The following is a 72,089-nucleotide window of genomic DNA, read 5'->3' on the forward strand; positions in this document are numbered from 1 at the left end:
ATTCAGTCACAGTCACAGCTATGAAAATCTAATATAACATCTATGAATTACTTCAGAGTATTGTGTGCCTGCCTCCTCCTCAAACTCTACTAAGTCTGTTGATCAACTGATAATGTTCTCATGTCACTGAAAGGCTCCACAGTATGCTATTTAAGTACCCCTGGCACAATAGACTCCATCCATCTTAAAAGATCTTCCCTCGGATTTCATGATGCCCCATTCTCTGTATATCAGGAAGATCCTAAGAGTCGCAGTTGCATGTATACATGTCTAGCTTCACATGATGGTGTCCTCCTGGGATTGTGTTAAACCTTCCTCTTGGTCCATACTGTCCCTAGGGGTAATCTCATCTATTTCTGGAACTTGTCATCGATGATGCTTAAAACCAAGTCTCTATCTCACATCATCTCCCTCCGTTCCTTACACCCCCACCTGAATGTCTCCTGGCATCCAAAATGATCACATTTAAGACTGGGCCCTGGCTGGATCTTCTGTTTATTTTCCTGCATTCTGCAATTCAGTAAATGTCGCCTTCTTCTACCACATCCCATGTTACAAGCTAAAGGGTCACTCTTGACACCTCTCCTGTCTTCTCTGCGGTACTCAGTGTGCATCTGGAGTCTGGCTCCTCCTCCCCATCCTCACTGAGAAGCACTTGTCATCTACCTCCTGATGATGCGACTGTCGCCCCATCATTCCCCTGCTTTGACTCCAGTTCTCTTCCAATCATTCTTCCTAATGGAAGCCAGACTGACCTTACGAAAACATTAATGGATTGGCTTTTAATTTTCTGAATAAGGTCCTTACTTAATTCTGTGTTTAGGATCAAGACCTCAAACTCTTAACATTATCTGGAGAGTGCCCAGTCATTAAATGGCATCACGCCTCTCTAGATAGTCCAGGATCCCTTGGGAGTCAACCTAAAACATTCTTTTCCAAGTCGTTCCTTCATCTGGCCCTCCCAGCCTCCCCTCTCAGCTTCTAACCATCCCTCCCTGTGCTATACCTCCTCACAGTGACTTGTACTCTCCCCCACACCCTCTGTGGGGTTTATGTGAGTAGAGGCTTGATAACTAATCTGCTGTCTTCATTCCCACAAGATTCTGGGACCCTGGGGTAAGGAGCACGCCAATATCTCTGCAGGACACAGTGCCTAGCCTACGTTAGGAATGTGGAGAGCTTGTGGAGGAGCGGAAGGCCAGAGAGTCTGTCGGAGCTCTTAGGAGGCCGGACTCTGCATCTCCAACTCCAGCTCTTCTTCTTCGAGAGTGATCCTGAAAGGATCGCCCCGTGAATGGCTTTGTATTTTATTGATAAACTTGTGTATTCTCTGGTCCTAGGCACCTCCACCTACTGCACAGTCCACGCTCTCCCCCACTCCCCGGCCCCACCCAGTTCACCTTTTGCCAGAAGATTGCCTGGTAAAAGGGGAACCGGAGAAGGGAGTAAACATTCCCAACTCAGAAGTGGGCCCGACTGTACCGGCTGCTTACACTGATTATCGCTGTTGCTTCAGAGGGGAGACGTAATTAGTGGATTAGTACTTAATTGTAGAGTAGACAGTATTACTAGATCATCCACCTAAGTTTATCCTCAGGAGCCTGGGACACCCTAAAACCTAGAGGATCACTAACCTAGCATTGCTGTGGTGTTATCGCCCCCCAGTGGCTCTTAGAGGCTTAATCCTGGGCATCTCAAAAGATGCTGTTGGTCCTCCAGCTTCCCTAACAGGTGGGAGGGTGGTTAAGGCCTCTTCTCTCAGAGTAAAGCCAGATATAGAAGGAGAATTTTCTGGGTCACCCTAGTCAGCACCTTTTCCTTAAAGGAGACTTGAAGACATTTTTGTTCCTTCTCTGCCACTGTCTAGTTGGTAATTGGCATAGCTGAAAAGCCTTTCGCTCTCTAAAAAGAACACGCAGGAGTCTGCATGCCCATGCTTAGACTTTCAGGCAGTAAATGTTGTCTACAAAATCACAGAACTACTGTCAATTACCAGACATGATGTCATGAATGATCATTGCTGCGTGTCCTTAGGAAGTGTCACTGTTCAAGTGGTCTCATTAAGTAGCCCAGGCTGGTCTAAAATTCATTTTGTGCCCCAGGCTGGCTCAAAGTCACATCAATCCTCCTGCCTCAGCCTTCAAGCACTAAGACTGCAGGCATGAGCTAGAAAACCTGTCAGTTATTTAGAGGAATTTGGGGGGGGGCATTGTTTGTTTTTGTTTGTTTGGGGGGTGATCTTTAAATCTTTGGGAATTTATCCCAAGATATTGTCAGGTTTTTTTTCTTTACTTCGAGCATGTTTCTGTTTCTCCCCTCCTGACCTTGGGCTATGATTTCACGTCATACACTCTATGTACATGTGTTAGGCATGTGTGAAGCTGTTTCTCAGTTCTGATACTAGTCCTTTGGCATGTTAATCTTTTCCTTCTTAGGTTTTACTTGGGATAATTTTCATTGCTATGACTTCTAGGTCCCTCATCTTTTATTCAGTAATGTCTAATAGTTCATTAGTCCCATTCAATGTATTTTTTAAGTCTCACACATGGAAATTTCAGGTTGAAAAGTTCATTTGGATCTTTTTAATATCTCTCATGTTCCTACATAACATGTTCATTCTCTTTATTTTATGAATGTATATGATACAATAATAATAATAAAATAATAATAATATGTGTGCTCTAGTTAACTTTAACGATCAGTTTGGCACAGCCTAGAGTAGAGACGGAAGTCTCAGCTGAGAAACTGACCAGATCAGATTGGTTTGTAGACATGTCTGGGGCGGGGAAGATTGATTATTGATAACTGATTATTAATTGACATAAGAGGGCCTGGTTTACATGGGAAGCAACATCCCTGGGCAGGTGAAGCCTGGATCCAAGGGCAAGTGTCCCCCATGGTTTCTGCTTTAAAGTCTTGCCTGAGTTCCCACCCAGGTTCTCTCAATGACAGACTGTAACAAGCTGGAAGTGCAAGTCAAATAAATAAATCCCTCCAATTGCGTCAGTTATGGTCTTTATCCCAGCAACAGAAAGGAAACCAGAACAACATGTGAGTGTCTTTGCCTGACAGTCCAAACATCCATGTTATTTGTGGATAAGATCTGACCCATCTTCCCTTCTAATCGTGGTTCCACGCTTGCTTACCTGCTTCAGCGCACGCCTAGCAAGATACTGCGTAGATGTCAAATATGATCGGTTTTCACTTTGGGGAATCACAGGGTTGTTTTGCGTTCAGTATTTCTGAACTGGGTTTTGGTTTTCAATTTCATTGCTTGGGCTCAGTTCCAGGTCTTGCTTCTTTCTTATTTGGCACTAGGTACAGGACTCTATCCATTTTGTGCTCAGACGTGCATGCCAACCGTGGGCTGTTCTTTTACAGTATGTTAGGTTAAAAACCACACAGGACGGAGTGAAAGGCTAATTTTCCCCCACTACTAAGTCTGTCCTCCTTGAGGTTTTTCAGTCTGAGGGGGTGTGAATAGACACCGGCAACCCTGAGCTTTCTTCTAGGTGCTTCTTTTTAGAAATTCCCTGTCTGTGTTGGGTAACTTTCTCCTGTGCTAATGTAAATGAGTCTCCGGATAACCAGGTCTGCCTCTGCAGCTCTCCACAACCCTCCCTCTGTCTGACCTGAGTTACTACACTCCGGGAATCCTCGCCCCGACCCCCTTTGCATCCCCAGCCTCTCTCCTCAGCTGAGTCCCTTCTCAGCAGAGCCCAGGATTCCTCTCCCTGCATTAGTTTTTTCCTCGGGACTTTCTCAAGGCAGACACTTGAGTACAGGGCTCACCCAATCTGTGTCCATTTTACTGGGAGCCCTGTCCCCAGCTGTCTGGTGTCCAAGGACCAAGGTCACTTGCCTTCCAGGACAGACAATATCTCTTCCTGCAAGCGCACAAGGATGGGAGGTTGGAGTCTCTAGGTCTAGGATGCATCAGGAGAAAAGACACTACAGGAAGTTGTCAAGATTTCTTGATACATGGAAACTGCACAGCTGAGATCATGTTGTGCTCACCCACTCCTAGAATTTTGCCGATTGGTTTTTTTGGTCTTTGAAGACGGTCCCCCTAAGCTCTGTAGCCCAGGCTGACCTCAAAGGTCACGGCAATCCTCCTGACTTAGCCTTCCAAGAGCAGGGATGACAGGCCTGTGACACCGTGCCAGATTTCACTCTCTGTGTTTTATAAAATGGATTGAGGAAAAAGGGAAGAATCGGAGACCTCCTCCCTCGGCCCCACCCTGTCTTATGAGAAACATTTTTTACTATTGTTCTTGATGGAGTGAAAAGTGAAAGTTTCTTCAAATCATAGCTGAATTTCATTCAACGAAAGCTAAAAGCACAAGAGAGGAGCAAGCTGAACACCTTCTCATCGCAGCTGGAGATGATATCTATCCGTCTATTGGCTCAGAGCAACAGAAAGCCCAATCTCACTGCATTGTTCTGAGCCCTTTGCAATTAAGAGTCTCCCTGCTAGGCAAAGATCTTTGCTAATATCTCGGCAAATAACTGTCCCTCCTGCCCTTTCAGCACTTATCTGGTAAATGTTCAGGCTAATTGCCAGTCTGCCTTGACTAACTCTAGAGGGGACAAGAGCAAACTCAGCAGGAAAGTTTCAGGCCTGCCTACTCCAGATATTTCTTCAATTACTCCTTTCAAGTCTTCGGAGGTTCTGGGCCGCAGAGCAACAGTGGGGGCTTCTGGCTGCAAAACCTGCCAGGGAGAAGGATGCTCCCCACCGCAATGCTTTCTGGGAGTATCAGCATCTGAACATCTTCTCGGCCCCAGCAGCACCACCTGCTTGTGTTCAGCATCTTCCTCTGTTGAGTTCCGGGGAAACCGGATTCAGGGTTCACACATGAAGGCCCTTGGGAGTGATCCCAGCTCAGGCCTGTAGCACAGCCAATCTTGGTCATTTATTTACTTAGTGCTAACCCTTGAACATGTGACAGGTGATTAACTACACTTAAAACTTAACGACCTGCAGTCACTTGGGCTGTGTATAAAGCCAACCTGGAGTCTTAGGTTAGCATAGCCACTTCCAAACAAGCACTGGGTTTTAGTTTTGGTTTTGAAACAAGGAATGGCTGATATTTCCTCATTCTTGGCCCGCCGGAGTCTGCAGGTCCTCGCTACTCGTTAGTGGCTGTCACTATGTAAATTCTGACTGGTGTGCAGAGCTGTACTCAGGGGGAGAGCGCTTACTTAGCGTGCAGTGGATTCAATCCCAAGCATCTCGTACAATCATCTCATAGCAGCAACATCCCTGCTGCTGATACACAGCTGAAGAGCTGGTCCTCAGTGGCCATGGACCCTAATGTGGCCCGGAAGAATAGTAAGTAGGTGCTCAATAAATATTTGAGGAATAAAATCTAGGAGTAAGAGAGCCGTTCCTGTGAGCAAAGATGGTTTTACCACCTAGTGTCCGATACAGCCTGGTCAGCCACAAGGAGGCTGAGGAGCTGAATGCTGAATTCTTTCCCAGAGGAAACTGGTCCAGGGCATACCTGTGCACTCTTTCCTGGTTTAGAAAGGTACCTCAACACTCACCCTCGTAACCATCTCTCTCTCTCTCTCTCTCTCTCTCTCTCTCTCTCTCTCTCTCTCTCTCTCTCTCTCTCTCTCTCTCCTTGTTTATCTACCATCTACCTATTAGCTATTTATTCTATCTTATCTATCCAACCACCTATTTGCTATCTAGCTATTATCTGTTTGCTTAACTGTTCAACTATCTGTCCATCAATTACTGATTTATAGACTTTCCTACCTCCCATAGCCATCTGTCTGATTTTGTCTCCATTTATGCCCCCTCTCCTCTCTCTCTCTCTCTCATCTCTGTTTATATTTCATTCCTCTCTCCTCCACAGCACACTGTATTTGTCCCTGAGTTTCTCAGCCCTCACTGAGAGAAATCAGCCTCTGGGTGAGGCTCAGCTGGCTTTCCTGAAGACCCCTGGTTGCTGGATATGTGATCACACTGTGAAGATGTGTCTGTGTTTTACCTCACCTGCCTAAGGCACCTTCTGATTGGTTTAACAAACAGCTAAACAGCCACTAGTTAGGCAGGATTTCCAGGCAGAGATAGGAACTCTGGGAAGAATCTGAGGCATGGGGGCCAGCTGGAGGAGAAGGAAGTCAGACGTACTGTACTGGGGAGAGATAAGGAGCCACATGGCAGAACATAGATTAATATAAATGAGTTAATTTAAGTTTCAGGAGATAGTTGGAAACAAACCTAAGCTAAGGCCAAACTTTCATAATTAATAATAAGTCTCCACATCATTATTCAGGATCTGGTGGTCTAAAGAAAGTATAACTATAAAGTCCCAATTTTCTTCCAGGTCATTTGGTTCCCAGGTCCTTATTGCAGCTCTTTTGTAAGAGAACAGAGAGCAGGCAGCTTGCTGTTTCTGCTGTAACTATGGTGCCAGATGAAAGAGAAGACAGGAAGGGGCATGGGAAGAGCAGCGGAGGACCCTGGAGCTACACGAAGCCATCCCTACTCAGGGCAGGGCTCCCCAGAGGGGAGAAGGACAGGGGGATCCCCAGAGGGGGGAAGGACAGGGCTGGAGACCCAGGAGATAAGAGGATACAATGCTGGGTCCGAGGTTTGATCTGCAAGTTTTTAGCTGATATATCTATCAAGCCAGAGGATGCCTGGGTTGTGATGGTATAAAGTAAGATGAGGTGTGGCCTGGGAGGAGTTGGGGAACAGGGGTTGTGCCGCGCACTGCGCCCCCGTGTCTGCTCTCTATGCCTGATTACCCAGTTCCCGAGCTTCGGGCAAGGGGCAGGACGTTAAAATTCACAGACACACACACACAGAGAGCGACACGGGTCATCCTTGAATTCCCCAAGAATGCCCCGTTTATTGTGTTCAGGGGCAGATTACATAGAGATAGCCATGCCCCAGTCAAACCCACCAGAAACCACTCTCCTGCCATCAGGAACTCCTGAAGGTCTCGTGCTCAGAACAGCTGTAGGCACTCAGATCAGGGGATTACAAGAAATTCAGGATCTGGGGTCTCACTGCTCCCAACAGGGTTGGATATGATCTAAATATGTGTTCATCTGTGAAATTACCAAAGACTATGTTCTAAAATGAGATGGAATCGAGGGTTTAAAAGGAACAACTGGCTCTCTGTGAAAACCCAGTTCATTTTACTTGCAAGGAGGTGAACTTGATCACTTATGTGCATTCAGCCAGAATTTACAATTTTACCGCTTTTCCAATTTAAAAAAAAAAAAAAAAAAAAAAAAAAAAAAAAAAAAAACAAACTTTAATAGCCAAGAAAAGTCTAAACCATCTCAAAGTAAAGTCTAAGCCATCTGGGTGCCCCCACTTTGCATAATTACGGTGAGGGAAGGCACTTGGCAGGCATCCTTCCCTCTTAAACTTGCTGAATTAGCCATGCTAGGAAACAGCTACTGTGGCTCTATTTTCCAATGCGCATGTGTGTCTGTAGTGTGTGGTGTTTAGTTTAATTGTGTGTGTGTGGTAGTGCGCATTTGTGTGTGGGGGGGTGCAAGTGCACGTGCCAATGTTGGGATGCCTTTCTCAAGGGCTCACTACCTTGATTATTTTTATAGACAGGATAACTCACTGAACCTAGTGCTCACCGATTGGCTGGAGTAGGCTGACCAGTGAGGCCTCACCAACCGGCACCAGAATTGGTTTTTCTAACATGTATTCTCATACAAACACATGCCTGGCACATGGCAGAGAAAGAACTCAGCCTTCAGGAAGAGAGCGCTGCTTTCACCGCTGACCTCAGTGCCAGCACAAAGGAATGATGAACACAGGTTTCACCTGCCCCTTCCTGCTGCTGCGAGTCTGTACCTGGGACAAGCAACAGAGATGATTCTTGAACAAAGACGATAGGTCTAGCTTTGAGAAACAGAGCCCCAAGAGCTGCTGACTCTCTAGTCCCTCAGGACCAGGCTCTCGTCCAAAGCAAGTTAGATGACTCCCAGGAGGCTAGTCTACAGTCCAGTTCAGGGCAGGGGCCAGAATCTCACCAGCTGGCCCAGCATTCTTTCAGCTACATTCCAGCACTGGGGGGAAAAAAGAATCAAGTGTCTTAGAGAACTTTCTTTTTTCATTTTTATTTCCCAGTTCCTTAAGCAGCCAAACTCCCCCTGGAGCGTCAAACAATATGTTGAAGGCCAGCATGGAAAAAAAAAAAATCACACCACCAATTCAAAAAGTCTCAGCGTTCTGTGCCCACGTACTGCCAAAAATTGGAAGCAAGAAAAAAAAATCGCTTAAATATTACTTTTCCTTCATTGTGAAGGTATCAGTGTGTGAAATTGCCACATGGAACCTGAAGGAGTTGTTACCAGTCTCTGAAAGGCGAGCTTGCCTTCCTTGATGCCATTTAGCAAAGGCTGTGCCTCCTCGCCCACACCCTCCCATCAAGCTCTCTGCATATTGTAATGTCTAAGCAGGGTTCATGCTGGAGTCACAGGGTGGCTATCAATGGAAGTCTTATAATTCCATGAGACATTTTCAGCCACATTTCCACCAAGCTGCTGTTCACTGATTGGCTTCTCAAGATCAGTGCTCTCTCTCTCTCTCTCTCTCTCTCTCTCTCTCTCTCTGTTTACCCAGTTTGTGTTGAATGAGCAAACATCAAAATTGTTGGCCTAATGCCGAGGCTCAGCAAACAATTGTTCCCCTGTTTATGGGCTTGTTTGTTTCTGGTTGCCCTGTGCTTGTCACACCAAGTGCCCTGAAGGGACAATGCAAACACGCCTGCATTCTGAGACTTAAATTCTTGGCTTCTGTGACCATCAGGGCTGGCCTGGGCTTTGTGTTGCCCTTTTACATGAGGTGTTCTGATGTTTTCCTTAGTGATGGTAGTTTTCCCCATCACAAAACACCTTGTAGACCGACTGGGGAGTGGAATTCGAAGGGGTGGGTTAAGAAAACTGAGAGCCCAGCTCTGAGTAACGCAATGAATAGAGGCCGTTTTCCAGAACCACAGTGGGTAGGGCTGAAATGTTTCTAAGAAGGATATGAAGACCTGGCACATATAACTTCAAAATGAGATCTTTGAAGTTAAGGTGACACTTGAACTGCTACCCATGTCTCATGATCTGGTACTTTCTTCTCTTGTTTCTAGAAACTGTAAGGCATCCACACCCCAGCTCTAATAAAAACCAGCAAATCAATCCCGCAAGGTTCTATTCAGTACTACACAGTGCCCTTGTAGAAAAGGGCGCTCCAGCAAAGTGTGTGTGTGTGTGTGTGTGTGTGTGTGTGCGTGTGAGTGGGGTGGCAGAGGAAGGTGAGGGCAGTGTCTGCACAGCTGAATGGAATGGTATCCAGTGTCTACTGACTGGGAGTTCTATTGTTTAGTGAGTGCCACCCACCACCGTACTCCTACCCCCAACACACACAGGTCCTCAGGTCCCAAGTACAAAGTAGATATTGGATGGCTTATGGACATTACCATTTAAAGTCAAGGTCAGGGGATGGCTCAGTTCATAAAGCATTTGTCTTGAAGGAATGGGACCTGAGTGTGATTCTCGGCACCCATGTAAGAAGCTATGGGAGGCAGTGTGTTGGGGAGACAAAGGCAGGAGGATCCCTTAAGTTTGCTCATCCACCAGCCTAACCTAATTGGTAAGCTCTAATCTCTTAGTCAAAGAGGGACACTGTCTCCAAAAGGAAGTGATGGCATGCCTCCACATACCTACTCACACAGATGTCCCCAAGCAAACACGCACGCACACACACACACACACACACACACCTTTTTCACTTTAAAAGTAAAATAAAATCGTGTGTACCTATCGTCACGGCACAGAGGAGATGGAGGCAGGAGAATGGAAGGACCTTGTCCCAGAAAACCAAAACCAAAATATAAACCAACAACTAAAATCAAGAGCTTTGGATAGTTTCTATAAAATCTAAACAGTAACTCCCTTAAACTTTGCAGGCCATATGTTCTCTGCCACAGCTACTTAGTTCTGCTCGTGGTAATGCAAACTCACCATAGATATATGTAAACAAGCCAGATGGCCCATATTCTGGTAAATTTTATTGTAGACACTGGATTTTGAATTTCACATATTTTTGAAATGACTGAATGATGGCTAGTTCTTGGTCCCTTTCGACCATTTAAAAACATAGACTATTTTTAACTCATGGTCGCATAAAGGCAGGCTGTGAGCCAAAATCAGCTTTGGGCCCTAGTTTTCTAACCCTTACTGAACCAGGAAGAGATTGATGTAATAGAAATAATAGTCATTGGCTTAATTTAGTGACCTCATCCTTAGCCAGGACTCAAAGTGTCAGCCCTTACTGTACTGATGCAGCAGTCTGGAGAGTTTGGGGGTGAAAGTCAGCATAGGATCTTGTTATGCATTGAAAGAATGCAAAAAAAAAAAAACCAGTGGCATCCAAATTGATTTATCTGCTTGATTTCCCACTTCTTGCAAATGCCTAGATTTGGAACTTAAATTGGAAGACTTTCAACATGGAGTGGGACTTGCCCCACCCCGTGTGCCCCACTCTGCCTGGTGTCCTGAATGGCTAGAACATCTTGTCGCAGGTTACCTGTCCTTCCCAGGCAGGTGAACTTCCCACCAAATGGGGTGTGATGGTGCACACCTGTAATCCCAGCACTCCCCCAGGGCCTGAGCCGAAGGATTGCCTTGAGGCTGCGAGAGTATTGGCCACACAGTAAGCAGGGGAAAGGCCAGCCTGAGCTAGAGGAAGGCCTTGTCTTGAAACAAAACAAAACAAGCAAACAAACAACAAAGGAAAACAAAAAGAAAGGGAAGAAGGGAGAGAGGGAGAGAATGGAGGAAGGGGAGGGAGGGAAAGAGGAAGGGAGGGAGAGAGGGAGGGAGAGAATGGGGAAAGAGAGAAAGGGAGGGAAGGAGAGAGGGAGAGAATGGAGGAAGGGGAGGAGGAAGGGAAGGAGGGAAGGAGAAAGGGGAAGAGGAAGGGGGAAGGGAGGGAGGGGGGAGGGAGGGAGGGGGAAGGGAGGGAGGGGGAAGGGAGGGAAGCAGAGTACTCTGTCTTTTCCATGCTGACTGACAAAAACCCCTTCTCTCCGCCAGGAAGAAGAGACCAGAAGGTGTGTACCATCACGGATCCTCCTTGCAGTTTTGGCATAGGGATCTTTCCAGGCAGAGAATGCCTGACTAAAATGAGGCCCGAGTTTCTCTTCCTCTAGCAGGCTTTGGGTTAATTATCCCCATCGTTTTCCTCCTCACTCCTTCCCACTTCCACTTCCTCGGTTTCCTTTCCATCGTTCGCAGTAATAAGAGCTGATCTACCCAGTTGCTACTCAGAGTGCATGTCCATTTTCACTGCTGTCTTCAACATACTCCATTGTAAGGCTATGAGATTTAATTCTGAAACTGCCTGTGTTTAGTACTGGGACCCCACAGTGCTAGCGATGGGCTCTCGGGAGCCAGCAGGAGTTGGCCCCAGCACATTCCTAGGAAAAGGGTATTTTTACAATTTTGGACCACAGTCCTATGATGCTGCAAAAAAAAAAAAAATGCCTGCATAACACATTTTGGTGCTGCCCCATCCATTCCCTGAAAACTTCTGTCCACAGATTGCCTCAAAACACACATAGGCGTCTGCAACATTTACCCTTTAGTTTTATCGAAAACCCATTGAACTTCCCCCAAGAACATTTCCCAAGTGCCTTTGGCATTGGATTATCCCAGATGAGACTTTTCCAAGGTAGCTTAGTTAACCTGTGAGCCTGTACTTCCAGAGATAGCCCTCAAACACCTGCTAGTTTTATTTCAACTCCTCATTCACAAATCTCCTGTGTTTGTTGTTTCACAGTTATACAACTCGGACTTGGGCTTTGTTCATCTTCCTCAAAGCCAGTAAAACTCGACAAGAATCATCCTTTGAGCAGCAGGAGGATAACAGGGTGAACTGGTTGTCAGTGCTCAAAATAAAGCCCAGAGTAGTAGCTCACACCTGTAATCCTACTACTTGAGAGGCTGAGGCAGGAGGATATCTGTGAGTCGGAGGCAGGCCTGGGTTCTAGGCTGAGGTCCTGGCTACATAGGAAGATCCAGTCTCAAAATGGCCAAAAATAAAAGCATATAAAATTTGAAAAATATTTACACGCCCTTTAATCCTTTAAACAAGTGAGGCAGAGGCATGAAAGGCAGGAGTGCCAGGCCTTCCTGAGCTGAATCCAGGTCTGGACTGCAAGCAAGAAACAAAGAAATGTATGATTGTAACGCAGCTACGATCTAGCTACTTATAACAGGGTGGACCTCTGGGTTCCTTGGGAAAATTCTGGAAGTCTTGCATTTCCAAGAAGCCTGGGTTGCATTTTCCGGTTGTTTTGAGACATGAAGGGACTGAACAGGCCCCCTGGGTCCCTGTCACAGCTCCCTCAATAACGCTCCCTGGAGATCTTGGGAAAGTCACTCACTGGCTTCGAGTCTAGGTTTACAGCCTTGAAATCGAAGGGTTGAGACATCTCAAGTATCTTTTCCACTCCACCTCCTCAGTACTCAAAAAGGAAAACGGTTGAAAATAGTATGAAAGGGTTTGAGAGTTTAGGAAGGAAACGTGTGAGCCGCCTGTAGTCCCCTGCTCTCTTTCTTGATGAGTGACATCGTGTTTGTTTCATTCCCTACAATGTACATATACCCCGCCCCCAGCACAACCACTCCTAAAGTGGAGTGTACAACTTTAAAAATGATTTCGAGACCCACTGGCAACCGCAATGGTCCTGTGTGGTTTTCATCATGGGGTGGCTTTGTTTCTTGTGTCACCGTCCTTTCGGAGGTCGCGCCCTTTGGCATTGCCTTCTGCAGGCTGTCTGCTTTTCCTTCAACAAGCTGCTGCGCTGTGAAGCCTGGACCGGGAAAGGGGAGTGGGGGCGTGCCCTAAAGAAATGAGCGTCCAGGAAGATGCTTAGGTTCAGCTCCTCCCTCCTTACCGCTCCTGAAGAGACACTAATTTGCATCCTGGTAGGGGGTTGGATAGTTTCTCAGATCTTCTAGTTTTCCTTTGCAGAAGTCCCATCACTGCTCAGGTCCCAGGTCTGCGTGACGCGGTTTATTGTGGCAACAGTTCCCAGCAACTGCCCAGATGCTGAGCACCTACAGCCCAGCCTGGAGGTGGGGGGAGAGGAGGGAGCGCTGGGCCGGGATTGGGAAACCGGGACTCACGGACGAGATAGGAGCTCCCCGGGCGCTGCCTAGAGAGGAGGCGCGATGGGATGTGGACCCTCCCAGCAAGCAGGCGACCGGAGCCAGAGCCGCGTGCCCTCACCCAGGAAGGGCTGGGAAGAGGGATCCAAGGTAAAAGACAATCACAGACCGTGTTGGAGCACACGCCTGGAAACCCAGCATGCAGGCGGCTGAGGAAGGAGAATTGCTTCCAGTTTGAATTTGAGGCCTGTTTGGATTACAGAGTGCATACTGAGACTACATAGCAAGACACTGTCAGAGAGAGCAGAAGGGAAATAGGTACGAAAGAAATGGGAGGGGGTGGGGAAGACCTGAGGAAGACAAAACCACAGCATAGTGGCAGGATTTCCCACACTTCCACATTCAGGAAGCTCTGGAGTTGTCTGGAGCCAGTCTGGCGTTTACCGCCCTCTTAGTAGGTACCTAACAGAATGAGAACCAAGCATGTTTATTCTGCCACTGATGCTTGGAGTCTCCAAATCAAGAAAGAGTACATGTATCTATGTATCTATATCCAAGCAGACAGACGTGTGTGCCCATACCCCCCGCAGATGAGGAATAACAGGAGGGCTTGTGGTTCTGCCCATCACCCTGGTTTCTCAGGGGAAGTTGGGAGCTCCTGGCAGTTGCCAGCAACTGGTGGTTCCAGAATTCCTGTTCTCTGTATTTATCTCCAGCACGAAGTTCTGCTAACCATCTACCTACATCCTCTGAGCTGTGTAGCTCACTGGGTACAGAGACAAAGGGAACCTAATTTGTAGGTCTCCTTCCCGTCTCTCCACTGTGCCTCAAGCTTGTGTCCGTGCCATTTCCCTGGCGATATTGGGGGAATTTCCCACAATGCAATAGGGGCAGAACAGCTGGGTTGCTTACCATCCTTCCCCCACTCTAGAAGGGCGCTTAGGCCCTGCTAGCCATAACGAGCCAGGCTTGGCCACCTATAAAATTAAGAGTGAAAGCAGAGAAACCTTTAAATTTTTCAATATGACCACATTGAGAAGAGGAACAACAACAAAAAAAAAGAGGTGCAGTGACTCCCCAAGTCCATCTCTGGGGTTCTGACATGGGATGTCGGTCTAAACAGATGGCTAGGACACTTGGCAGATAAAGGTGTTTATGTGAAGCCTGAATACCTAAGTTCAATACCCTGGTCCCTCATGGTAGAAGGAAAGACCTAAAAACTATTTTATGAGCTCCACACATGTGCACACACACACACACACACACAAACACACACAGAAATGCAGTTTAAATTTTCATGGCAAGAAGGACTGATATCGGTCCTGATCCAGGTATGGTCCTTCCCATCACTGACCCCATTATGGTCTCGGCTCCACAGCAGAAGTGATCTGGCAAGTTGCCAGGTCTATGGAAGAGGCAAAGCCTACCTGCCTGACACCAACTCCCCACTCTTCTCTCCTCCTAGCCTGAGACCCCAATATCTTGGTAATCATGTCTCAATAGTCTGCTAGCCAGAGGGAATAGCACAGGGTCTCTGTAGAATGCCTTTCTCTTCCATCAGGATGGTTATAATTTCACCAACAGAATGGGTACCTCATTGATATCAAGACCCCATCTCAATGGGGTCACCCAAGGAGAGGTCCATCATACACTTCACCATCAAAACCACTTCTGAAGGGTGGAGCCCCCTTTCCCAGGCTGGCAGTGGCAGCACACTGACACTCAGGACCACCGTTTCCAAAAGGCATTCTTAGGGCTCCTGTGTGAAAAGCATACACTCTCTTCTCAGCAGACACAGTGTGAACATGGTCGGGGGCCAGGGATAGCACCCGGCACATGAGGGGCACATCTGAGCTTCTGGTCAGGGGCCAGTGATAGCACCTGGCACATGAGGGGCACATCTGAGCTCTTGGAGGGGATGTAAGAAGCAAATCTGAAGGGCACGGTGTGTAGCTCAACTGGTACAGTGTTGACCTAGCATCCACAAAGCCCTGGGTTTCATCCCCAACAAGGCATAAATCAGGTTTGGTCATGCATGTAGCACTGAGGATGTGGAGGTAGGAGGATCATGATTTCAAGGTCCTCCTCAATTGTACAGTGAGTTCAATGCAAGCCTGGACCCACCTGAGACCCTATCTTTAGACAGATAAATAGCCAGCCAACTGGGATGCAGAGTTGTGACTCCAGACTCAGTCTGGTACTCTGCAAGAAGCCTGTGTCCAGATACCACCCATGCAAATGCTAGGCTCTGCTTTCTGTTCTCAAACAGTGACTATCTGTGTTAAAGGTGTCAATACTTTTCTTTCTTTCCTTTTTTGAGGCAAAATTTTATATAGCCAAGGATGACTTTGGGCTCAGAGTCATTTGCCTTTCCTGTCGCCTCCTAACTGCTCTACCAGCACACTGCCACCTGATTTCTCAAGAAACATCTCCCCATCACATACTAGCCCATCATCTCTTCTTGCTAACGTCATCTTCTCTGTACCAACCTTCCTCTCTAACAGACTCTTGGTCCACCAGGCCAGATGACCTCCAGCGCTCGCTTCTGGGCCCGCTCATACCTGCCCGCATTTCCCATGCTTTTCCCTGTGGAATGCCATTCCTAGGCCTGGTCCTCAGCAGCACTGACTAGCTTTAAATCCCTTCCTCATTGCAGATCTCCACCCCAGCTGCATTAACCCAGCCTTACTACCTGCGTTCCTCTCTTTGAAGGTCCTTCCCCTTTACATGTGCATGAGATCCTCAGAAGTTCTCTGACCATCTTAGTTACTAAGTCTTGCTTTGGATGAACACGGAGGCATGCATTTTCCCTCTCCTTTTCCAAAAATACATTCATGTCATTGAGAATTACTATGCTAGGACTCAATATCTTTTAAATTTATTTTGCAGGCGTGATTATGCATAAGGAAATTTTCACTTCAAATTTCTCTTCCATCCACTTTCATTTGCTCAAGTATAATTATCACCAAGTATAGTTTTATTATATAGACCAGGTGTCAGGGCCACAAGTCAAGTCCTACCAAGTATCAAATACACTAGTCCTTCTAAGTCACACAGAGACGTAAGGGGGGGATTTAAAGCAGAAACCTTGGAGAAGCGCTGCTTGCTGGCTCATTCATAGGCTCATGCTGACTTGGACTTCTTATACAACTCAGGACCCTTTGCTCAGGGAATGGTGCTGCCCACAGTAGGCTGGGTCCTCCTGCTTCAATTGACAGACGCGACAGTGTGCCACAGGCATGACTACAGGCCAATCCTTTTACCTCTACATTGCCCCCAGCTTCCTTATTTATAAAACAGCAGAAATAGTAATACTTATCTTCGTTGAATTCTTATGAGGATTAAGAGAATTTAATTCACATAAAGTACTCACACCCATGCTTCCACACAGAATAAGAACAGAAAATAAGTCATGACAATGTCATTATCACCCTGACATAAAATCCTTAGCATAGCCATCCATGTTCATCTTTGAGCTGACTCAACACCTTCTCCAGCTTGCTCCTTCCCACATCGCATTTACAGAAAATTTCCCCGAAGTTCAGCAGGTACTTCCTTTCCCTCCCCATTTCCCCGAAGTACCTACTTCCTTTCCCTCCCCAGGAGTCACGGCACCTGATGGTTTCCCCCATCAGGGTTTCCTTTCTCCATGTACAGGTCACGCAACCCCATCTTCTAGAGAACCGAACCTCTAACCTCTGAACTGTAAGTGAGCCACCCCAGTTAAAAGTTTTTCCGGATAAGAGTTGCTCTGGTCATGGTGTCTCTTCCCAGCAATAGAAACCGTAACTAAGACAGTGCTCAAAAAGGACTCTTTATAGGTTTTCTCTAACATCTGATATAAATCTTGCTTTTTTACTGCAAAAGGACTAAGTTACTTGTTAAAACATTACGTATATGTGTTTATGTGCAAACACGTCTGTGTGTATACACATGTATGCGAAGGGAGTGCATGGCCCATGCTTTGGTTGAAGCCAGGGTTGATGTTGAGTACCTCCTTCTGTTGGTCACTAAGTATTTATATTGCATTGTTATATTGTGTGTACATGCCAGCAGAGATCAATAAACAGCCTGTGGAAGTCAATTCTCTCCTTCCTCCATGTGGGTCCCAGGGATTGAACTTGGGTCCTTGGGCTTGGCAGCAGTGCTTTTCCCACTGAGTATCTCATTGGCTTGAGCCTTTTTTTAAAAGTGTCTCTTTCTGACCCTGGTGCTCATTCGTTGGCTACACTGTTAATCAGCAAGCCCCTGGAATCTTCCTGTCTTTGTTTTCCAGCACCGGGAATACAGACATATCCCGCCACACTCAGACTTTTTGTGTGGGTGCCGGAGATCCAAACTCATCATCGTGTCTGCACAACAAGCATCTTAGCTGCTCAGCCATTTCTTGGCCCCCTTGAATCCTGTTAAAGAGTCATTCCTGAGTGTCTTTGAGGGGTTCCTATTTGTAATTATATTACTAAGAGTAAACTAGCAAAAATTCCAATTCCAAAGTCTACCCTCAGGTCCACAGGCAATGCATTTATACAAGCTTCTGCTCATTAAGTGATTGACAATTTCAGCTTAGAGAGTATCAACAACCGATTCCTGCCAAGCTGTTTGGAAAATATGTTTCCCAAAAGAAGCTATAGAAGTACATACAGTACTCACACTACACACACACACACACACACACACACACACACACACACACCTCAAAAAGCAAACAACAGGCACCTGTGTAAAGTTGAAACCAATGTCTTTTTTTTTTTTTTTTAATGCTGGTGACTCTCTCACACAGCTGTCAGCTTGGGCCTTGTAAGTTTTTAATGTGAAACCCGACTTAAAAAAATGTTAGCCCCAAGGCATTGAAGTATACAAAAAGGTCAATCTGAAACGTCGAACATATTGAACCTATGCTTTGACAACTTCACCTTGGGAACAGCATAGAACCTCCCACCCTCCTTCTATCATCCCACCCAGTACCCTTCTTATGGAAAACTGCTAGGTTAATACAATATGTAATATGTAATGGTGTGGAAATGTAAAGTGTGCACGCATGGGGAGAGCTGAGCACTGTGGGCGACATCCCCAGCGTATACAGATTCAATCATTTATCAGTATCGCTGGTGTCTTGACTTACAACTACATCAATCTAGATTACAAAATGGGGCCAACATTCCTCCACTGTGTTATGAGTTGACATGACATTCGAAAGGTGGTCCTCGTTTTCCAAAGAGAGAAACCTTTCATCTCTTTCTAGAAACTTAAGGCTGGTGTATTAGGAGATACTTTAAAAAAAAATGTTCACGTTTTCTTTCACTACCAGGACACAAAAGCACCTGTCTGTAAACGCAAATGGGTAGAGCTCCACCCTGGGGTTCCCATCCCAAATCAAGCCTTTCTGGTGATGAGGAAGCCATTGTGAGGCCATCTGAAGTGGTCGTGTTTGAATCCATTCCAAGCTGTAGATTGCAGAACATGTGGGAGAAAGCCAACTCTTCCGGTCTATGAACACTCAAAATTTCTCTCCGTTTCTAAGTGTTTTATCATCATTTTGCTGGCTGCTGTGGCTGCCGTTAAGCCTCTTCCATTTTCAGTAGCTCAGCTTAGAAATGTTATATGACAAAAATCAGTCCTCACATGTCATATGGTACATTGCTGGGATTTGTTTTGTTTTGTTTTTAAGTGAGTCTACAAAATGCAATACAATACAAAAATGTGAAAATATGCCTCTCACTATCACTGGCTTTAAATATGTGAAAACTAGGGAAAGAACTCACAGTGAGGATTATACATCTTTAAGTTCAACCAGAGCTCTGAGGCCCTGAGAGGAAAGCATCCCACAGTGTCTGTCTTGGATTCCTCTGTCAGATGGGCACATCCTAGTGTCACCTGAGGGGAGAAGCCTTCATGAGGGATTGCCTTGATCAGATTGGCTTGTGGACATGTCTGTGGGAAGATTGTTTTGATGTAGATGTAGGAAATCGCCTACCACTGTGGGAGGCACCAGCCCCAGGCAGGTGGTTCTGAACTGTACAGGAAAACACGGACCTTCAAGGCAGCCCGAGAGTAAGCCATGGGCAGCATTACTACCTGGTTTCTGCTTCAAGTTCCTGTCTTGAGCTCCTGCCCTGACTTCCCATAGTGATGGGCTGCAGCCTGGAAGTATAAGCCAAATAAATCCTTGTTGGGAGCAGTGAGACCCTAGATCCTGAATTTCTTGTAATCTCCTGATCTGAGTGCCTACAGCTGTTCTGAGCACGAGACCTTCAGGAGTTCCTGATGGCAGGAGAGTGGTTTCTGGTGGGTTTGGCTGGGGCATGGCTATCACTATATAATCTGCCCCTGAACACAATAAAGGGGGCATTCTTGGGGAATTCAAGGATGACCCGTGTCGCTGTCTTTCTGTCTGTCTGTGTTTGTGTATTTTAACCTCCTGCCCCTTGCCCGAATTTTGCGAACTGGGTGCCAGCACGCTGAACGCCGACTCGGGGGTGCGGTGCTCGACAAATCCTCTCCTCCCCTACACTTCTTTCATTCAGGGTGTTTTTGTCATGGCTACAGAAAATAAACTAGAGCAATCTTGCTTTCCTTTGCTGTACATATGCATGTTCATGTTATATATTGTGTGTGGTGTGGGTATGTTATACATAAAGACTCTCGTGCCGGCTAGTTTTATGTCAATTTGACATAGGCTAGAGTCATCTGAGACGAGGGACCCCTTGTTGAGAAAATGCCTCTATCAGTCCGGGCTGTGAGCAAGCCTGTACAGCATTTGTTTAATTAGTGATTGTTAAGGGAAGGCCCAGCCCATTGAGGATAGGGCTACTCCGGGTGGCTCTGGATTCAACAAGAAATCAGGCTGACCAAGCCATGAGGAGCAAGTCAATAAGCAGCACCCCTCGATGGCAACTACATCAGGTCCTACCTACCTGTCCTGATTTCATTTAGTGATGAACGATGATATGAAGTATAAGCCAGATGAAGCCTTCTCTCCTCCCTACCCTGCGTTGGTCATGGTGTTTCATCCCAACAATTAGAGTCCCAACCAAGACAGCTCTTTTTCAGAATCTGCTTTCTCAGTGTTGATGACAATGCCTATGACGAAGGACAGGTGGAAGGAAAACCCATTACATTTTTCTTCCTTTGCTGTGAGATCAGGGACCAGGGTCCTGTGACCGTGGCCTGCAGACTATATAAGCAATACATCAGGGTGTACGGATTGATGCGGTGCGTATGAAGAACTCTCTGGAAATACCTACGGTTTTGAACTTGCATGGCCTTTCAGCTAGGATGTACACATCTAGGAACTGTCACAAAGTTACTTGTGAATAATACGACAATTTTTTTAAATAATATAACAAATTTTAAAACTGACTTAAGCAGTTAATAAATATGCATGTGAACAAGTATAATTCTAGCCTGGCTTATAATACTGGAAAATTAGAAGTCCACAGGAATGGACTAAATATAGTGTGGTATGGTTACATGGTGAACTATATAATGAACTCATACTATTGTCCATAAGCGACTACTCTTCACCTTTAAATAGAATGAGGTCAAATCAGGCAAATGTCTCTACTTTATTGTCCGTGGGAGAAATACATATACAAATCACAGGAAATCTGGTCTATTTTATTTTTATTAACATTTTAATTATAGTATAATTTATGCACTATACATTTCATCTTTAAAATATGCAGGTGACAGCCATTTGTGTCACCTATTTTTAGTACATCCCTCCCCCAAAGAAATGACTACCCATGAGCAACCAGCCAATCCTCTTCCCCTCTCTCACCCTATCCCCTTGACCCACACAGTCTCTGAGCCTGCCTGTGCCGCTGAGTTTACTTGGGCTGAGCATGAATAGTCTTTGTGACTGGCTTCTCTCATTTAAAAAAGTTTTTAAATGTCTATGTTACGGCCTGTGGCAGTATTTAATTTCCTTTTATTGTTCAATAATGTTTTGAATGATTATACTACCTTTCCTTTCCCTAACTATCAGCTGATAGATATCTGAGTTGAGCTTTTCCATTTTCTGAGGATTGTGAGCAGTAGCTATAGGCACCGTGCGTAAGTTTTGAGCTGAATAGTATTTTCATTTTGCTAGTGTATAAACCCAGGAGTGGAGTTTCCATATCTTGCTGTTACTCCATGATTAACTTTCTGCAGAAACTGCTAAATTGCTCTCCAGAGTGGAAGCAGTGTTCTGTGTGCTCAGAGCAGCGTATGCAGGCTCCAGCTTCCCCACACGCTCACCACCGCTCGTCATTGTCTGTCTTTTCCACCGTAGTCATCTTGTGGGTGCAAAGCATTTCATTGCGCTCTTTTATTTTGTTGCTCCCCAATAACTGCACGATTCTGAACTGCTTTTCATTGGCAAATTCTAATTTACCTTTTTAAAGTCTTATATGAGCAAATACACTTAGGAGGTCATAATACTAACATGTTGGTAAATACTTCTGTTAGGAGAGGTTACTTATCATTTTCTACCGAGTCTCTATTATTATATCAGTCAGGATGCTACCAGAGAGACCCAATAGGATGACTGAGTGAGTGAGTGGGTGGATGGGCTTGTGGGTGGAAAGATAAGTGTATGACATAAGAATGCCTACATGAGACTGGTCATGAATGTCCAGACTCTATAGGCTGGTACAAGAAAGGGCAGGCTAGAGGTGAAACTGCAGTCCATAGGCACAATTTCTTTTCCCTCAGACACTGGAGCTATTCCAGGAGCCTTTCAACTGATTAGAAGAGACCCATGCTCATGGTCTAAAGAATTTCTTCTACCTTAAGTCAATTAGTTGTAGATGCAATTATATCTACAAATGTCTTCACTGTAATACTTAGATTACAGGTTTACTGAGAAACTGGCTACGACAGCCTATCCTAATCGGCACAGACTTAACCATCACTATCGTCTTTTTTTCCCTTGGTTATTTCAATGGGTTTCTTTACATGTTAAACTACAAAACCAGTATTTTAAAATATACTCTTTTTTTAAACAGTGGTATCTCTAGTTTCCCACCTGATTAATGATTGTAAACGTGTTCATCTTGGTGACCCCAGTAAGGCTCAGGATGGTGGCATGTATCTAGCAGTCCCTCCCTTTGGGTTTAGACTAAGATTTCCCTCTAACACTTAGCTGTGAGTCCACATAAAAATTCCATAAACTTGGCGGGCGGTGGTGGCGCACGCCTTTAATCCCAGCACTCGGGAGGCAGAGGCAGGCGGAGCTCTGTGAGTTTGAGGCCAGCCTGGTCTACAAGAGCTAGTTCCAGGACAGGCTCTAAAAATGCTACAGAGAAACCCTGTCTCGAAAAACCAAAAAAAAAAAAAAAAAAAAAATTCCATAAACTGGGGATAAAGTTCAGTGATAGGACATTTGCCTACAACCAACAAACAAGACTCCAAATTTAATCTCTAGTAATGACAAAAGAAATAATAGAAAATGATAAAAATTATACACTTCTAAGACGCAATGACACAGATTGAACATTTTTGTTCCAAGGTGAGGAATGGGAAGGAAGGGTCCAAATTACTCTGGAACTTCTGTTCTTCAGGTTGGACATCAGACACATTTTGCAGCAAGATGTGGCCCTCAAGAAATTGGTCAACACCACCCCCACAGCCTTTTTGGCCAAAGCCCAAAGTGCCTTCCCCAGGTGGCTATGATGGCTGCCAGGAATTTCCCCCAGAAGATGTTCTTCCTTGTTCTTGTCTTCCTGGCATCCAATGATTTCCAGTGCAGTGTAGGCTTTACCCTTACAGCCTGTGCCTTTTCAGGCAAGCATGTTAACTTTGCCGTGCAAATACCTGGCTCCCTAGGCTTTCCTGAGCAATCTTGGTGGAAGCTTCCATCACCCATAACCCTTAAGCTCTAGATACCTGGAAAACTAGCATGGCATGAGTGACATTAAGGAAGTAATCAGGTCTCCTTGGACATACCCTTTGATGTCTGTGTACATGAATGACTAAACAGAGAAAGATGCTTTTCAGGCGGGTTCTCTAGAGCTCTCATTTCAAAGAAGTCTTTCCAATCATTATAATGAAGCATTGATGGATGGTACCAGGCTAATTCCTCATGGCTTCCAGGTACTTTTCCTATTACCTCAAAGCCAAGGACTTGGCTTTCTTTTAATGGTGCTGATTTCCTTACCAACCATAAACATAGTCCTTTTCTGTCTAAATTTCTCTATTCCTTTTACTCTGATTTTTGCTATCAGGTTTCACTATAAATTGGGCTAAAAGAAACAAGCAATAACCATGCCACAATGTGAATGCTTTATTCCCCTGAACGATCTCTAGAAGATTAGTTTGCCAGCTTGAAATTTAGCCTTATACAAACTCTCAGGGCATGGGTAGAAAGTAAAGTCCTTTGCCAGAATTTAAACTCACGGGCCCTTGTCCAATCCCCAACAGAGTTCTTATTTCCATTTGAAGCCTTGTGGGAACAGTTTTACTATCAGGATTTCTGTTGATATTCTGAACTTCTGTGCTGTCTTCATGATTTCCCATTGAACTCTGCTTACAGCATTCTAGGGTTTCCCTAGCCTTTAGTTCCAAACATTTCCAAGTTTCTCCCATAATCCAGTTCTATAAGGTTCTGAACAGCACACTAGGGAGCAGCTACAGTCATGACTTACTTCTCAGTATCAGTAACTTCCCATGTTAGTAAGTTTTCTGTTACTATGACAAAAATGCTTGGAATAAACAACTTAAATGAGAAGGATTTATTTTTGCTAGAAGTTTCAGAGGTTTCAGTCCATGGGCACTTGGTCCTTTGCTGTGAGGCAAAAAATAATGGCAGAGAGCTTGCGGGAGAGCAAAGCTCCTTATATTAGTGAAACTGGGAAACAGAGAGAGCCAAAGAGCAGGGGTCTGGAGACAAGACACCCCCTCGATGACCTGTTTCTCTATGTACCACACCCTGAGTCCATTCAGCAATGATTCACCAAGGAGCCATTGCATTTATCATTCTCATGGTCCAATCACCTCTCAAGAGGGCTACCAGTTCGGACCAAGCCTTCACTATATCAACCTTTCGGGACATTTTTATATTCAAATCATAACCCTCTCTCTGTTTGGCTCTTATTTAAAAAACTAACAAAAAACCCCAATTGTGATTGCATCTGGGGTTCACATGAATAATTCCAATAGCCTGACTTTCTTGAGAGCAGGACTTAATCGCATCTGCGAGGTCACTTCATTGTATAACATGACACCCACAGGCTATGATTACTAATCAGACTACTGCAGATAGTAATTGGTAAGTGCTCACAAATCAGACCCTGCTAGATTGTTCTAGTTTTCCTAAGAAATCTCACCAAACTGTTCTCTTTTCACAGGCTAGTGCCAGAGTGACTTCTTCCAAAGAGAACTGCAGCCCCAAAACAGAAGCTGTACAGCCCAAGGACACTGCAGACAATGCTGAAAATCTGGACCAGCAAACCCAGATGGGAAGCCTGCCTGGGACTATTCCAGAAAACTCTCCACCTCCGAGTGAAATAAATGGAAGAGTAAATTCAGGTAACCTTTGCCTCTGTTCTTGTTGCTCTCCACCAGATATCTGGTAGACCTCTAAATCTATAGTGTATGTATCTGATGACCCCTTCTTTTGGGGTCTTAGTGTACTTTAAATGGCAAAGTTCTTATCTCTAAGACATAAGAATTTAGTCTTAGGCCTTTATCATGTGAGTAAATAATGTTAGCCATTAATTTTGTGGGTGAAGTAATTAAAGCCATCTTAAAACAACAAGAGCAGCAAGCGCCCTTGTTGAGAATTGAAAACACATTTTAGGAGTAGAAATCACACGACTTAAGGAAATGTAAGCCCCCGTGCTGTTGTCTTCCTAAGGGATAGGTTTGCATTTGAAAGAATAAATAAAACCTTCATTAAACTGTCCCCCTCCTTCTCCCCATCCACAACACAAGCAAGTGCACAGTAAAACATAAAAGAAGTAATTATTATCTGGTGTGATGTTTAAAAAGCTATTTGTGGCCTTTCTAATGCAATGCTGTGGCTTCCCCTCCTTTGAGCTCTCCCTTGTGGTTGAGTGATGATATCTTATTTATATAGTTGGTCTGCCTTTGGAACAAAGTGAGCCGCACAGACCTGGAGGGAAAGAACATTGATTTAGTTTAGGGGGAAACTTTTACTCCACGTCCCTGGCATTTCTTCTCTCACTACAAGTTAAGATAGGAAAATAAAGAGTATAGGGGCCAGAGTGTTGGCTTAGTGGTTATGAGCCATTATTGCTGGTACAGAGGACCTGGGTTCATTCCCAGCATCCATATCAGGTAACACACTAACACTTGTCCCTCCAGTTCTCGGGGATCTAGCTGATAAAATGATGTTTGTGTGTGTGTGTGAGAACATGTGCGTGCGTGAGCAGGTGCAGGTGTTTGTATGGAGGCCTTAAGTTGGTATCAGGTAACTTCTTCAATTGATGTCTCCCATATAGAGAGAAGCAGAGTGTCTTGAGAAAGCCAGAACTTACTATCTGAACTAGCCAGCTGGCTCTGGGGAGTCCCTTTTCTGCTTTCTGCATGCCGGGATTCCAGGTGTACAATCACGTTTACGCAGCTTTTATTCAGGTTCTTGGGTACAAACTCCAGTCCTTAAGTTTGCACAGCAAGTGCGTCCCCTGCTGCCAGGCCATCTTCCCAGCCTCTTTTCTATATTTTAAGACTTTGATACATTCCAGCCATTCATTTCCTACACTCTTTCTCCATTTTGGGTAGCTTTACACTCTCTAAATTTACTATGGTAATTAAGCACTCTCTTTATATGATGGTTAATCTCAGTTGTCCGCTCTGTAGAATTAAGAAAAACCTAAGACGTGTCAGAGACAGACACTTCTCAGCTGTGTCTCTGAGGATGATTTCAGGATGAACTGAGGGGGGAAGACCCACAGTGAATGTGGGTGGCACCATCCCATGAACTGGGGTCATGGAGGAAAGGGAGAGGGAGCCACCTGAGCACAGACTGTGCATCTTGGTTAGTACTACAGATCAAGGTGCTTCCAATGTCCTGCCTTCATTTCCGAGATGACTGTACCTCTCCCAGTTGTGAGCCAAACTAAAACCTTCCCTCCTCTCTTAAGTTGCTTTTTGCCAGGTATTTGGTCAAAGTAATGATAGAAATCATGAATGTACTTCATAATAAAATTGAAACAGAGGATTATTTTTAACCCTACCCCAATAAGCTTCAATGTTTCAAAAAAACCAGTAGAATGAGTTGAAATGATTGACATGTCCTAAGAGCCTCTGTCTAGATGAGTAAATTCACAAGACATTGGGTTAGAATGGTTACACTCATTTCTTGATGTTAGTGACAATCCTTTTGGAAACATCTGGGAGAAAGATGGAATACTTGTGGTTCAGCTCTCATATATCATAGGCAGGAGGGAGAATAGTGAGGATGAGAACTTGTGTTGAAATTGGATTCGGCCCTAGCTACTACTATAACTAGCTAACTTATCCCTTGATAAATTAGCCACTATCACATCAGTGTGCCTATCGGTAAAATAGAGAGAATATTATCTCTCACAGTGTTTGAACTGAATGTTGTAGTTGGGTGTTTATATACTCCTGCTCTTTATGTTTTGAGACCTGACACCCAGATCCCAAATATATATACACATGGGGACTTACAAATGTCTGGCCTTGGCTTGGCTTATTTCTAGCCAGCTTTTAACTTAAATTATCCCATCTACCTTTTTCCTCTGGACTTTTATCTTTCTCTATTCTATACACCTTTCCTTACTTCTTTCTTCGTGGCTTGCTGTGTAGCTGGGTGGCTGGCCCCTGATGTCCTCCTCTCCTTCTCCTTTTTTCATTCCTGGATTTTCTCTTCCCAGATTTCTCCTCCTATTTATTCTGCCTGCCAACCCTGCCTATCCTTTCTCCTGCCTAACTATTGGCTGTTCAGCTCTTTATTAGACCAATCAAGTATTTTAGGCAGGCAAAGCAACACAGCTTCACAGAGTTAAACAAATGCAACATAAAAGAATGTTGAATCATTAAACAAATGTCCCACAGCATAAACAAATGTAATACATTTCAGCACATTTTCCACAACAGAATGTGATACAGAATATAAGGTCCTTAGCATACAGTTGAATAAACACTCAATAATTAGTAGCTATTACTATGTTAATAACCCTTCCTAGCAAGTTCACTTTTTTCTTTATTTGTTTTTATTTTGGCTTTGAGAGGGAGTCTCAAATAATCAGGAAGGACTTGAAACTCTTAATTCTCCTGCCTCCACCTCCTAATGTCTAAGCTTACAGACGTGTGCCCCCACTCTAAGCAAGCCCGCATTTTAACAATACTGACAATGAAATCACTCTAATTCCATGGAGAGATTTACCTGTGACCTTTCCATTGGCTTTTCGTCCCTGTTACCAAGGTTCCAGTCCGCTTACATGTTTGAGCGCTTTTCTTTTTGTTATTGTTGTTTTGTTCCATTTTGTTTTAAGAGACTGGGTTTCTTTCTGTAACAGCCCTGGCAGTCCTGGAACTCACTCTGTAGACCAGGCTGGCCTCGAACTCACGGAGATCCACCTGCCTCTGCCTCCCATATGCTAAGATTAAATGTGTGCACTACCACCGCCCAGCTTCGGTGCATTCTATCAGACTCGGTGCAGAGCACTTTGCATTGAGAATGGGCTCCATTTCACACACCTACGAGGCTGAAGAGGCAGCATAGGAAAGCACTGCTTGGCCCTTTAGTGATGCCAGGTGACCTTCAGTTGAACACTTTCTCGTGACGGGGGGGAGGGGGGGCTAATGTCTGAAATGAGAAACAGCTGGCCGGCACGTGAGCAGCCTCTACATATGTTTTCAAACCACAAAAAGCCATGAACGCTGTATTTGTAACCACTGAGTTTAGGAACAGCTGCGAAAGCCCCCGTCCACTGAACAGAGGACTTTTTGAAGAGAGTTCACTTCAGAGGGCTCTGCACAGTGTCAGTTATGACTTGCGAAGCAGAGCCATTGTAAGGCCCACAAGCCTGCACCTTTTATTTTATGATCTGGTGGTATGGAGGTGGCTGTTTCTGGGCCTGGGTGATTTGCAGTGAGGAGGCTGGTCTCGAGAATACAGGTCATAAATCTGCTCCTGTAACTGGCTCCATGGCTCATCTTTAAAATCATTAGTGAGATCTAAGCTGCCAGTGCGCTAGCTCCAGCTCTGGTCCCCTTCAAGGACTCTTTCCGATAAAGGCAGACTTCTCCTCGGAAGATTTAGCAGATGGTTGAACTGTATACCAGGGCTGCAGAACCAGCCAGCCCTTGGCAACTTCATGCTGTTTACCGTTTGTATACAAAGCATAGAAACCAAACTGCAGCTCGGAGGAGTCGCCAGGAGGATGTCCCCAGCCTCAGCTGCAGTTGAGCCTTGTAATTAGCGGAACAAATCAGTGTCACCCGACCCGAGCGCATGCGCGTTGTCACAACAAAGAGGCTTGTCCGTAGCAGCACGGGGACAGGGCTGGATTCTGTACACATGAGACTTGCTATGTAAGGAATAGATTATGCTGATGTGTTTGTAAAGACAGCAGGGAAAACTTGAACTTCAAAGAATTACAGAGCTTTATAACGGAAGCCAGATACCGGGGCTGTGGCGATGGCCATTAGCAACCTGAGTGCAGTCCTTGGAATGCCCATGGTGGAAGGACAGAACCAGCTCCCTCAAATTCTCCTTCGGCCTCTACAATCATGCAATAACACACACTTACATGCATGCCCATGCATAAAATAAATAAGTAAACATAGCACGACTGATAAAAACCCCGAGACAGATACTGGGATTCAAGTTGAAAGATCAGAGAAACAAAGCAGCCAGCCACTAGAAAGAGAGCTCTTGCCTCTATGAAATCTTCAGACCGAAAAGAGAGGGAGTTCCTGTCTCATCCATCTTAAATTCCTCTCTAGTGCTGGGATTAAAGGCGTGCACTACAACCACCCGGCCTCTATGGCTAACTAGTGTGGTTGCTGGGATTAAAGGTGGGTGCCACCACTGCCTGGGCTGTAGGGTTGACTAGTGTGGCTAGCTTTGCTTCTCTAATCTTCAGGCAAGCTTTATTTGTTAGATCATAAATAAAATATAATAGATAGATTGATCGATAGATAGATAATTGGTAAAATTATTTTAAAAGAAATTAGATATTTATACAAAAGTGTCGAGATAAGATTTGATTCAGCGACTCGTATAAGGTACCCATTTATCAGTTTTTAAATATTTACTTTGTGCATGTATGTGTGTGAAGATGGTGCATGTGTATGTCATGTACCCTAGAGTGTGTGCAGGTACATATGAAGCTAGAAAAAGATGTCCCGGTGTCCTGTTCTATCACTCCCAACCTTGTTTTCTTGAGACAGGGTTTCTTGCTGCTGGAACTAGAGTGACAGCCAGCAAGTCCCTTGTCTCTATTCCCTGTCCCCTTACAGTGTTGTGGTTGTTGGCATGGTAACTATGCCAGATGTTTTACACAGGTGCTGAGGATTCGAACTTGGGTCCTTGTGATTTTGCAATAAGGTCTTTTACCCACAGAGCTCTCTCTCCAGCCCCCATTTAGCATTTGGGTAATAAACTCTTTATTCTTAAATTTCTCTTTCTTTATGCTTTTTTTTTGAAGACCCAGTCGCCAATGGAATAATCAATAAACCCCAACTCCTGGAAAGTCGGGAGCGACCAAAGTCATCAGACATTCTGGAAGAGTTAATTGTTCAAGGAATCATACAAAGCCGAAGCAAAGTATTTAGAAATGGAGAGTCGTACGATGTCATGGCAAGTGATTTTGTAATTAACATTTGTTTATACTTAAAATTAGCAATAAAATATAATTGATCACAACTCATTATTTCCAGTATATAAGACCTACAGTATAAATGATATCATTTGTCTAAGCCAGATTTTTCTTCTATAAATTCGCTTAGTTCTCTGCGCGCTATGCTTCTCGGTGGATTCAGAATCACCCTGATCATTAATGATTAATGAAGCCAATAAAGCATTCCCTAGGCTTGACTAAATTTGGACATAATAAGTCCCAGGAAATAACAAGCTTTCATCTTCCCGGGAATTTTTATTAAGCGTTGTCTTGTAGAATAGAAAACTAAACTAGTTTACCCACAAGGAAAAACTACCAAAGCTCCAGCAGATATGCCTACATGGGAATATGTGCAACCATGAAGAAGAACGTTCCAGAAATTGTTGTGCTCTTTCTTTTCTTCATTGTTTTGTCTGTTTTATTTGTCACCATTCGACATTAATGTGAAAAATATTTGTCCTCTGATTTTAACTAATTTAGTGGAGATCTCAAGCTCTAAATTTTTATTTAAGTGAACTTTGTGTGTGTGTGTGTGTGTGTGTGTGTGTGTTCATACACATGTGTGTGCATGGCATACATGTGGAGATCAAAGAAAAACCTCCGATACCAGTCCTCCAATGCTTCCATCTCTGTTTGACATAGGGTCTCTCACTGACCTGTAGCTTGTCACATATGCAGGCCCACCAGTTTCCAGGGATCGCCCTGTTTCCTTAGCCTTCTCACCCCTGGGACTACAGGTGTGCCCCACTGTGCCCAGTTTCCAGGGTTCACCCTGTTTCCTTAGCCATCTCATCCCTGGGTCTAACAGGTGTGTCCCACTGTGCCCAGTTTTTATAGGAATTTTATCAAAAAAAAATTCCAGATATTTACTCAGGCTGAGCCATGTTTACAACCATAAAATTTTTAATATGTTCTATATAAAACTCTGAAGAGAACTATGAAGCATAATTAATAAAAAGCTCAGAGAGAGAAACTGGGGTTCACCTTAAGATCAGAAAAGCAAGCAGCCAACCACTGACTCTTACCTCGACCTCAGTCCAAAATGGCGACCTTGCCTCCAGGAATCTCAGAATGAGACTGTGGATGAGAGCTGTCTCCTCCCATTCTGCAATCTTCTCTAGGGCTCAGATTAAAGGCGTGCACCACTGTGATTAAAGGCACGCACCGCCCGGTTTCTCTGGCAAACTAGTGTGGCTACCGGAACCAAAGGTGCAGGTTACCACTACTTGGTCTGTAATGCTGACCAGCAGGGCTGTTTTACTCTCAGATCTTCAGACAAGCTTTATTTATTAAAATACAATTAAAATGCCACCAAGGAACTAAATATTTTGTTTATTCCTTTGTTTTTAAACCAAGGCTCCCAGTATCACTTGACACATAGATAAAAGAGAAATTAAATTGGGGGGGCGGGGGAGCAATGGAGAAGGAGCCTGAGGGAAAAAAGTGAGTTTAAAAGACAAGAAACAGAAAGGTGAAAGTAGAGACCAGAAGTTTAGTCAAAGTTGTAGAGAAAGCAGTTGGCAGTGATTACCTCAGCATGGTCTGTAGATCAACTCACTAACCGCTTAAGCTAATATTCTACTCTGTACGGGAGAACTCAAGGATTGAATCCAAAGTGGCATTCTTTTCATACAAAACAAAGTAGGGCCTGCAGAAGGTATGGGCAGAAATGAAAAGAGATAGCCAGACATCAAGATTATCACCAGACAGCCAACAGTAAGAGGAAATAGGAAAACAAGATAGTTAAAAAGGAATTGTATAACATACTTGATGATTAATCTCAATTGTCAACTTATAAGATTATATATATATATAATCTCAACTGTCAACTTATAAGATTATATATATATATATACATACATATATATATAAAATCTCAATTGTCAAATTATAAGAATATATATATATATATTCACCTGAGAAAATAATTTTTGAGTGGGCGCATCTTGATTGTGTCATTGGAGGTGGAAATACTGTCCCCCGTGGGCGGCACCATCCCCTGGGCTAGGATTCTGGGCTGTTAGAAAAAGAAACGAGCTGGAGATAAGCATCACTCTTCTTGCTTTGGCTGTGGATGCAGTGTGACCAGCTGCCTCACATTCCTGCAGCTAAGGCTTTCTGGCAGGAGGGTCTGTACCTGAACTGTGAGCCAACAAACCCTTCCTTCCTGACGTTCCTTTCATTGGTGTATCTTATCACAGTCACGGAAAAGCAAAGTGTCATTTGACATTTTCATAATATCACCATGATCCGATACGGTTTGGATGATGACAAATATTTGACTGTATTTGAAAAATATGAGAAAAACAGTTCTGCAATAAAGATGGGGAGGGGCTATTTCTGAGCTCTAGATGAGCCTCTGGGGACAGAAAAAAGAAAATGATGTCAAAAGATGGGAGAGCAATTCAAATGGAGGAAGACGTATGGAAACATTCCGTTGCTAAGTGATGCCCCCTTAAGGGAGATGCAGTAACTCCATGATGCTAATACCCGTGGGAATAAAATTACAACTTACCTTAATGAGCCAGTCACCAGAGGTGAATGAGTTCTGACTTCTGTCTAACAAGGGAGTGCGCAGGATGATTAGCTTAAGATATTGTGGATGAACTCTATTCATGACAATGATGGACTTGAATTTTGATATCATTAATTGAATTAAAGGTAAATTCTCTTCTAACATAGGATATAATGGAATGGAATGGAATGGAATGGAATGGAATGGAATGGAATGGAATGGAATGGAATGGGGAGCCTGAGTAGGACCTTCTCAAAAGAATCACATGTCACAAGCCACAAGCACACCACAATACTTTTCTCTCTTTTGTAGTAGATCCACATGGGCCAGTGTAAGCCAGGCTGGCAAGAGGCCGGGGCAGCAGCACACAGCCCTGTTTGTTTTGTAACTCAATGTGCTAGGTTTTAACCTTACATTGGTGTAAGTCACTTAGGAAGATTCCAACATTTCCAGGACCCAGATCCTACCTTGGACTCATGCCTGAGCATCGGGCTTGGCTTTCATGCTTTCAGAATCTTCTAGATGACTCTGTGGGCAGCCCAACCTGAGACCCACCCCTCTGACAACAAACCTGTACATGAGGCTGAGTCCATTATCCAGTGGAGAGGACTGAAGCATTGGTGACTGTAGTTCACACTCCATTGTTTTAAAAGAGAATTCTAAAATATTCTTGGGCATGCATTTTCTTTTTTGTGAGAATTTTTAATTGTTTTTATTGAGATATACATTTTTCTCTGCTCCCTTCCCTTTCTCCTCTCTTCCCTTCTACCCTCTCCCACAAAGTTGTCATCTGACCTCCATCCACATGCAGGGACACATCCAAGCCCTTATATACACACACACACAACACACATAATAATAATAATAATAATAATAATAATAATAATAAATGTATTTCTGCTCTTAACACATTTCATGTTTCTGCTGCATCCTTCTGCCACTAGAAAAATTAGATCTTGAAATTTGCACTTGAAGCTGTTTTTTTCTTGCCTGCTCATCTCCACTAGGCCAAGGTAATAATCGTTTCTCCATTAAAAGCAAAATGTCTTCCTCCAGGTGGACACAACTGAGAAGCCACTGAGAAAGCCGCCAGCCAGACTGAAAAAACTTAAGGTGAAGAAAGAGGTAAAAGATTTCACGATCCAAGACATAGAGGAAAAGATGCAGGCGGCCGAGGAGCGCCGAAAGGTAAGGGCCGTGGATGCTGGTCGGGTGGGGTTGACTGCCTGCTAAAATGAGCAGCCGCCAGGCCTAGCCTATCAGGAGCCTTAAGACAAAAACACGTGCATTGATGCACTGCAGCTCAATGGCCCGTGTGCTTCCTGGGCTCAACACTTTGTTTTTTTCTTGAAAATTATTTTTGTGCTGTGCAGGAATGAAGTAGAACCGTGAACTCAGCTGAAATTTGTTGTTTCGTCTATATTCCCTCAATAAACACTATTCAACCCTCTGGATTAAGTCACATGTGGGGGAAGTTTCCATCGGGGTAAGCGGGAGGAGGACAAACCGGGTAGGGATGGGTACTGAGCGAAGCATGGGTTCTTCAGGTCAGCACCGGGATCTACAACCCAAAGCCTGTCATTCCTGAGGGACATGGCTTTACTCCAGCTTCCTTCATTTCTGTCTCCTTATTTGGTGGCCTGGAGAGCACAGAGTGGACTATAAACTCTATGGGGGTAGACCCTGTGTCTGTCTCTTCCAATATGGTTCCCCGACAAACATCTGTTCCAAGACAAAATAGTCAAACAGAATAAGTGAAAGTGGTCGTGACAAGCAATATTGATGAGAATGTGAAGAAAATAAGATTGCCAGGGTTCTTTCCCATTCTTTAATATCGCTTTTCAGACCAAAAAAGAAGAAATAAGAAAACGGCTACGGAGTGACCGGCTCCTGCCCGCTGCCAGCCCTTCAGATGCAGCTGAACCAGGAAGGGCAGAGGCTCCGTTTGCAGAAGGTCTCCCAGCTGTGAGCACCCCTGCTTCGCAGAGGTTCTACATACAGGAAGGAGAGCCACGCAAAAGGAAGAAAAGCGGAAGTGATGTGGCCCGGATGAATAGAGTTGACTCCTGTGCAGGTTTGGGGACTGTGGAGTCAGACATGTATTACAACAGAGAAGACGACATATTCTAATAGTCCATTTTCAAAACGAATCTCACCAAGGGGTCCATTACTTCCAGTTGGTGCAACAGTCTTAGTGTGTTTCATGGTCTTTAGGAAGTGACTGTGGCTCTACTCGTTGACATTTCTGTCCTGGGTTTACGGCTGGTTGTGAGAGCAGCGAAGAGATGAGTTTCCGTTGAGTGAATTAAAGGCTATACTTACCCAGGAGGGATGGGGGTTCACAAGGTTGCTGTTCTCCTTCAGAGTGCCTTCCAGCATTAGCTAGAGGTCTTAGATTTGGAAGCCCCGGCCACCTTCCATAAATATGCTCGTGCCAAAAGAAATTCTCCCTTTCACTGGCCTTGGCCACACCCACTGATGAGTCCTTCACAGCAAGTTGTGTAGATGTGTGTTATGTTTGTTAATAATCTGCGTGTTTCTGATGTTTTAATTCTTTGCTGTCAAAAAATAAAGCAGTATCTTGAAAGTTGGGTGAATTATAGTCTTATCTATGTAATGTAAGTCATCTTATATCCAGTGGTCAAGTAATGTCAAGGACGAAGAATGGGGATAGTGCTCTCTGGGACAGCACTCACCCATCATGGTAGCTGACCAGGTTCCATCATTACCACCACAAACAAAAACAAAACAACAGACAACTGTGTACAGTAACAGGCACTCTTCGTGTTGAAGAAGAAAAACTCTGATTGGGGAAGAGTAGGAGGGGCTGAGGGGACTGAGGGTCAGCCCCGTGGGTCCACTCTTTCCCACAGGCTGTCTGAGATCCAGAGCTTGCTACTGTCATCTTGTTGGAATTATTTCTTTGTTCTCCACACCCTTAACCGACCACATCCAGTAAAGAATCACGTCTTCCAAAGTTTCAATCTGACGATCTCATCCATTTGTTTTCACACTCCTCTCCTCTCCCTACTTGCTTTAGACTACCTTATCCGTCATGGTTCAACAGTTTTCTCAACCTCTGTACAACCTGAGGTCTGTTTAAGACCTTTGCTCCACCTTGCTTGGCCCCTCATCTTAACTGTCAAAATAAAAACCACATACTGCCTGTGACCACAGCTCAGTTGGATATTGAGGTACACTGCTAACTGGAAGGTCATTGGTTTGATTCTACTCTTGGGCTGGGATTGTAACTCAGTTTATAGAGTGCTTGCTTTGAACACACAAACCTAGAGCTCCATCCCCAGCAATACATAAACTGGGTAATACATGCCCACAATCTGAGCACTTGGGCAGCAGAAACAAGAAGATCAGAAATTTGTGATTTACTTCAGCTACAAAGTAAATTCAAGGCCAGCCTGGGCTACATGAGACTCATCAAACAAACAGACTCTGAGTTGTTGATAAAGAACTTAGATTTTAAAGTTCACCAAAATTGGACTTCTCCTAGTCCCTTGGAATCAGTGCATGTGCAGCGCTTGTGCGTGCGCGCGCGCACACACACACATACACACACAGTATAGCCTATTGGTATTTGCATGTGCCATGCCACATTTTCTCTATCCCTTTGTGGACACTGATGAATACCTTTTGTTTCTCTTGTGTCACCTCAGAGGTCACTCTGTAAAAACCCAAACGTTCCTGTAAAAACTGACAGTCCTGTAGCTCCCGTGCTGATACAGGACTGGTACTCAAGCAGGGAACTAAACCTGTAGACTTAAAAACATACAGATAAACACAGAGATAGAGACAGACGAGAGAGACTCGAACGTGGGTCATCTTTGATACAAGAATGTCAAATGCCAATGCCAAATGCCACTTTATTGTACTCAGGGGCAGCTTATATAGAAATACTTAGCCACACCCAGCTCTCAGGATCTTTCAGCTGCAGGTCTCATCAGCCTGCCATCAAGGTAGCAGCTGCAAGCAAAGAAAAGTCAAGAGGCCAGGGATCTAACATCACTCCATCAATCCCTGCTCATCATGACCTCCTCTCCCCATCAGCTACCTTTACACATCTCACTCTGTGTAGGAATGTCTGACTCACGTCCTTGACAGATTATTTTCACTTCCTGCAGGGCAGAACAGTGGTTGTTCTATGACAATGGTTCTGTCTTTTGTATCTTGGAGAGTTGGTTGTTCAAAGTAAGTGAGCTGTAAACGTTGTTTAGTGCCAGTACATCTGCTGGAATCAGGAGTGATTGGGAAATTGGGCTCCCGTAGCTGGGAACAGGCCTTATTTGACCCAGAGACTACTTAAGCTACTTAAGCATCTACTGTTTGACAGCTCTTTGGGATTTTGCAGAAGGGCACTCTGCGTGTCTCTTTGTTCAAGAACTTAGATATCTTCAGGCCACTGAGGCAAGAAAATCATTGTAGAATCAACACCTGTGGAAGTCAGCATTCATTCTTAGTGTGACTTCGGAAAGACATGTAGATTCTGTGTCTATCTTGCCTGCTCATTGCAGATAATCGCCATGAGAGAGATGTATCAAATGAAATCATGTATTTAAAAATACAGCATAAACTAGAATATGCCCCAATATTTGTAGAACATTATTTAAACAAAGCCACATGTGAGCAACAGAATGTTTTATTAGCCATCGTAGGGTTCTCCTGAGAGGGTGTTCCTCTACTGACAAGTGCCAATCTCACAAAATGATATAGTAGCTAAAAACAATTACACAAGAAACTAGGACAAACTGAACATCACTCTCTGTCTCTGAATAATGTCTAAATCATCACGAAAATATATTCAGTCAAGCATATAGTACCTGCAAATTAAATTCACAAATTCCACAAATATTGAAATAATAGTTTTTCCTGAAATCTTGTGCTCCGGTTTACAATTCTTAAAGGCGCTTGAATGACATGTTTGTTGAATTAAAATATGACAGTGATTCCTCCGTACGTATGCATATTTCATCCAAGGATTCAACTAACTGTGGGGAGAAAATATTCAGAAAACAAATAGTACCTGTGCTAAGCACATACAGCCTTTTCTTGCCATCATCCCCTAAACTATCCAATACAGTAGATGTTTCTATGGTATCCACATGGAATTAGTTGCAGTAAGAAATCTAAAGATGTTTTAATGCATGCAAGAGGTGTTCATCAAGCGTACACCATCTTACATGAGAGATAAAGCATCCTTAGATTTCTAGACCCAGGGGTGACTCTGGAACCAGTCCTCCCATGGATACAGAAGGTTCACAATGTAGTGTAGTGTAGATGTGAACATTATCGCCATCACCCTGGCTTGAACGTTCTCCACTTATGTAGAGTTTAACATACAAAAAAGTAGCAGAAGCAAAACCTTTATGATCAGTGTACTTCTTAGTGGCAACTTGGGAAGGCATGTGGACTCTGCGTCTCAGTGAAGAATCTTCAGTAATAACTTCGTATGTTCTTAATGGTACCATTCGCATCAGAAGGATGGGAAGAAAGGTGATTAAAACACCCAACAGCAAAGTATTTTTAATGAAATTATCTGCAAATGTTTCGGGTAAGTACACTATTTAGAATATAGATGCACCATTCTTAAGCGTCTCAAGTGGATCAAATCTTGCAGGGTTTTTTTTTCTTTCTTTTCCTTATTCTTAACTTTTTGTTAAGAATAAGAATTTTATTGTTAAAGTTTATGTGTTAATCAATGACTCTTGACGCATCCCCTGGGAACCTACAGCAACTGCAGCCAGAGAAGCAGGTAAGCTAACTACAGATCTTCACCTCTCCCTTTAAGAATATGCTATACACCCTTAAAGAGGAAATTAATAACCCCCTTAAAGAAAACTATGAAAACACAAACAGTGGAAGGAGATGAATAAAAGAATGGAAGACCTGAAGTGGAAACAGAATTGATAAAGAAAAAACCCAAGCCGAGGGAAATCTGCAAATGAAAAACTTAGGAACTTGAATAGGAAGCTCACATGCATGTGTCACCAACATAATACAAGAGATGGAAGAAAGAATCTCAGATATTGAAGATGTGATAGAATAAGTTTATACCCAGGTCTAAGTAAATGTTAAATCTAAAAAGAAATCCTGGCACAAAACATCCAGGAAGTCTGGGACGCTATGAAAAGAACAAATCTAAGAATAGTAGAAATAGAGGAAGGCGAAGAAACCCAGATCATGGGCACAGGAAAATTTTCAACAAATTTTCCACAAAATCATAGAAGAAAGCTTCCTTAACCTGAAGAAAGAGATGCCTATCAAGGAACAAGAAGCACACAGAACACCAAATAGACCAGACCAAAAAAGAAAGTCCCCTCGGCACATAATAATCAAAACATTGAATGTACAGAATAAAGAAAGAATATTAAAAGCTGCAAGGGAAAAGGACCAAGTAACATACAAAGGTAGAGCTAATAGAATATCCCAGGACTTCTCAGTGGAGACTTTAAAAGCCAGCAGGGTTTGGACAGATATTCTATAGATACTAAGAGATCACAGATGCTAGCCCAGACTACTGTGCCCAGCAAAACTTTCATCACCATAGATGGATAAGATATTCCATGATAAAACAAAATTTAAGTACTATTTATCTACAAATCCAGTACTACAGAAGGTACTAGAAGGAAAACTTGAACCTAAAGTCGTTAACCACACCCAAGAAAACACAATGAATAAATAATCCCAGACCAGCAAATCAAAAGAGGGGAAACACCCCCAACACATACACACACATACACACACCTCCACCACCATCACAATAACAACAACAAAATAACAGGAATTAACAAACACTGCTCATTGATATCTCTCAACATTAATGGTCTTAATTACCCAATAAAAATACAAAGATTAGTAGAATATATGTGAAGACAAAATCCATCCTTCTGTTGGATCCAAGAAGCACATCTTAACATCAAAGATAGACATCACCTCAAGGTAGAAGGGTGAAAAAAAGATAGTCCCAGCAAATGGACATAAGAAGCAAGCTGAGGTAGCCACTTTGGTGAGGGGGAGTCATTTTAATATCTGACAAAGTAGGAAGGTACTCTGCACACTAGCATAAGAGAACTGTAAACACCAGCCCAGCCACAACCCCTTGGATCAACAGTGGTGTCCTGCCTGCAAGATATGCAATGGTGCAAATCTTGTACAGTAACAAACCAATATCTGATTTGATCTAAAGCCTGCTCCACAAGGTCAAATCTATACCCAACCCTGCTTGGGTGATCAAGAACTTAAGACTGCATAGCACAGAAACCTACTACAACTAAACCAAATATTTCTATTCAAAAAAAAAAAAAACAAACAAAAAACTGGGTGCTGTGGTGCATACCTTTAATCACAGCACTTCGCAGGCAGAGGCCAGAAGATCTCTCAGATCGAGGCATCAAGGCCACCCTGGTCTACACAGTGAAGTTCCAGGACAGCCAGAGCTACACAGAAAAGCCATCTCAAATAACAATGACAACAATAAAAAGTAAAGCGATTCCTAATGACGTTCCACTGTCCTCACAGATCAGTGCCCTGCTCAGCAGTCATCAGAGAAGCTCCCTCCTACAAATACCGAGACCCGCAGCTGCAGATGGTTTTTTCTTACTCTTTATCCTTTTGGCCCACCACCCAATTCCCAAATAAATACACATTGGCTTATTCTTACTTAGGAATGCCTGGCCTTAGCTTAACTCGTTTCCAGTCAGCTTTTCTTAAATTAATCTGTCTACCTTATGCCTCTGGGCTTTTACCTTTTTCTATTTCTGTATATCTTTTTTATTACTTTTTATTCTGTGTTTGGCTGTGTAGTTTGGCAGCTGGACCCTCGTATCCTCCTCTCTCTTCTTACCTCTCGATCCCTCTTCTCTCTTCTCCTTCTATTATTCTCTCTGCCCTGTAGCCTTTCTCCTGTCTTACTATTGGCCCTTCAGTTCTTTATTAGACCAATCAGGTGTTTTAGACAAGCAAAGTAACACAGCTTCACAGAGTTAAACAAATGCAACATGAAAGAATGCAACACATCTTGGCATCATTAAACAAATGTTCCACAGCATAAACAAATGTAGCATATCCACAACTAATATTCCACAACACACAGCCCATGTGCAGAGAATGAGAGGCCTTGAAACACTCAGTGCTAAAAGGGATGTCCCCATAACATTCCTCTTGCCCTCATGAGGGCTCAGGAAACCCAGTGGAAGAGGAGGTAGAAAGGGTGTAAGAGCCTGAGGGACGAAGGGCACTAAGAAAACGAGGTCCCCTAAATTGACATGAGCAAAGCTCACATGAACTAAAGAGACTGAAGCAGCATGCACAGGGCCTTCCCAGGTCTGCACTAGGTCCTTTTCATATACAGTATGGCTTCCAGTTTAATGTGTTTATGGGATTCCTGAGTGTGGGTACAAGTAGGTATCTGTTTCTTGTGCCTTCTCTTGGGCTTTTTTCCTTCTGTTTATTTATTTTGTCCAATTCCAAGGTGTTACTTTTTATTTTATCTTATTTATTTTATTAAAAAATGAACGCAGCACATCTTTGCATTACTAAAACAAATATTTTACAGCATAAACAAATGTAACACATCTTAAAATAATATTCCACAACACCCCAGTCCTCTGTAAGAGCATCAAATGCTCTTAATTGCTCTGCCACCTTTCCAGATCCTGAGGTCGTTGCTGATTTTAATCTCCTCTTCAAGTCTCGAGTTTCTCTTTTTTTTCCTTGCTTTTTTTTTTAGGTCTGCCCTAACATCAATATGAACTTCTAATCCTCTTGGAATTATGGGCAGGTGCCATAGCTGTATATGGAGCTGTGTTACATTTTTAAAATTCTTCTCCTTATGGTAAAGACTTCTTATGTTTGATCTTTCTCCTCACTAAACTGTTACATCCTCCAGCAGCTTTGTTCCTTCTAATTCTATTTGCAACGATGTATCTCTTTTGATGGACGTGTCTTCTATAGTGTGTTTTTGTTGCTAGATGTTTGATTGGAGCACCAGATAAGGTCATTTAAATGAGAGGGAAGCAAATAAGGCTCCCTTTGAAGCAGATAACATGGAGACGTCAGTCTGACTGCTTCTCTCTCTGGTGTATGTCAGGTGGCCTGACACTGCTTTCTCCGTACCTCAATGCTACATGCAGTACAGTACACTTAGCAGACCTCCTCGGCTTCCCCCTGCCTTCATGAAAGCCTGGGAACCAGGTAGACCTGTCAGGGTGGGTGGTGATTTCCCGGGGCTCCTTTTTCTAAGAATGTCCATCACAGTTTACCTTTTGATTCTGCATTAGTCTCTAAGCTGTCCTCATTTAGCTTCTAGAAGAGCAGGTTTCTCTTGTCTCTCTCCTGGGGATCAGCTAACCCTAAGACTTTGCTTTCATCCACATTCTTGTGGACCCCAAACATTGTTTTGTTTCAAAGATCTACATGAATGTATTTGGGGATAGCGAGAAAGCAACAGCCATATTCAAATAGACAGATGCTAGAAATGTCCCTGCATTTGTAGAAGGCTTAGAAGCATTTTTCTATTTGCTGTTTAATAACAGAACACATTCGAGTTTCCCCAAAAGGATCTTCAATGTTTATCAAAGTGAGTATGTTGCATATTTTCCTTTCTTCCTTCCTCCATTTATTTCTTCTTTTTCTCCCTCCTTCTCTTCTCTTTTCTTTTTCACATTTGAGATAAGATCTTTGTAGGGGCCCGGGAGGTCATAAACTCGCAGATTCTTCTTTGTCAGCCTCCTGAGCACTGGGATTCCAGGTGTGAGCCGCCATGCCCAGCTCTCCCTATAGCTGCTCTCTGACCTCCTGATGGAATAGATGATATCAGCATTTCTGGAGGCACAGAGCGCCACCACCATTCCTGAAAGAAACCCATAGCTCCAGTTCTCTCTTTCTATGAATTTCTGTTTTCTTCTCTTTTCCATGGACCACTGAGAAACTGAGCTTCCTGGGAAAGATCAGCTACAGTGAAATTCTCAACTGAGTCTTTTTGGTGAATTCCAGTCCACGGAGAGCTTTGCCACGTTTCCCCAATGGCTGTGAAAAGTTATTAATGATACGGCCATTGGAGATGCTCTTTGCAGTTAGTTGCTGTGATGACTCCAGCAGGTGGTGCCAAAGTATAGTTAATAGATGTCAGGATGTGCTTTGACGATGACTACGTTTTAAAAATTAGTGGGGGGGGGGGGGTTGGCAGCATCTTTCTTCCTTTCTTTTGCTTCGTGTGTGGTGTGGTGTGTGTGTGTGTGTGTGTGTGTGTGTGTGTGTGTGTGTGTGTGTACATGTTAGCATGTGTACGTGCAGGCTCAGTGGCCTGAGGATAATCTCAAGCATCTTTAACCTTCCATCTTACTTGAGACAGGATGTCTTCCTCATTGCTAGCTCAGTCTAGCAGGCCCAAGAGCTCTGGAGAACCCAGTTTCTGCCTCCAGTGTCACCAGAGAAGCACTGTGATCCCAGGCTTGTGTCTACACTTTTTGTGACTTTGGGGGATCTGAATTCAGGTCTGCTCACATGTGTGTTAAGTTCTTTACCACTCCCCAAGCTGAGCACTTGGAGTCTTTCTTTTGAATTGAGTACTAGTCAAAGCTTTGGATAGTCCATCCTTGGATAGCTTTAGCTCCTGGACCACTGCTAACAGTCACCAACATTTCTCTCATCCCAGTACGTGAATGACCCCTCCCAAGACCTCTTTGAGTTCCTTGACACTCTGTCCTCCAGTCAACTCTTCAAGGCTTTCCTGGACAGACTGACAGCACATTAAACTGATCATTGTGCTAATGGCCAGTTTCCTGCCTTCTTCCCTGGTCAATTTTCTCAGCTCCATCCAGGTGACTCGTAAGATGGTGCAGATGTCAAGGCTGCTGCTGTCCCTCACTCTACTGAGATCAATCAGACCTCACGGTCTTGGTCTTGCTTCAGACCCCATAGAGGAAAGAGAAGCAATTGGAAGATGACATTCACCCACCCTCACCCTCACGCATGGTACACCTCCTATCTGCCCACCCGTCTGTATTTGTGGCTGCATTCCGATCCTTCCTCCTTGTCTCTGCACCTGGTGAAAGCCCATCCCTTCTCACTGATCCCAGGTCATCAGCTCCACAAGTCTCCCCCACTTCCCTATAGGTTTCTGTTTTCTTCGGAGGCCGTACCTTCGCCCCACATAAACTTCTGGGTTTTTTTTTTTTTTTTTGACTCAGAACTCCTTGGAACTCCTGTTTTCTGATGCTCCACTTGCCCGTCCAGGCCTCACCCCAGGACTTTGCTTTACAGCTGAATGTACTGAAAGAGTGCTCCTGGCGCAGGACACCAAGTTCTTTTCTGTGAGTTGTTCTCCTTTAGATGCCTGCTGTGTTGCCTTCCCCTCCAAGCGTCCATCGAATCTGTTCTTGCTACAGTCAAGGCTTGCTGAACCAGTGGGACAGTTCTAAGAATCTCTTACCGTACCCTCTTTCTCAAAGCACTCCCTTCCCATGACCCTCCACTCCCTTCCCATGTTCCTCTCTCCTTTCCCATGTCCCTCCACCCTCTTCCCATATCCCTCTTCTCCCTTCCTATGTCCCTCCACCCCCTTCCTATGTCACTCCACCCCCTTCCCATGTCCCTCCACTCCCTTCCCATGACCCTCCACTCCCTTCCCATGTTCCTCTCTCCTTTCCCATGTCCCTCCACCCTCTTCCCATATCCCTCTTCTCCCTTCCTATGTCCCTCCACCCCCTTCCTATGTCCCTCCACCCCCTTCTCATGTCCCTCCACTCCCTTCCCAAGACCCTCCACTCCCTTCCCATGTTCCTCTTGACTGCCAGGACACTCACTGGCTGTTTTGTGTTGGGTGGCCCCACACTCAGTAGCCCAAAACATTTCCAGCTGAGAGTCTTCTCGCTTCTGTCTTGAGTTTATTCATGCATTTGATGGGAGAGACTATCCACACGCCACGGCTTCCTGCTGTGTATGCCACTGTACACATCCTACCCAGGCTCCTCTTGGCTTCTTCATGAGCATCTCAATAGACTATATCTGTAGGACAGCTCCCTGCTTCTCCTAAAGGCTTTTCTCTCACAACACATAATGTGATGCTTCCTGTGGTTCAGGACCAAAACCTTGATGCTGTCTTTGATTTCTCTTTCATTTTCCCTCTCTTGTGTGGTGGCCAAAGGAAAATCTCAGATGCCCTGAGTACCATCCTCTTTTTTGTGTTGTTGTTGTTTTGAGAGGAAGCTTCCCATTGGCCTGTTACTGACAGAGTGGGCTACACTGCCTGATCCGTATGCCTAGGAATCTTCCTGTCTCTGCTTCTTTCCTGCTGGAATTAGAAGCATTTGCTACCACTCTCTAGACCTCTTTATTTCTTTTTTAATTTTAAAATGTGGATTCTGTGGGATGAAACTCAGGACAAACTCTTTACCAATAGAGCTACTAGCCCAGCCTTTTATCTCTCCCGTTGTCTGTCTAGCTTTAGCTTTAGTAAATCTGGCCAGGGCTTTTTCCAAAGTGTATTCACACATAATGAATATTTTTAACCATCCCCATCCTCTAATCCTTGTCCAGGTCACCACCTTTTCTGTCCTGGACAATCACATAAGCCTCTCAGTTCATCTACCAGCTTTGCCTTGTTTCCTTCCATCTTTTCTGAATAAGGCAGCCAGAGTGATCTTATTAAAATCTCCCGAATGTCAGAGTCTTCCAGGTCAAGCTGGGCTGGTTCCAGTGTCCTATGTGGCCATGCATGCCCAGCCCCCTGCTTTCAGGCTTTGCTTGGATAGCTTCCACGCTCACCGACTTACTCTAGGCATCATATCCCTTGCTATTCCTTCCTTGTATTGGGCCCAAGTCTCACTTCAGGGTTCATGCTGCCCAGATGGCTTCATGGACCTTTCTTCCTTCTCCTTTGGAGCGAGGAGTTCTTCTGAGACCATCTGGGAAAGCCACGATCTCACAACTGCTGCCAGCCTCAGAGCCACTACCACCATTGCCCATCGGCTTACTTCTACCACGCGGTCCTGCTGGCTTCACATCTCTCCATAGGGGTTGGCACTGACTCATTGCCTGTCTCTCTCCAACTAGAGGACAGGATCCATGCAGACAGTGACCGGTGTCTGTTTAGTTCATGGCTGCATGCCCAGGCTGACAAGAGCAACCACATAACATTGCCCCTCGTGCAAAGCTGTTAAGTGAATGAATTAATGGATGCTTCTTCTGTGTCGAATTAGCAGTTGGATCCAGGAGTCTTCCCGGCACACACAAACATCGCCCATCACTGCTGTCATGACACGCACAGCTTTGCCTTTCTGAAGAATGACACAGGCAGACCTCCAAGTCCTTGGTCAATATTTTATTGAAAGAGAAGATTAAAACTCAGAATAAACCAACTCATATGCTTCGGTCAATCATTTACCAACATACGTGCTGCCAACGAGTTCCTTCCCTCCAGCCAATTTCTATCTGAATGTACAACTCCTAATGGCTTAAATTCTTCAACACTGAAAATGAAAGATGTGTTTTACAAAATGCCACCCGGAGACAGAACAAAACTTCTCATGCTCAAAATCATCTATGAATTTAAATTCTCCTCAGCCTAGCCCTGATCTTAGATGCCTGGAAAATGGATGGCTATAATTTTCATTTTCAGTCATGCTGGATTTCTTACATGGCTGTGCTTGTGTCTTTAAACCCTAAGATAATTGCATTCATCTTAATAAAAAAAAAAAAAAAGACGGCTTGCGTTCTCCATTCTCCAAATGTCTTGTGTTTCGGCAGTGACAAGGTTTATTAAGCCATCGCTCCACTGTCTGTCAGGTGAAATAGCATGTCAGATTAGTTGCCTCATGCAAGCGAGATCACACCACATTCTCTCTTGTGGCAAATATGTTTAAAATGCTTAGCATTCAGGAAGGATGGTATAGAAAAAAGAAAACATATTCATTCCTACATAGAGATATGGTGGCCTAAGGAAATTGTTTTGAGACACAGTCATTCTTTTTTTTCTAGTATTCAGCCTTAAAAGTAGCCCCCCACCCCCCCAGTTAAGCTAAACTGCTTAAAGAGTGAATCTGGCTTTTTAAAGAAAAAGTCGGCCAACTCTGTTTATGTAACTTGCTCTTGACTAGCCAGTCTTTTGTGCAATAAATGTTTATTGAGCATGCATTATGTGCTGGCCACTGTGGGGGATCTTAGGGATGAAGAAAATACAGAGATTAAAACAGTAAAACTTGACTTAATTTATAGGTGCCCGGGATCTATTTAAAGAGGAGAGAGCAAGGCAAAGGAGGAATGAAAAACACAGAGTATTGGAGCCTCGGGAGAAAGGGAGACAGTGCACTCCTGAGAGGATGTGTGAACGGTCTGTGGAGAAGGTGGCATTTGAGTGGAACCGTAGCTGATGCGTAGGAGTCTTCCCAAGATAGAAACTGGAGGGAAAAAAACTCCAGGCGAGGAGTGCATGCACAACGGCTGGGGATGGGAAGAAAAATAGAAAGGTGGGAGAAGAGGGGAGTGTTTGCGGAAGTGGACCAGGGATGCCAGATAGAAGGAGGTGTGGAAGAGATGCTGAGAAGCCTGGGAACTGCGCTCAGCGGTCCGTCACAGTTAGCGAAAGCGTTCATATTTGAGAACAGTCACAGGGCTCCTCTGAGTGTGGCCCTGGACCAGCATCTGGGAATCTGGTGGGAATTCAGACCCTCAGACCTTCCCAGTCTTCACAGTCACACCCATGCACTAGGTGTGGGAACCGATCGGAACAAAGTCTGCGAGGGACACTGGTACGCGATCACCTTTAATGGAGAACTGCTGCCCTGGGGTCAGATGGTGTGGGTTAGAGGTCAACAGACGCTCTGCAGACATCTCCAAATATATCAGCCCTGGGGATAAAAAGCTGGATCTAAGCTCAGGCAAGCCAGGGTGGACTAGTTAGGGTGCCTAGTTAGAGTTTTTATTGCTGTGACGAGACAGCATGACCATAGCAATTCCTATAAAGGAAAGCATCTAATTGGGGCTGACTTACAGTTCAGAAATGACAGAGTTCTACGTCTTGATCCACACGCAGCAGGAAGGGACATTGAGACAATGGCCTGGCTTGAGCCTCTGAAACCTGAGACCAGTCCCTCTATCAGGGCCACACCTCTAATAATGCCATTCCCTATGAGCCTATGGGGACCATTTTATTCAAACCACCACATTGAATATTGCTGAAGTCCTGGCAATTACCAGAATGTCCGAGAGAGTAAAACCCGTCTTCTTTCTCCAAGCCCTGGCTCTCCACCTAGGATCATCTGTGTTATGGTCTCCTCTTTCCCAGTCCTTCTTACAACTTCCTCAGAGTCTGAGTTTTCTATTCATGGAATCTTCCTCCTTGCAAAGTTGTTCAACTCTTCACTCTTCAGGGACCTTTGGGTACCTTCTTCCTTCTTCATAAAGGATGCCTTCCTCCTACAGCAGCCAAGTTAGAAGAGACTATGACTGTCCAGGAGTAGACAGCTCTTCATTCAGGCCACTCATTAATTCCTCCAGGGAGAAAATAAAATGTAGATGCTCAGGCTTGCCCTCAGGATAAGTGGATTAGAATTCCTAGCAGTGGAGTATTTCTAGAATGTTCTCTCTCGGTGATTCTAATACACAAGTAGCACTGAGAGCTGTAAACTGTATTTTAGTAAGGTCAGAAGAAGAGGCTCTGGGCCTTTGGAAGATAAGCCCGTCACATAAATTGGGTCTCCTAAGGGTCGAGCGACCATATGATGATGCTGGATAGGTGGAGAGAGTGATGCTGTTGGCCTCTCTGACACAGACGCGAGACAAAGGCAGCTCCCACATCTCCACCCAACAGCCAAAGGCATGAACGGAATACCGGGGAAAGCACAGGGGCTGAAAGAAATAATAAGCTCTTATTTTATCTGCTACAATTAACTAAGAAGAAAAGGAAGTGCTTGATGTGTCACAAGAACCACAGGCTCGTTCTGGAGTCGTGCAACATAGTATACTGCTATTCATGCTTCATAGCACATCTATACATAACAGTACCGCACACGGAATGATGAGGCTGATACTATTCATAATTATAAAATACATTTTACGGTTATGATTACGGTTATAACATATACACATACATACGGGAATATTAGTCATCAAGTTCACCGATCGCCTCATTCTGAGGGGTGGCATTCATATGTGTAAAACAATTTCCATTCATTCTGACGAAAAGAACTCCTAAAGGAGCCAGCCCTGCTCTTGTTATAACTTCAGTCCGCAATATAAAAGAGGACTTGGGCTAACTGGCTTTCTAAGTTATAGCTTAATAACTTTTTAAAAGAGTTATTGTTTTAAATTTATGTGTATCTGTGTGAAGTATAAGTGCCTGCAATGCCTACAGAGGCTGGAGTGGCCATCAGATCCCCTGGAACTAAAATTAAGAGGTTTTGAGCAGCCACACTGAACTCAGGTCCTCTGCAAGAGCCGTAAGTACTCTTAGCTGCTGAGCCCTCTCTCTAGCAATTTTAAATCACTTTTTAATAATAAGATAATAGTGAACTCTAAGTGTTCTGCTACAGTGCCATCTTCATTTATCTCAGCAAGTGTTTGTTGGCTGGTTGGTTGGCTATGGCATGGTTTGCTGCGTGAGCAAACAATATTGGCAGTGTTCCCTTGCTGAAGAACAGACTGTGGCCTCTGTATAGACAGCTTCAGCTTTGTTCTCATATATAACTCTCTCTCTCTCTCTCTGTCTCTCTTTGTCTCTCTCTGTCTCTCTCTGTCTCTCTGTCTCTCTCTGTCTCTCTGTCTCTCTGTGTGTCTCTCTGTCTCTCTTTCTCTGTCTCTCTCTCTGTCTCTCTCTCTCTCTCTCTCACACACACACACACACACACAATATGTGATGGTTTGGAACCTAATGATAGAGATGTTAAGCTCTAGAACTTTCTCATGTCCTCATATGCATTCTTTGACTTCTGTCAACTACCTGTGGCTAGCATTTTGTCACCACACCATGCCACATGGTCACAGGCAAGTCCCCGGAGCTCCTGTGTCACATTCCTCCCTAAACCACCCTCACAGTATCTCAGAAAAATGTCACTAGCTTCCCTGCACAAGCAGAATTGATTTCTGAAATCAGTAGTTTCTAAGTTTGACTGCAAATTAGAATCATCTGGGGAACCTTTACAATTCCCCAAACCCAGGATGTTCTAGAGACCAATTAAATCAGAGTCTCTTGAGGTATGGCAGGGCAGCAGTCTTTGAAGACTCATCTGAGGATGCCAAGGGATAAGGCAGTTCTCTCAGGCCCTAGACTAAGGAGCTGAGTGCTGGACAGACTGAATTCCGTGTCCCACACACATGACCCCCTGACCTCTGGCTCCTCACAGCAGATGGTGGGGAAATAAAGAAGTGTGCCCAACAAAAGTTAAAAGAGTGTGCAAGCAGGCACACCTATAAAGATACATCTCTACACGTAAAACTTTCACATCGTTTTATCTTATTTAATTTTCTTAACTACATGTATGTTTATGTTTGTATGTGGGAATGTGCACCTGAGTTCTCATGCCTGTGGAAGTCAGAAGCTGGATCCCAGGGAGCTGGAGGTTGTAGGACACCTCTTTCAGATGCTGGGAACTGAACTAGGCCCTCTACAAGTTAGTACATGCTTTTAACCATCGAGCATTCTCCCCAGGCCACATACACATATCTTTATTAGCTATAATAATAAAATTGGTGTCATCATGCTTGCCTGTGATCCTAGGACTTAGGAGGTGGAGACAGGAGGATCGGAAATTCAAGGTCACCCTTGTCTACATAATAACTTTGAGGCCAAATTAAAGGAAAGAAAAAAGAGAGACTTGTTAAAAACACACAGGTGTGGAAGCACACATCTGTAATCCCAGCATTCAGGAACTTGAGGCTGGAGAATAACTATGAGTTCAAGGCCACCCTGGCCTATGTCGCAAGTACTAAGCCAACACTGCAAGACTCTATCTCAAAATACATACATACCCACATACCTGCATACATACACACACACACACACACACACACACACACACACACACACACACATCTGTAAGGTGAATTCATGAAGATCTCTAAGACTTTAGCCACTACTAACCTACAAGGCTACAAGGTGGGTACTCTACACAGGGAACTAATCTTCAAAAGGAGATATATGTTCTGGATATGAAATATTTCCAACAGGTTCATGTGTTTGAACACCTGGACGTCTGTGGTAGTCCTCTTTGGAAAGGTTGTGGGACCTTTGGGGGTATGGTCTTGCTAATAGGAGTGGGCCCTAGGAGCTTGGCATGAAAGGTTATAGCTTTGTCTATTTCTAGCTCCAAACCCTCTTCCCTGATCCACTGATATGTAAGCAGCCCTATGCTTCCACCACCACAGAGGCACGAGCCACCGTGTTGGCCTGTCTTCCTCTGACTTCAGGTCATAATAAACCCTTCCTCCCATAAGTTGTTTCTTGAGTCACAACATCAAGAAAGGTGAGAATGACTTTTGTAGTTGAATTCCAATCTACAAATAACAACAAAGATACTTAATATTAATTATAAATGTTAGGCCAATTGCTCAAGCTTATTATTAACTAGCTTTTACAACTTAAATTAACCCATATTTCTTGTCTACTCTCTGCCACATGGCTTTATTAGCACAACATGCTCATGTTCTGCTCCCTCTGTGTCTGACTGGCAAGTCCTCTGATTCTGTCCTTCCTCTTCCCAATGTCCTTAGTCTGGCTCTCCCTCCTAACCTTATCCTATCCAGCTATTGGCCAGTCCGTTTCTTTATTAAACCAATCACAGCAACAAATCTTCACAAAGATTTGTGTATAAAGGGATTACTCCACAGCAGGCTTTCACAGTCAGATTTAGACTGGCTGAAGGAATTGTTAGTTATGTTTCCCTTGTTCTATGTACAGATTAGAAAACTAGAGATTGAAGGGCATCTCTTAACGTCCTATGGTGATTTCAAAATAAATGTCTCCCTAGGCTCATGTATTTCAGCACTTCATCTAAGTTACTGGTGTAGTATGGGAAGGTTATGGAACCTATAAGGGGAGGAAATATATCACTGGGGTAGGCTTTGGGAGTTTCTAGCCTTGCCCCACTTCCTGTTCACTATCTGTACTTCATATTCAAGGTTGAAGATGTGAGCTCTCGGCTACCTGTTCCTGCCACTCGCTGCCAGGTCTCCCCATCACTGTGGATGCTCTCTGTGGGACCTTTGTCAAGATAACTGTCTTCCTTGAGTTGATTTTGGTCATAGTGCTTTGACACACCAACAGGAAAACAGCTAATACACTGCTCACAACAGGTGAAAACAGTTCTTCACCCTGCCCTCCCCCGAGACATCTACGGCCATGTCTACCTGTTCATACCCACACAGCTTCATAAACTACTGGCTTTGCCATGTGCATGGCCCTGCAGTGCCTCTTTAGATAGATTCAAGTCCCTCTGTAACAGAAATAACGATCCTTTCACAATCGGGGTAAGAATGCTTTTCTTACCTTTCTTCTTCTTTCCTTCCGAAAATTATTTTTTCAAAATAAAAGAGGGGGGGAAGTATATAAAGGAGGCAAAAGAAGTCTTTTTTTCTCGTGGAGGTATAAAGTGAAGGGCACTTGAACACTATATATAAATATTGTTCCATATACTGTCATTAGAATCAAAACAAATCTACTGTGTTGTTGGATTCTACTGTGTTTCCTCCCAATGTTCAGAGCAAAAGTAGGTTTTTATTTTTTGTTTTATTTAATTTTACTGAACTATACATTTTTCTCTGCTCCCTTCCATGTTTCTCCCCTCCCCTTCAACCCTCTCCCATGGTCCCCATGCTCCCAATTTACTCAGGAGTTCTCGTCTTTTTCTACTTCCCATGTAGATTGGATCCATGTAAGTCTCCCTTAGGGTCCTCATTGTTGTCTAAGTTCTCTGGGATTGTGATTTGTAGGCTGGGTTTCCTTGCTCTATGTTTAAAAACCACTTATGAGTGAGTACATATGATAATTGTCTTCCTAGGTCTGGGTTACCTCACTCAAATTGGTAGGTTTTCAAAGGACTTCACAAGCTTCCCCTCATAGACATTTAGTTCCTGTTTATCCGATTAAAGAAAATGATTAAATATGACTCTCACCATCCACATATAAACACGCAGATGCACAATGACCTCAAGTAATTGGATTTATTTTTATAGATTAAGGGATCTGAAAGTTATGTGAGACAAGATGAAATGGTAAGCATACTGACTCTTACAACAAAAACAGGGTCACACCTGGCCCTGTACGTGTGGCAGACTCCTAAGTATCTTCATGTGCAGTATTCAGAAGGAACATGAGGAGCTAAGAAGTGTCACTCAGGGAGGAATTGTTATCCATAACATTTGTTCAACTTCCCCAGAAATCGGATCAGAATTTACAGAGGCAGCTGAGAATGGCCGTCCTTCTGCGTCCCTGGAAAGCTTGACCATCAAAGAGTCTCACATGCCCAGGAGTGCATAGTGCTCACTGCCTGCTGATCACGGTTGCTGCTGAGTGTGATTTTCTTGCTGGCATGAATGGTGATAATTAAAAGACTTTGGTAGCAAGCTTGGCATCGAGGGCTGGAGAAGGCCAAGGAGTTGTGTTTGTGTTTTTTGTTACTGTCATTGTTGGTTTGGTTGGTTTTGCTTGATTTGATTTGGTTTCCCTCTACTCCTGGAATGAAGAAATACTAAGTCTGAAAAACTAGGTAGTAGTGGTTGAGGAAAAATGGTAGTAATGGCTCACCCTCCCACCCGTGTGGCCTAGAGGCGCTTAGGTCTCTGATCTTGTCTCAGCAAAAATAAGGCACTTGGCATTCGCAGCAGATTCGTTTGTGAATTCAATGTCTGAGTGTTTCTGTGACACTCTTTCTAATTGCCCATGTTTCTTTTTCCTCCAGGGGCCTCTAAGGGCCAATCCAGCCATAGGGAGGACAAGCCAACCTTCTCACTCCAAAAAATCATGCCCCTTCATCTATGTGGAGTTCATACTCGAATACACTTCCTAAGAACCATCCTCCAAGGAAAATAAGGTTCTTGGATTGAGTGAATGATTAAATATGAAAGGAGAAAATAAAAAAGAACTAGCCATGGCTTAAAAAAGGAGAACCACATCCTGCTTGAGGCAAACTCCTCCCCTTCGGACATATGACACAGGTAGTCCTCCAGGACATAAAAACACATCCCAGCCAACTAAAGGGACCTCGGATTCACATCCCAACAACAGAGCGCAAGGAAAGCTGGGGTCCACCACACTAGCCTGTATTCCAGTGACTAGCAGGGCAGAGGTAGCATGTGTGCATACGGTACTTCTCACACTGGGGGTTTGGAGGGGTTCCAAACACTTTACAGACCTCATTCAGGGTGACACAATCATCCCAATGTTCCAAGTGAGTAAATCAAAGCTTCAAGAAGAATCAAAGCAACACACCTTGGTTCCAGGTCTTGTTCGTGGCACTGTAAACCAGGCTGCTTGGTCCTCATCAGTAGAGAGGCTTAGAGTCAATGTAAGAAATATTCCCCTGAGGTTTATAGCCTGGTTCCACTTCCTGCTATGTGTCTGAGTCCCATTCGAGGAAGATAAAGAAGAAAGGAGTCCCAACCAGATGCGGGTTGTTCCTGCCACCATGCCTGTCCACAAGGTGGGCTATTTCCTCCAGTGTGAACCAAAATAGACCCTTCTTTCTTTAAGTTGCTTCTTTCAAGTGCTTGATGACAACAACAAGAAAAGTCACATAATGGGAAGACTTCAAAACAGACTGATTCTCACGGTGGGCACAATATATTTAAATAGTATTTATTAGGTCAATAGAGTCTCTCGAATGCCAAACATGGTTTACACACTAGCAACACGGGATATTAAGCAGCGTGTCTGGCCCATCTTAGTAAACATAGAGTGGGAGTCTTCATGCAGCGATGGACATTTCAACTAGCTGCAGAGATATTCTGTCAAAAGAAGCAAGCAACATACTCAAAGCATTGATTTCTTAAAAAAAGAGACACGTGTGTAGCAAAAATCACCAAAATTTGCCTGGTATTAATGAAGGGATGACTTAGTTTTAGGATCAAAGACTTTAGCATACTTTGAATTCCTATTCAAGGAGGTAACGTTAGATAGCAGTGCAAGATGGCTCTTGAATCCAGGAGAGAGCCCCTCCCCCAAGATGAACCCAGCATGGTCATTGGCCATTGGCCATTTCCAGGTGTTATTTTCCACTCTATTTCTGGGATTTTAAAAAATACCCTGACAAAACCAGCTTAAAGGAAAAACAGCTTATTTTGGCTTCAAGTTCCATAGGGATTGTGCATCATGGTAAGGAAAACATGGTGGTTGAGCAGGAAGCAGGCTGGTCACACTGCATCATCGGTACTTAGAGTACAGCAAATGGCACTAGGGTATAACACCTCAAGGCAAGAGCGTGCCCCCACAATACCTTCCTCCCACAATACCAATCTGCCTCCTAAAGGTTCCACAATCTCCCCCAAACAGCACCACCTGCTGGAGACTAAGTACTCTACTACATGAGCCTGCAGGGGACATTTTTGCTCATGCCATTTAATACTTTGCAATGAAAGAGAGAGCAAACTGGGTCTGTCCTGGTTGCACCAAAAGAGGAAGAAATGTTTGGAGCTGTCTGTAGTGTAAATGAGGCACAAGAAGAGGGACATGGAGAAAAAACTTTTCTCAAACAGTGGACCCTCTCCTGGCAGCTTTTCCTGGGGGAGACCTATTTCTTGGCCCTGTTTGTTGTCTGTCTGTCCAGTCAAGCTTTCCTTATATAAGAAACTGAGGTCCTATTAAATCCCTTTATGTGCATAAACTAATTTGAATTAATCTTTTATCATGTTCAAAGAGGGGGAAAAATCTAACCATGATTAATGCACCATCCAACTGAAACCATTTGTCTCAAGGAATTTCAGGGCTGCGTCAGAATTCATGCTTTTGATATCAAGAGGAGAAACATCTTTGATGGAGTTGCCAAGTGTCACCACCTTAAAAGGCCCTGAAAGATCTGAGTGAGATGAAAGCCCTCAGAGGACATCCCTGTGTGGACCAGACATTTACATAGAAGGAATGCATTTGGCACAGCGCACAGAAGCACACAACTGGCTGGTGGAAAAGTCCCATGCTCTGCTGGGTTTGCTGCAATGCCCATAAAGCGACCACAGTTGGCACACCAGCAGATGCAGACCTGGAGAGTTTAGCTCTTTCCCTCCTTAGGCCTGCTAGAGCCCAGTGGCTTTCACAGCTCTGCGGGAAGCAGAGTGCCCACTCAGTTAAGCCATAGAAGTTGTGGAATGCAGTTCAGTAGTTGCAAGACACTAACACAGTCTGGGACTCTCTAGGCATCCCATAAACTTACTTTTCCTATCAACCTTTTTCCTTCACCCTGTGCTTTTTATCTCTGTCCTTCACTTTCTCGTGCCCATTCCGAAGCCCACTTCCCTAAATATAGCTCATCTCCACTAAAACTTTAAAGAACGGTAACTTGATCGAACTATTTAAGGAAAGATGGTGCCACTCTTTGCAAAATATTGCCAAGTTTTGGGTTGTTTGTTTGTGTAACCCATGTTGGACCTAAACTCGCAGGAATCCTGTTTTAAGCCTCATGGATGCTGAGATTGCACGTGTGGGCCACCATGCCTATTCTGACAATTTTAAAGAAGATTTTTTAAAAACAAACGTTTATTTGCCTGGAGAGACTGTTCATTGGTTAAGAGAATTTACCTCCTGCAAAGGACATTAGTTAATATTCAGGAGCTTCAACACCTCTTTCTGTTTCCTCAGGGACCTGCACTGACATGGACATCTCCCAATACACACACAGACATACACACACATACACACACACCACCGCCACCACCACCACCTCCACCACCACCACCACCACCACCACCACCACCACCACCACAAAATAAATCCTTAAAACAAATTGTAGCAGACTTCTTGGACTGCCAGCTATCTCCCAAATCAAGACATGGAGACTTATTATCAGTTATGAATGTTGGCCTTACCGTATACTTGTCCTGCTAGCTCTCATAACTTATATTAACCTGTTTCTTTTCATCTACATTTTGCCTTGGGGTTTTTACCTTTCTTTCATTTTGTATGTCCTATTTTTCCTATTTCCTCAGTGTCTGGCAGCCTGGCAGCTATCTGACTGATTGTCTCTGGGCATCTCCCTCTGTTTCTCGTCTCTCTGTCTGTCTCTCTCTCTCTCTCTCTCTCTCTCTCTCTCTCTCTTTCTCTCTCTCTCCTAGATTCCTTCTCCCCACTTATTCTCTCTGCAAGCCAATCCTACCTATCCCTCTACTGCCTAGCTATTGACCATTCAGCTTTTTTTTAGAGCAATCAGGTGCCTTAGGCGGGTAAGGTGACATAAATGTAACACACCTTTACATAGTTAAAGTAATAGTCCTCAACATAAGCAAATGTAACACATCTTTCATCTTTACATAGTTAAGGTACTATTCCACAACAACAAATCAATATAATTTCATACAAGAAGGGCACGTTTAAAAGATAGACATGGTCTACTCAGCTCTGACCTCTCAAGGTTAAAGACTCAGGTGTCTTGAGAGGGACTTTCAAAGCAAGAACCCATCCAGCTGACTCCCATTGATCAAGATCATGTTGAAGAGGCTGCTCCAGCCTTCCTAGTGAGAGGTCTCAAAGCCAGCACGAATGGCTGAGAAGCCTACTCAACATATCAAAACGGACTAGTCCCCCAGGTTCTCCCAGCATCCCTCAGTTCCTACTTGTTACAAGGTATGTCTGGCATAGCCCGCCTCTTACTCTAAACCTCTCCTGCCCAGGGCTGCCCTTTCTCCAGCTGCCCTTCCTTATATAATCCAGCCATTTTGGTTATCAGGCCCTTTTTGTCAACTATTTACTTTCCTGGCTCTCTCCTCTCCCTTCCCCCCTCTCTCACACAGCCTGCCTCAGGGTCACGTGCACTCTGGACTTTCCCAGCTGTCTCCTCTGCCTCTGCCTACACACACTCTCCCTATTCTCTCCACTAAACCTTCCCTTCCGCCATACCGAGGAGCAGTCACATCCTCTTTTTTGTTTCTTTTTTTCATTTCTCTCTCCGTTCGTGCCAACTCCACAAGGGTATGAGAGTCAAAAAAGACTTTGGAGGGCACCTCACTCAAAGCCCTCTCTTTATACATAAGGAAAGAAAGATCCAGACTCCATGCCTGTTCTGATGTCAGAGTTCTCTAAACCAAGACAAACCCCAAGGACTCTCCCACCAGAAATACAGTAACTGGCATTTCTGAATGCTTCTCCTGTGCCAAGCATGGTGCTTGGCACTTTGGAGAGCATTTAATTCTCTTTGAGGTGAACTCATCCTTCACTGAAATCACAATATCTGTTAGAACATAGCAGGATCGTCCATTATGAATCTGTCTACCTCTGCCTCCCGAGTGCTAAGATAAAAGGCTTGAGCCCCCACGCTCAACGCTCTTTATTTTATTTTTAAAAGCAGATTCATTAAATGTTTCTGCCCTTGGAGGAAACGCTTTCACAAAACTAAAAAGGCACACGTGGGAAAACAGCCTTCCCAATGCTGTCAGGTGCTGGCATTGTAATAGTCGGTGTGTGATTTTACAGTGGCAAGAGGCTAGCGGGAAGCAGCGTTCTATGCTTGCCCTCCTTTGATTCCAGCTAATGAATTCAGCCCAGCCCTGGCAAGGCTGTGTGAGCCATATGGGCTGTCATGAAGCACAGTGAATATTCATGTATCTGGGTCCTCTCAGGTACCAGTTATCAACAGAGATCTGGCTGGGACCCAGCGCTGAGGAGGAGAGTCCTGTTGGGGGCAGGGAAGGAATGCCACAGACTTAGTGGCACACACATAGACACACAGACACACACCCATCCATATGTTGAAGCCTCAAGGTGATTGTGTTTGGAGACGGGGCTTTTAGGATGTAACAAAGGCTAAATGAGGGCATGGCTGTGGCACTTACCCTGTGGGGCAGTCGCATTCTAAAGGGAATACCATGGATGTAAGAAGGTAGCTATCTATGAGCCAGGCAGAGAGGGCCAAACAGAAGTGTAATTTGCCAGAATCTCAAGACTGGACTTCTCAGTGTTAGGTATTGGATCCCCGGTTGCTGCCCCCCTACTCCCCGCCACAGATGCAATAAGCCAAATCAAACCAAATTAATAAATCCAAATTTAATAAACAGGGCAATGCAAAGCAGAGCACTCCCAGGTGTATCTCAGGAAGGAAGGAGACAGAACACAAGAGTGCACCTGGCAGATCTATGGGTCAGGTCTTAATAGCTAGCAGGCCTGGTCCCTGGCATCTCTGGGGGAGGAGCCACTGATGGTGGGCTTTTCTCAGGGGCGGAGTCTGGAATGAGAGCTCCAGGGAGCTGCTGCTTGGTGTGCTGAGGGCAGGGTCTGGAATCCCCTGCCCCAAGTTGGAGATTCCAAACACCCAGCTTCTATAACAGTAAGAAAATAAATTCCAGTCTAGCATTTCATTATGGTGAACCAAGCAACTAATACACGGAGCGCAGTGCACAGCCAAGGTCTGAGGCGCAATACTGGAGCAACGGGGGTGATGTCACTACCCTGCTCCTTCCAGACCCATTAGCTTAAAGCTCTACCTTCCAGGGAAAGCTCACTGTGCTCAAGACCCAGCAAGGCTGTGTGCCGGCTTCTGGCAGATGAGAAAGAAACATTGCTAATAGGGATGGGGTCTATTTCCCATCAGTTATTAGTCTGGGGTCACAAAGATTTCAGAACAAACTTACATTACCATTCTGATTGGAAAAATAATGGCAGCATTCATACTAGGAACTAATTTTCCTTTGTATCATTGGTTATTTATAGCTTTTCTCTTTTATCAAAGATCTGTTTTATTTTTATATGTCTGAGTGTTTTGCCTGCTTGTGTGTCTATGTACCAAGTGAATGCTGGATTTCCAAGGGAATTAGAAAAGGGTGTTGGTGGCCCTGGAATTGGAGATACCAGTGACTGTAAACCGCCATGTGGGGGCTGGGAATTGAGCCCCAGATTCCCTGCAAGAGCAATAAGCTGAAGGAAAACATTTGAATCGGAAACTATTAAAAGTGTAGTTAAGATTTTCATAGGTTGAAATCATTGTGTCTTAGTTTTTGAGGGTCATTATAACAAAATGTCACTAACTAGATAGTGTGTAAATGAAGGAAAGGCAAGTGGTTTTCATGTTTGGGAAGCTGGGAAGACCTAGGTCTTGGTGCTGACAGCATCTGTATTGACTGAGAGCTGCTTCTCTTCAAAGATCTTCTCGTAGACACTCACACAGTCAATGGGGTGAGGGGCTTGGGGTCTTCTCTTTCAGAAAGGCATTGATCTCATTCATAAGGGCTTCACTCTCATGACCTGAACTTTTCCCAAAGGTCACCACCTCCTGAAACCCACTGTGGGTTGGAATTTCAATGCATGAACTTGGAGGTTGGTGACAAAATTAACCAGACAATAGTAAATTGACAACAATGGTTGTTTGTAGTAACTTCAAAGATGAAAAGAAAGAGGTACCTGGTTTAGGGACACTTGTAGCTGTGTATGTCCATGTAGTGATATTTTATTTGTATTTTAATAAATTAAGCTTGCCTGAAGTTCAGAGAGTAAAACAGCGGAACTGATCACCCTTACAGACCAGGCAGTGGTGACACACACCTTTAATGCCAGTAGCCACGCTAGTTTGCCACAGAAACCGGCGGTAGTGGCACACACCGTTAAGCGCAGCCCTAGAGAGGAATATAAGGTGGGAGGAGACAGCTCTCACACACAGTCTCATTCTGAGATTCTTAGAGGCAGGGTCGCCATTTTAGACTGAGGTAGAGGTAAGAGCCAGTGGCTGGCTTTTCTGACCTTCAGATCAAACTCCAATTTCCTGTCTCTGGGTTTTTATTAATCGTGCTACACATTTATAATAGTGAAAGCATCAGTTGGCCTTCGTTAGCAAAACACAATGAGATGCGCAGTTGATAACCAGAGAGATGAGCTAGAAGAAACTGCCTGGCTTAGGAGTGAGCTCTAATGTGCGTGCTTAGGATCTACATAGTCATAAATTGAAATTATTATTTCTTGCTCTCAGAGCTATGTTCTGGATAAGCATCCACCACGGCCCCATATATGGAAAGGCCTGGTCCCAGGGTGACGCCATTGGGAGACTCTTAAGCCATTTGAGAGTGGGCTCCCTAGCGAACTGTGAGACCCAGAGCCCTCCCCCTCTCTCTTTTGCTTCTTGGTCACCGGGCAAGCAGTTTTACTTTGACATTACTTTGCCAGGTGTTCACCAGTTACCTAAAAGCAAGGGGTCTACCGAGTTCCAGCCGCACACCTCCAAACCCAGGAGCGGAAACAACCCTCTCCTGCCTGACTTCATTACCTTGTGTATTCTATTACAGTACAGACGGCTGGCTTACATGCTTAGTTTCTCCAGACAACAACAACAAAAAATGTTCCCCAGGTAACGACAGCCTGGATATAAAGATTAAATCAGGTTGTGGCCAGAAGTTTCTTACTAAGAACCTAGGAGACTGTAAACAGGGCTTGTTAGGCCACGTGAGTCAGAAAATTCAGCTTCGGAGACTCTTACAGAAGCTTCATATGTCTGGCGTAGGGCTGTTTATGGGTCTCTTATGTCATCTGAAGCATGCCCAACCAACTGACAGAACTGTGTTTTAAAAATAGACCATTATTATTTTAGTATTTTTTCAGTTGTTATGTAACACTGGGTGATCAAAACAAAAGACCCTTTTGTTTTCCTAGGGCTAAAGACACGCTTTCGATGCTGTGCGCTTTTACCGCAATGGGTTGGTGATTTTCTTTTTGTTATGTCATACCGTTCTGTGCTTCTGACCTCTTCTGGTGATGCTGTCTCCTTTCTCTCTGCTCTTTGACCTCTGACTAGCCAGGGCAGACCCAATCCTCCCCTCTGAAGTTTCCTCATGGCTTCAGCGTCTGTCTTTGTCTCTCTGTCTGCACTCCATAATTTCTCTACATTACTGTTCAAAACCCAGCCCGACTGGTTGCTCTCATTAAAACAAACAAAAAAAAAAAGCAGAATCTCATCATATAGCTCAGACTGGCCTCAAACACACTGAACCTCCTGCCTCCCCCTCTTCAGTACTGAGACGGCGGACTTGTGCCACCATGACTGACTTGAACTTGAAGCCTGTCTTTTGAGCGCTTCATTTTTTACCTTTTTCTTCATATTTCTTTTTTCCCTCCTTTCCTTTTTCTCATCTTTGTTTCTTTCTTCTTTTTTTTTTCTAGAGTGTGTTGTATGCATGTGGTGTGCCAGTGTATATGGATGCACTCACCAATCCGGGGACAAGTGGAGGCCAGTTTGACATCAGGACCTTTCTCGGATCCCTTCTCAGTGTATGTGATAGGCTTGCCTTAATCTGTTAGAGTTGGCAATCAGAATGAGCCATCACACCCACAAAACAACCCCTTCTCTTCTTTGCTTTCTTCCCTAGCTCCTGGTAATCTTATTCCACTTTCTGCTCATCACTTTTTCCTACTGTAAGTCCTTTATCCAAGTGGAACCACACAGTGTTTGACTTAATGTGTCTCTGATGATTTCAATAAGCACACGTATTTCAAGATCTCTTCATGCCCTCTTATTCATTGTGGGGATTTTCTGGTGTTCCTCCTGACAGGAACTCTACTTTTTCTGGAAGCATTGGCTGTGAGGGGTCCCTTAAAGTCAACTGTTTTTGTTTCAACCATTCAAGTAACAGCAAATTGATTTGCAAGTGCTCCAAAGGGTCAGTCACGGAACAAGAGCTCAGAAACCGGGGTCTGCTCCTTCCTGCCCTCACTAGCCCTACACTTCTATGAAGGGTGTGCAGCTGCCGTAACAAAATGCCACAGACTAAGTGGCCTAAAAACAGAGACTTAGTTCTTCTAGTTATGGAGGCTGGCAGGGTAGACCTTCTGACATCTCTGTTGACCTACAGATGGCTGCCCCCCCATGCCTTTTCTCATGAGCGTGTTCTGAGCACACGTGTCCCTAGAGTCACATCATGTATCTTCCTATAAGGACACCTGCCACTTTGAATTAGAATATAGCCTAACTACTTCATTTGAATTCAGTCACCTCTTTAAAGATGTCATCCCATCTGAAGCACTGGAGTGTAATGGTTGATCTCCAGGATCCACTTGGTGGGTTGGATAATCACCTGGACACATCTCTGAACGTGTCCACAAGAGTGCTCGCAGAACGGATTAAAGGAACTCTGAACGTGGACAGTGCTGTCCTATGGGCTAGGTTTGAGAATGAATTAAAAAGGAGAATGTTCTCTGAGCACAGATACCCACCTCTTCCTGCTTCTTGACTGCAGTGAGCCCAACTTTATCCCGCTCCTACAGTAGCACCTTCCCACCATGATGGACGGTTCCTACAAGCCATCAGCCTGAATAAACCCTTCCTTCCTGGAGCTGTTTTTGTCCCAACAGTGAGAAAAGCGATATACACCATTCGGGCTTCAACATATGACTTCACTCTTTGACTTCAGCATTGATGCCACTCTTCATTGGAGGGGAGACATCTCCTGGTTTTGGCATCTCTCCTTACAGCAATAGGGAACTGTTCAAGCCTCAGCCTACTCTGGCTTGGCTCAGTGCCCTTGGGGTGCGGGGATTTTGATGCTATGCTCCCATTGGGTGCCCCTGGTTCTCACATCTGTTTGGATCTTAACGCTGCCACGTTCTTACTGTCTGACCAGCTTTCACACAGTCTCATCGTTTAGCCTTACACAATGTGGTAGTTTTGATGTGGAATTTCCCCCAGAGGCTCATGTATTAGAACACTTGGAGGGTGGTACTGCTTATGAAACCTTTAAAAGATAAATCCTTCCTGGAGGAAGTATGTCACTGAGATGGGCTTTGAGGTTTTGTAGCCTTAACCAGCTTCCTATTCTTTCTTTCTCTCTCATCCCCCCACTTCCTGTGTGTGGGTGAAAATGTGATCTGCCAGCTTCCTGCTCCTGCCACCATGCCTGCCTGCTGTCACTCTCTCTGTGACTGTTGCCATGCCTCCCTCCTCCCTTGCCGTGGTACACTCTAGTACCCTGGAAGAACAAGTCGGAACTAACCCGTTCTCTCGTTGCTTTTGGCTGTGTTTTTTTTTTTTTATCACCGCAGCAGAGAGTTTACTGATACGCAGTGTGTGTATCCTGAGCCGTTACCTGTTAAGAGTTCATTTCGCAAATTTCTGAGCCCTTTGGAATTTCACTCCCTTTTCCTCACAATGCTTGTGTCTTTCTTCTCTTATTCCTAAACATCTGAAAATACGGTGATAAAAAATAACCAAGACCTGAGTATGGAGTCCTGAGCTGGTGGCAGAGCAAGGGTTCATTCAGTAGGTTTCAGACAGCTGAATGTTCTAGGTCATCACATAATCAAACATGCTACTTTTTTTTTCCACTGAGCACATCCCTGCTTCAGAACCGCAGAGATCAAAGAGTTAACTACTGCCATCAAGTGGGGTTAAAAAAAGTGTGGCTATTTCTAAAATAGATGCAGTATGAACACAGGTGAAATTAATGTAAATCTTACCTTTGTTTAACCAACCTGCTAATAATTAAATTCAGGCCTCTCTATCCAGTCGTGATGATAAATACCTGCATTCAGGAGGCAGAGGCAGGTAGATCTCTGAGTTCAAGGCCAGCCTGATCTACAGAGTGTAGAGGTATTTCATTTGTATTTTAATAAAGAAAGCTTGCCTGAAGACCAGAACACAAAGCAGCCACACTAGTCAGCCATAGAGGCTAGGCAGTGGTTACACATACCTTTAACTCTAGTGACCACACTAGTTTGCCATAGAGGTTGGGAAGTAGTAGCGCATGCCTTTAATCCCAGCACTAGAGAGGAATATAAGATAGGAGGAGACAGATCTCATGCTCCATCTCAATCTGAGGATTTGCGGAAGCAGGATGGCACATTTTCGGTCTGAGGTAGAAGTAAGAGCCAGTGGCTAACTGCTTTGCATTTCTGATCTTCAGGTTGAACCTCAATCTCTGTCTCTGGGGTTTTATTATTCATGCAGCAACAGAGCGAGTCCCAGGACAGCCAAGACTATACAGAGAAATCCTGTCTCATACACACAAAAATAAGCAAATAAAATTGATTTATTAATTAAAGAAATTAAATTCAGATTTAATTAAATTAAATTGAGATACTCCATGTCTTAAGACCCGTTTAAATGTGATTAAATTACTACCTTGAGTTGCGTTTGCCTGCGCTACTAAAGCAAGTCCATTGCATTGGGAGACCTGCCTGGGTGCCGCATGCGCTCATTGAGATCTATTTCTTTTTTCTGAGTCATGTCGAAGGACTTGGACCATGGAAACACCAAACCCATCTTAGGACATGACCTAGCAAAGGAATTGCCTTTCCAGAATTTTCTCTACCTCTGTCCATAATCCCTCCTGAGCTCCCTACTTGGAATGCCTAACCAGAGAGCAACTCTGAAATGCCATGCCTGCGATGGGGACGGCCACTGTGGGCAGAGGGCCGTCGCACGCTCCTGTTTGGTGAGAGATCCTATTTATATGAGTGACCTTCCCCACTTTCACGACCTGAACAGCTGCACAATATATATAACAGAACGGACGGTAACATGACCCAGGCTTCAAAGACAAGCCGGGAAAGGGATAGGTATCCAGTGTTCCTCCCCAGCATGGAAGGGCTTTGCTTCTGAGTCTATAGCATAAAAATAACAAAGAAACCAGCATGGGACGTGCAGAGGAGGCTCCTCTAGAGAACTTTGATCCCTAAGGCCAAAGTTTGAAATAGAATGAAATGTTTCCTAGCTAAGTATTAACTGGACCCGAGCCTTCTTGGCTTCTGCCGTGAGAGAAGACAGGGTGCACTCAGGAGTATATGGCCGTAGGCAGAATGAAATGTTTAAGATACAAAATAGTAAGATTGGGACTGGGCGAACAGCTGGCCCGAGAAAGTGCTTCCTCGCAAAGACGGGGACCTGATTTCAGTCTTCAGAAGCCTTGTCAAAACCCCAAACAACCAACAAACAAAGAACCCAGGTGTGACAGCATGTGCTTATACGCCGAGCACTGGGGAGGTGGAGGCAGGTGGATAACTGGTGTTTGCCAACCAATCAAGAGAGTCTACTTGGCAAGCTCCAGACCAATGAGCAACTATGTCTAAAAAAATTAAAAAACGAGGTGAATTGCTCCCAAAGAACGACACCCAAGGAGGTTCCCACTGACCTCCATATATACTCACACACTTACAAGTACTTGCACATATGAGCACAACGTGCACACACGTGTGCACACCTATGCACACTAATAATAGTAATGTTATTGCTTACATATTGGATGACATAATTATGCTCTTTTAAAATATGAAACAGCACATTTTTTAAAGCACAGGTAATTCTACTTAATGCACTTAAATTAACTACGCACTTATTAAATTTGGCAATGCCCTTTAAAATCCAGAAGCTTGGCTGTTTGACCTTGGTGTCTCCAGGACCTATTTAACACAGCGCCTCATATGCAATAGTCAGCCAGTCTGCATGTTGTTCACTAACCGTCAATCTCAACAGAGGTCATGTATGTTAGATATGTCATCAGTTTTACAAGGAATTGTGCATTTGAATGGTGTAGCCACCTTTTACACAATCGGCTCAAGAGATTTAGATTATACAGGAGACAGACACTACAGGTCTAAGGTAGGCTGTGCTAGGTAGCAAGGCACTGAAATCTACAATGCACAGGTATTCTAGGCCTTATTTTTAATAATCAGATTAAGGGACTGGAGGGAAGGCTCAGTTGGTAAATGCTTGCCTCACCATCACGAGAACCTGAATGCAGATCCACGGCATCCACAGAAAAAAACAGGCATGGTAGCTGAAATCTGTAATCCTAGGACTGGGGAAGAAGAGGCAGGGGGATTGTTGGAGATTGCTGGTTGTCTATTCTTGCTAACCCCATGAACTCCAGCTTCAGTGAGAGACTTTGTCTCAAAGAATAAGGTGATGTGTGTGTGTGTGTGTGTGTGTGTGTAGGAAGAGACACTTGTCATTAACCTCTGCACACACATGCTCATGCATGCATGCATTCACATGCATACATGTGCACACACACACATACACATGCACACAAAATCAGATTCTCTTCTCCATAAACAAAGGACCTCCTCTGACCATTGAACTCTGCTCAGGACTACATAGCTAGAGGCTGAGGTTAAAAGGGCTCCACCTGCCCAAAGACTGATCATCTTGTTTGCCAGGCTTCCTACCATCTTACCCATCATGCACCTCTCAAGCAAGCATTGTGCTGCTTGCTCAGATGGCTGGCTTTGGCCCTGGAAGACACCATCCTCCACATTCATTATCCCCGTCTCTGAAGCATGCTGGCTTTCTGCAGGTGGAGGGAAAGCGGCGAGGCTGTTGTGCCTTTATTAAGTTGTCAGCGCTGCTCGGCGGTGAACACAAAGAGCACAGGAACTGTGGATGTGCGCAGATCGTGTGGAAATAAGTTTGCTTTTCTTCTCACATGGGGACTTGTTTCTTTCCTATTACGCCACACCCAATTTTACCTGCAAGCCATTTTCCAGAGTATGAACTTAGTTTTACTTCCTCTTATTACTCCTCTTTCAGAAGAAGTGGGTTCTGAGTGGGAAAACAGGAAAGTCATTTTCCCAATATGAAGAGAAAGCTGTTCCCAGAATTCAGAGGCATCAAGGAGGAAAGAGAGGGAAGAAACCATGTGGTTTCTATAAAGCCTGAGGCAGCGTTCTGCCCTTTCTAACTCTAGAATTGTGTTGTGTTTGTTTGTTTGTTCAACTGTGAATTGCATTTGTTTTGGGGGGTGGGTCATGTGCATGTTTGCTTGTTTGTGTTTTGAGACAGAGTCTCATCGTGTAGCCCAAGCTAGCTTGGAATTTACTTTGTAGCTCAGGCTGCATGTCGCTCAGTCTGGCTTCAAACTTGTGATCCTCCTACCTCTGTGTTCTAAGTGTTAGGATTACAGGCACATGCCAACACCCACATCCCTGCTCCAAAATTCTAAGATTCTAAAACCCTCTATTTTCCATGAAGGAAGGTAATGGGGGCCGGGGTGACTGAGGGTGGAGGGGAGATGGGTGATTGGGATGTTCAGAGTAACCTCATATTCCATCTAGTCCACGTGATGCCAGGCTTGCGGAGGGATTGGGACATCAGGTGGAGCTGGGTATCATCAACCCAGCTCAGGAAAAGAAGTTACAGGGGCCAGCAGATGTGGAAATCTGAATGCTCGGATGGTGTGCAGGAGCCCACATGGCAGGCGAGAAGCAAATGGAGCTGACAGAGCAGCACAGACAGAACTTGGTGAAGGACTAAAGGAAGCCTAGAGGACGGGATCAGGCTCAGGGTAGGCCTTACATCCTCAGGAACGGGGAAAGCCACTTTTCAGAAGTAGACAGAAGGGAAGTTGATGGAGCTGGTTAAGTTGGTGGGGTTGGGTGGCGAGTCCACGGTAGTCTACTATGGTAGGATAAGGATGGCCACAAATCTGATACATCCTCTAATAAGCCACGCTCTACACCCTTGACTCTGAGTCTATCCTTTTTCTTTTTTTTTCTTTTTTAAATCTATTTGATTGACGGTGGATAAAGAAATGTTATGCTGCTTTCTTGGCCCAAGGCAACCACCAGTTTCTACCCTCTGCCTCTTGACACACTTCTTGGGAACTAGCTGTCACGCTTTGAGGAAGCCTAAGCAGTCATAAAGAGATATGCATGTAAAGAAAACAAGATACACGCCCAGAAGTCCCAGAAAACAAACAGCACTAACTTTTCTGTCATGAAAGGAGCCATCTTGAAAGTGGCTTCTCCAGTCCAACTGGTGCTACCCCAGCTGATAGGAGAGGAAGCAGGAAATGGTTGTTTCTACAGAGGCTAGCCTGTGTTGTGTGTTCATCAGAAAAAATGGTTGCTTTATTATTATTATTATTATTATTATTATTATTATTATTAATTATTTTATTACTTTAAAAAATACCAATCCAAATTCCCACTCCCTCCACACATCCTCCCACCCCACCCCCTCCAATCCTAAGAGAGGGCAAGGTACCCTGCCCTGTTGAAAGTCCAAGGCCCTCCCCACTACATCCAGGTTGAGCAAGGTATACATCCGAAAAGAAAAGGATCCCCAAAAGTCAGTACATGCAGTAGAGACAAATCCCAGTGCCACTGCCAGTGGCCCCTCAGTCTGCCCCGTCAACCACATTCAAAGGGACTAGCCTGATCCCATGCTCGTTCACTCCCAGTCCAGTTGGAGTTGGTGAGCTCCCATTAGCTCAGGCAAACTGACTCAGTGTGTGAACCCCTCATGATCTTGACTCCTTGCTCATACTCTCACTCCTTCCACTCTTCAACTGGACTTTGGGAGCTCAGTCCAGTACTCCGATGTGGGTCTCTGCCCCTGTTTCCAGGCAGATGAAGGTTCTATGGTGATATTTAAGATACTCATCAGTCTGACTACAGGGCAAGGCCAATTCAGGCACCCTCTTCTCCATTGCTTAGGGTCTTAGCTGGGGTCATCCTTGTGGATTCCTGGGAATTTTTCTAAAGCCAGGTTTCTTGATAACCCCATAATGGCTCCCTCAATCAGGATATCTCTTTCCTTGCTGTCATATCTGCTCTTCCTCCATCTCGACTATCCCATTCCCTCAAGTTCTCCTCAACCCTCCCCTTCTCCCCTTCCTTCTACTCCCCTGCCCCCATGCTTCCAAATTTTGTCAGGCGATCTTGTCTATTTCCAATTCCTAGGTGGGTCTATATATGTTTTTCTTTGGGTTCACCTTATTACTTATCTTCTCTAGGATCATGAACTATAGGCTCAATGTCCTTTGTTTGTGGCTAGTATCCACTTATGAGTGAGTACATACCATATTCATTTTTGGGGGGTCTGGGTTACCTCATTCAGGATAGTGTTTTCTAGTTCCATCCATTTTGCATGCAAAAAAAAGGAAAGAAATTGCAGGACTGTGTTTGTTGCTTTTTTATTTCCATGATGTTTTAGCGCAGCTTGAAACTTGGAGACGAAAGGGTTTATTTCATCTTTACAATTAATTCTCAGGTCACACTCCATCACCCAGGGAAGTCAGGCAGCAATGTGTAGCTGGAACTAATGTAGAGGCCCATGGAGGAACACTGCTTCTTGGTTTGCTCCTCATGACTTGTTCAACCTGATTCTTATACCATCTGGGATCAGCCACCAAGGGGTCGCACCAGCTCATCCACATTATTCAGGGAAATGCCCCATGGGCCTGCCCATAGCACAGTCTAGTGGAGACACTTCCTCAATTCATGTTCTCTCTTCCCAAATAACTCTAACCTGTGCGGGGTTGACTTAAAAACCAGCTAGCGTAAGGGTGATTCACTATGTGGCAATAAATGGTCAAAACTGCTACCCATTTTTATGTGTTGGTGAATTTCTTAGAATGAAAATGTTTTGAATGGGTTCTGATGACCAGCACTATGGCTTGCCTGAGTATCAACACTCTAGGGGGGAATTTTCTCCAAAGGATGATTTGGGAAGTCTACATATCAACATTCCCTGAGATGCTTGTAAGATAGATTACAGATCTGGGTGAGTCAGAATCTTCCAGAAAAGAGACAAAATCTGTATTTTTCACAGGCATTGTCGTGAAATTCTGATGCCCTTAAATTCTAAGAAATTAAATTCTCAACATTTGCTTCAATTTATGCTCAGCCAAGGAACTATATAAAACATTGGGTACAGGTCCCAACCTTCAGAATTACTAATTTAACACTTTGAAGTGGATCTGAACCTGACAAGTTTTTAAAAGCTTTTTAAATGGTTCCCAAATGCAGCAAATATTTAAGTCTGCTGAATAAGAGGGTAAAGTTGTGGGGGATTGCATGTCTGAAATGTAGAAGAGTGTATTGACAACATGTATGTGAAAAAGAAGACTTCAGACAAGGAATCCGTGCAAGAGGAGGAGATGCACGACTCAAAGGAGCAATGGGAAAATTTTTGTCACTCTGGGTGACAATGACAGAATCCACAATGGGGCAGAAAATGGAAAACCATGAAAAGAGATTCTACATCTATAATCATGAACAATGAGAAATAAAGATGTATAAATTGGTTTGCTTTCTGTTGCTGTGATTAAAAAAATACTCTGAAAAAAAAAGCAAGTCAGAGAAGAAAGAGTATATTTTGGCTCACAGTTCAAGTGGGATGGCATCTATCACAGCAGGGAAGACATGGCATCTGGAGTTTGATGCCAGTCTGTGAGTGAGAAAGCAGGGAAGTCACATTTCATTCCCATGCAGGAGTGGAGAGTTCACATTTCATCCACATGCAGGAAGCAGAGATTGAGAAGAGGAAGTGGGCCAGGCTATAAACCCTCAATTGCTGCCCCAGTAACACACTTCCTCTAGCAAGGCTCCTAAAAGTTCCATAACCTTCCCAAACATCACAGTCAACCGGGGCTCAAGTGTTCAAATACAAGAACCCATAGGGGACATTTCTCATTCAACCACGGTGCCTGAATGTAAAACACATGTTTTCCTTCATGACTACGTGGAAAGCAGATCTTTACCTGCTGAGACAATATTCTGATTTCCTTTTGAAAATGACCTCTATCTCTGTCTTTTTATAACTTCGTGCCTGAACCCCTGACTTCAAGTGGCATAACCGTGGGTCATTAAAGAAGTGCTAAGGGAGAGTGACTAAGTGCCAGGAGTGTGCCAGGTGCTTCCAGGGGCTGGCAAGGCGAGCCAGTGGGACAGGGCACACCACCTTGTACATGCACAGGGCTCAGAGCCTTCTCTCCTACCCCACGATTCTGGATTATTTTGTATTCCTCTGCTTGCTCTCAGTGCTCTGACCCTTGAAGGCCATCTAGATGAGTGAACTGGGAAGAATGAGAAGATACCAGAAAGCTGCCCTGGCTGCCTGTGGAGAGACTTTACGTCTAGAGTGTGGGAGGATTCAAGAGAGGAGGAAGAGGGTTGTGACTAAGTGTCACTACGGATAGTTCAGGAAATCTTCCGAAATTCTCTGAGAAATCCAAGAGGATCGTGCTGCCTTTTGAGTGCTTTGGTTTGCTTCCCAAATCCATCCTGACAGTGGCCCCAGAATCATGAGATTTGCAAGTTTCAGACCCACCCCAGGGACTTTCTGCTTCTCTTGAAAATTAGAAACAGAGCTCTTGGGCCCAAATACCACACATTTATGTATATATCTATTCATAAGCTGCCAAGAATTACTATATATATTCAACTAGTCAGTTTTTTTTTTCAGTACCATAAGAGAAAAGATGAATTTAACTAGGGTGACAAGTCTATGTTGCACTAACTCAATCTCTTGTAAGAAAAATCAACGCTCATGCAAATCAAAATCAGTATTTCTCAACCTGTGGTTCTCAACTCCTTTAAGGGGGGGGGGGGTCAAACGACCCTGTCACAGGGTGGCCTAAGACCACCAGAAAACGCAGATATTTACATTGTGGTTCATAACAGTAGCAAAGTTACAGATAGGAAGTAGTAACAAAAATAATTGCACGACTGGGAGTCAACATGAAGAACCTGTATTGAAAGGTCGCAG

At 44.3% G+C, this 72,089-nt stretch overlaps 1 protein-coding gene across 1 annotated transcript; it reads left to right on the top strand.

Annotated features, from left to right (window-relative positions):
- The first annotated feature begins 13,215 nt into the window (after positions 1-13,215).
- Stmnd1 (stathmin domain containing 1) lies at positions 13,216-34,614 on the top strand. The gene is made up of 5 exons (XM_038332457.1): positions 13,216-13,302; positions 24,483-24,663; positions 29,778-29,929; positions 33,541-33,672; positions 34,330-34,614. The coding sequence occupies exons 1-5, from the start codon at positions 13,216-13,218 to the stop codon at positions 34,612-34,614; spliced, it is 837 nt and encodes a 278-aa protein (XP_038188385.1).
- Positions 34,615-72,089: the final 37,475 nt, after the last annotated feature.

Source organism: Arvicola amphibius, chromosome 6 (genome assembly GCF_903992535.2).
Source record: "Arvicola amphibius chromosome 6, mArvAmp1.2, whole genome shotgun sequence".
Classification (NCBI taxonomy): Eukaryota; Metazoa; Chordata; class Mammalia; order Rodentia; family Cricetidae; genus Arvicola; species Arvicola amphibius.

Coding starts and splice junctions, on each gene's coding strand:
- Stmnd1 (XM_038332457.1), top strand. CDS start 13,216: ATGGGATGTGGACCCTCCCAGCAAGCAGGCGACCGGAGCCAGAGCCGC. Junction 24,664..29,777: donor AAATGGAAGAGTAAATTCAG/GTAACCTTTGCC, acceptor TTTTTTTTGAAG/ACCCAGTCGCCAATGGAATA. Junction 29,930..33,540: donor GAGAGTCGTACGATGTCATG/GCAAGTGATTTT, acceptor GTCTTCCTCCAG/GTGGACACAACTGAGAAGCC.